The sequence below is a fragment of the Rhinopithecus roxellana genome, chromosome 12, assembly GCF_007565055.1.
Source record: "Rhinopithecus roxellana isolate Shanxi Qingling chromosome 12, ASM756505v1, whole genome shotgun sequence".
NCBI classification, from domain to species: Eukaryota; Metazoa; Chordata; class Mammalia; order Primates; family Cercopithecidae; genus Rhinopithecus; species Rhinopithecus roxellana.
The window spans coordinates 73642434-73714522 of NC_044560.1; the positions used below are offsets into that span (position 1 = coordinate 73642434).

General features: G+C 42.0%; 1 protein-coding gene across 4 annotated transcripts; it reads left to right on the forward strand.

Moving 5' to 3' along the window:
* Nucleotides 1–11707: 11707 nt before the first annotated feature.
* Nucleotides 11708–44200, forward strand: ZNF682 (zinc finger protein 682). Of its 4 annotated transcripts, XM_030912878.1 has the most exons (5): nucleotides 19593–19713; nucleotides 19824–20007; nucleotides 25401–25527; nucleotides 26674–26769; nucleotides 41627–44200. In XM_030912878.1, the coding sequence occupies exons 3-5, from the start codon at nucleotides 25494–25496 to the stop codon at nucleotides 42895–42897; spliced, it is 1401 nt and encodes a 466-aa protein (XP_030768738.1). In that variant the 5' UTR covers nucleotides 19593–19713; nucleotides 19824–20007; nucleotides 25401–25493; the 3' UTR covers nucleotides 42898–44200. The 4 variants fall into 4 exon arrangements, with proteins under 4 accessions (XP_030768737.1, XP_030768738.1, XP_030768739.1 ...); XM_030912877.1 differs by lacking the exons at nucleotides 19593–19713; nucleotides 19824–20007 and adding an exon at nucleotides 11708–11868; XM_030912879.1 differs by lacking the exons at nucleotides 19593–19713; nucleotides 19824–20007 and adding an exon at nucleotides 23428–23462.
* The last annotated feature ends 27889 nt before the right edge of the window (nucleotides 44201–72089 follow it).

Consider the following 72089-nt stretch of genomic DNA (forward strand, 5'->3'; position numbering starts at 1 on the left):
CTGGAGCAATACTGCTAAAAGGCTCATGGAGATGTTCGTATATGCATCTCAAGGCACAGCATTTTCCTTTAAACTTATTCATGTTACAAGGATTTTTGTTCATATGTCTTACTGCTGATTTCCTCCCGACAATGATCCTATTGTCCAGCCACTCCCTTATCTTTTTGATGGTAAAGATAATTATCAATAAATACTAAGGGAACTCAGAGGCCGGTGCCGGTGTGGGTCCTCTGTAAGCACAGCACCGGTCCCCTAGGCCCCGCTTTTCTTTCTCTATACTTTGTCTCTGTGTTTTATTTCTTTTCTCAAGTCTCTCATTTCACCTAACGAGAAGCACCCACAAGCGTGGAGGGGCAGGCCACCCCTTCACTTATTAAGTATGCCAAGTACTTCACTTGCGGATCTACGAATTGAAGCTTTCCCTTTGAAACTCATAACCTTCCTCCTTGCAAATGGTTGAGGACATGGATGGAAAAATCAGTCACTTGTTCTACAGCATCACCAGTTATAAGAAGAACATTTACATATTGGAGCAAACATATGTGTTTGGGGGTAGAAATCTGTTCCAGAACCTGTTCTAAAATTTGGCCAAAGAGGTTAGGGGAATCTGTGAATCCTTGCGGCAAAACTCTCCATGGATACTGTTGCTTCCATCCAGAATGAGGATCTTCCCATTCGAAAGCAGGTATGTACCAGCTGTTTTCAGCCAAGGGGCATGCCCAGAAGGTATCTTCTAAGTCTATTACTGTAAACCATTGATGGTCATATGGGATTTTGCTGAGGATGGTGTAAGGATTAGGTACATCGGGATGAGTAGCCAGGACTATCCGGTTGATAGCTCTGAGGTCAGGTACTAGTTGATATGACTCATCTGATTTCTTTACAGGCAGTATTGGGGTGTTATAAGGGGACAAACAGGGTTCAACGAGCCCGTCCTGAATGAGACCTTCAATTATGGGCTTCAAGCCTATTCTGCCTGCTAGGGGAATGGGATAGTGCTTTCTTCTTACTATTTTCCCAGGGGTTTTGAACTTTATGTGTATCGAAGGGACTTGATACACATAAAGTCTTCCCCAATTTCTTTCTCTTGACCAGACATCAGGATGAATGTATTTTTCATCCACAGTGATAAGTAGGTTTAATGAGGTGAGGAATCCCTCTGTGCCAACATGTAAGCCTGTAACTAGTTTAGCATTAAGTCCCTTCCTAATTGGTTAATTCCTGACTCAGGTCAGGGATTAATAAAAACTTAATATGAGTTGATCGGTTTTTGTATCTGACTTCTGCTTCCTCTAGGATTTTGGCTTTAAATCCTTCTCCCTTTAACCCTGAAACAGAAAGTTTTTCCAAGGAGTAGGTGATATCAGATGGAGGGAAACAAACAGAGGAGCGATCTGCTTTTGAATCTACTAAAAGGGTTATGAGCTCATATTTTTGCCCCACCTGTAAATTTATCAAGAACTTTTGGTGGGATTCGAGAGAAAAAATACATAGCCCCTGATCCCCCATTCTTCCTCAAAAGTCATGAGTGGAATAACTTCTTTTCCTTCTCCCAGTCAGAACATTCCCTCTTGAAGTGACCTTCTCTACCACATTTAAAACACTTATCCTGTCCTTCCTCTTTTCCTACTCTAGGATTCTTTGGTTTTGCTTCCCTATGCCCTTTATAGGGCGTGACAGATGAAGGCTTGGATCCTTTACAGGTTTTGGCCCCCTGGAAGGTTTGTTTAGAAGTGTGTGGGTTTGGAGCCCCCTGCTGGAAGGTGGATAACGTCATTTTTGCCTTCTGGTTTTGCTTCTCTTCATCCCTCCTCACATACACTATCTGAGCTTCTCTGAGAAGCTGACTCATAGGATGGTCTTTCCAATTCTCTATATTTTGTAATTTTTTCGAGATATCTGGCCAACCATTGGTGACAAAATGAAGCTTTAGCATTTTGTGCCCTAGTGGGTCTTCTAAATCTAAGTCTGCATATGTTCTCATTACTCTTTCAGTCTATCTACGAATTCCATAGGCCCTTCATCCTTCCTTTGTTGAATGTTGAATGCTCAGGAAAGATTTTATTTTTTTGGGGGGTACTGATTCCCAAATTTATTATCATTTCCCTAAGGTCTTGCATATTTTCCTGGTGAGCTGCACTGTTATTATCCCATTGGGGGTCTTAGATGGGGCATTTTTGGTCCACAGCTGGAACGTTTTGACCAAGAGGATGCTCATGTTCCCAGACTACCATAGCAGCCCTACAGATCATGTTCCTTTCTTCCTGAAAAGAGGATGTCCAGGATGGACATTAACTCAGCCCAAGTGTACAACTGAGGTCCTAAAAATTGGTCAATTTTATCTGCCACTCCATAAGGGTCATCTAACAGTTGCTTGAATTCTTTTTTTAAATTTTGAACTTCTGAGCTAGTTGAGGGAGCATTCACAAAGCCAATGGCCCCCCTCCTTGGGAAACCTCCCTTAAGGGGAAGAGGGTTGGGGCTGACTCCTTAGATGCAAGAGGAAAAAATCCTTTTTACATTGTTCTACCTCACACTACAGTCCTTTTAGGGAACGGTACTTAGGCTGCTAAGGAGCAGGCTGATGGGATGATAATTTCCAAGAACAAGGCTTGTACAGAGGAGGGGATTTGGAGTGGGGTCTGGGGCAGCAGTGGCTGCCTGAGGAGGGGGATTGGGGGTACTAAGCAGAGGAAGATGGTCCAGGGGATCCCATGCATTGAAGTCTTTAGGCATTGGAACGACCTTATTTTTCAGAGGTGCTAGATTGGGGTTTCCCCCGGTTCTCTCTAAAGGAAAAAGGAGGACAGGTCCTTGTCTCCAACAAAGAGCATAGTCCAGCTCTTCTTGACTGGACTTTTATCATTCACATATTGAATTAAAAGCGGACACATCACATCCTCATTTGACCCAAACTTTGGCCAGAAGACTGAGGGTTTGAGGATGGGTTCTTGAGTCCAAATAAAACAGCAACATTTTATCATTTGTTGCTTTTCCTTATGCTTAGTCCTTTCATTATCTTTCCAATATTTTAACATGAAACCTAAGGGACTATCAGGGGGAATATCATTGCTGTTACCTTTATCCTTTTTACCATCTGTCTTACTTGGAGCATTTCCCATTTGGGTGCTAGTCAGCTCAATCCATCATACTAGAGATTTCTTGCCTTTCCTACCTTGGAAGTTTGGGGTGAGGCCGAACCCATTATATTAGAGATTTCTTGCCTTCCCTCTCTGGAGAGGCTTAACCCCACCTATTGGAAGTCTCCTGCACTCTTCTCCTTTTGCTTCATCCTCTCTGGCCACTTCCTCAGAGGGAATTTAGGTCCCTGTTAGCACTGGCGGGTTCACTATAAGCTCCTGACCTGGACTCCTTTACAGGAGGGCCGCAATAAGCCATATGAGGTGACCATGGAATGCAGACTGGACTCCCTCACTCCACATTCAATGTCCTTGGATCTCATTCATGCACTTTCAACCTCCAAGATATCCTGACCACCAAGGAAATACTTTCTTGCACCTGCCACATTTCTTACCTTGGTCTGTGCACAGAGTTACCTGGTCACGGAAGTGTGTGAGGATCCTTCCACCCTCACTGCTGACAGTCCGTGTTTATTCATCACTCCAGGGGAAGTCTCAATCCCCTTGCCTCTGAGGCCATGGCAACAAGGCAGTCGGATACATCTCCTCATGACAGACGATGGGGGACCTCTCCCCAGAGAGAAAGTGAATCCCAGACGAGCCCCCAAGATCGTTGGAAATAAATGCTTGGTGCCGCAAAGAAGAATAAGCACTCTGGCAGAAAGCTTTCTCAGCAAGGCAATTTACTTCTGCAGAAGAGTGCCACTTGTGCCTGGCATGGCTGCAAGAGCACAATGAGCAAGGCAGAGCAGGGGTTTTTATCCCTAACACAGCAGATCCTGTAGCTGTGTCCTTTCCCCATTGGCTGGAGTCATACTGCATGATCTAACTGACCTGATTGGCTACTATTTAAAATTGAATAGGGCTTATTATGCGGGAAGGGAGAGACCGTCCGTTACAGTACAAGGCATGTCGCCCAGGGTGGAGTGAAGTGGCATGATCTTGGCTCACTACAACCTCCATCCCCTGGGTTCAAGCAATTCTCCTGCCTCAGCCTCCCAAGGAGCTGGGATTACTACACACGCCACCACCCACAACTAATTTTTTAATTTTTAGTAGAGATGGGGTTTTACCATGTAGGCCAGGCTGGTCTCAAACTCCTGACCTCAGGTGATCCACCCACCTTGGCCTCCCAAAGTGCTGGGATTATAGGCGTTGAGTCACCACGACTGGCCAATGCCACATATTTTTGCTTTTTTTTTTTTCTTTCTTTTTTTTTTGAGATGGAGTTTTGCTCTGTCGCCCAGGCTGGAGTGCAGTGGCCGGATCTCAGCTCACTGCAACCTCCGCCTCCCGGGTTTACGCCATTCTCCTGCCTCAGCCTCCTGAGTAGCTGGGACTACAGGCGCCCGCCACCTCGCCCGGCTAGTTTTTTGTATTTTTTAGTAGAGACGGGGTTTCACCATGTTAGCCAGGATGGTCTCGATCTCCTGAGCTCGTGATCCGCCCGTCTCGGCCTCCCAAAGTGCTGGGATTACAGGCTTGAGCCACCGCACCTGGCCTGTTTTTTTTTCTTTACACAGGTGCTAATGAACTCAGGTATAATTAACCCTAAGGGGTAAATTATTCACTAACTACAGTAATAGAGTCCAACTTTTATGAACAGGTTTTCAGTTCTTTGATATTGTCCTACATTCAGAAATCACTAATGAAACATACTGGAATGTGTGACATGAACAATGTCATGGAGATTAACATCCAGGTTTTTACATATTACATAGAACAACATGAAAGCTGGTACCATATGGGAACCAAAGGAACTGTCCCTGAGAACACAGAATTTTAAGGACATCAATTATTAAGAGGTTACATGGAAGCAGAAGTACTCCTAGATGTTTACATTATCTAGATAGAAAAATTCAACAGATGAGCCCCAGTGAGATAAGGAACATCCTTGACTGCTGTGGGTGATGGTCTTTCCATCCAAAGCAGAGATGTGAAACCTGACGGCTTTCAAAGGACCCCCCCCCCCCCCCCAGTGCTCTACATCTCAAAAGTTGCTCCCACAAATCTGGAATGCTATCTGTTCCTGAGGGATCAGGTCCCACCTGTGTCTCTGAGACACTGACTTGAGATGAGGCCAATTAGTTCAAGCATAAATGGCCTAAATCATCATCAGCTTCAGGTTGTGTTTTGGAGCTTGTCCACTTAAGAGGGTGATTAAAAATGGCTCATAAGACACATGCCTGGGACATGGGATTTTCTCCTTTGCTCTTAGCAGATTCTGGGCAACCCAATAATTAACCTTCTTGATTTCTCAACTTTCACATTTGTGAAAAAGGTGCCAGTGTCCGTGACATTTCCCCGAAGACACAGCCCTTGTCACCCCCTACAAAGTTCTGAAGTTGTGCGCAGGTGGGCCAGGTGGCAGATTTCTCTCAAAAGCAGCTGAGCTCGCACTCTGGCTAGAGAAGACAGAGGGCTGAGGCACAACGGACATTGTCTCCCACATCAGGACAGTTTCCATAGCAATTTGGGAAAGAAGGCAGCTCCCTGGGCTGGAGACGATGCAATGCTCTGGAAAGACCCTTAGGTGTGGGTGAGAGAGAAAACCCAGCTGCACAGGGTCAATGAGGGGAGGCCGAACCGCCCGATTTGGACAAAGGTAAAGTATACTTCCTAGCCTAACACCCTCCTCAATGCCCAGCCCAGACCTACCCTTCACGTCCCTAGCTGTATTCACTCTCCCTGGCAAGGGACCGGCACGCAATTGGCTGCCAGCAATGCTTCGGACAACAGTAAATACACCACTCTGCTCCTACCCCCAGGGCTACGCACCTCCCCGATGCATACTGGGATTGTAGTTCTGAAGCTACCTACCCATTGACTAAGAATGGTGAAGAGACTACAGCTCCCAGCATACCAAGAGCGGCGCGCAACGCCCTGCCCCTTCCTCTGGGCTGCCAACCGCCCCCGAGCCTGGTACAGGTTGGGATTGTAGTCCTGTAGCCTTCTAGCCAAAGGGCTGGGAGTTGCCATGAGACTACATCTCCCAGAAAGTTCAGCGAGGCGCGCGCCGCTCTGCCCCTTCCTCCAGTGATGCGTACAGTCCCTGATCCCTGTGCACGCTGGGATTGTAGTCCTGCAGCCCTGCGATCACTGGCCGGCGTTGGTTAAGAAATTTCAGCTCCCGGCATGGTGGGCTAAAGCTCCACCTTGAGCCTCGCTCCTCCATGCCTTCAGAGCACTTCCGCCACGCGGAGGGGGAACCTGGCTGTTCTTTAACCTCTCTTACCTGATGGGAGTGAACGTAGCCAGGGCAGCGTGTCTCACCAAGTAATTGTGATACCGCATCCCCCAACGTGCTGGCTTCCTGACTTCCAAAGTGCCGGAAGTTTGATTTCTCACAGAACTGCAAGGGTCCGGGATCGTTTCCCAGCCTGCTCAAAGTTGCCATGGTACTCACCCTCTGGGAAGTTGGAACACTCAGTGACACCATGTGTTCCTTGAAACTAATCTGTGTCACCTTTTAGGCTTTTGAGACCACTTGAACTCTGACTTTGTGGCATTTTTTACCAAATCTACTGAACTGGGTCAACTGTCTGATTTTACCTCCTTTTCCACACATGCTGGTTAGGTAATTAGTTGATTAGACATGGTTTCCTCCAAAAGGGCATTATCTCTTCCTGATTACCTCCAAGAGAAGGATGAAACGGGGTCTCTAAGGATCTATTTCCCAAATTTGAGATTCCACACTGATCATTCCTGGGCAAAATGTGACATTCTTTTCCATAACCACAATCTTAGGCCAACCTGAGTGCCATCCAGCCCAATGGGGCTTATGGGACTCCAACTTAGTTCTGGTTAAGTTTTATGTAAATATGCTTGTCTGTGTTTCACCTGACTCTACTACATAAAATGTCTAGGAGAAAATAGGAGTTGAGAAGAATACAGGTGAAATTACAGGTATTGGAATGGGACACACTGATTCTGTGGAGGTAGAGGGAGAACAACAACCTAAAACCCAGGGAATGAAGAACTTAAACCTCAGAAGCTATGGGGAATGGAGGGGCATTAATAAGTTTTTGTCTTTCTGAATTACTCGTCGTGCGACCCAGTAAAGAGTATGGGAATCCTGTTGGGCCAGGACAGGAGTAGTATTTGTTAGACCAGAACGTAAGGCAAGGGCTGTGAATTCATCTCCTCCTTTTGGCTCCCCACATTACCCTTTAGAATCCTTTGAGACTGTTCTATCTCTCTATGATGTAGGTGTGGAATTCTAGGGGGCAGCACGCACTCTCAATGCCCAGCTGTCTGAGACCACGGTTCCTTCAGGTGATGGATGATATGGTTTGGCTGTGTCCCCACCCACATCTCATCTTGAATTGTAGCTCCCGTAACTCCCGTGTGTTGTGAGATAAGAAGAAATAAGATAAGTAAAGTAAGATCAATTGAAACCTATGAAATGGAAGAAAATTTAAAATTAGGCAGATATTATGAACCAGGTGAGGAATAAATACATGTGTCAATAAGTATTTAATGTATCTTGTTTTAGATTTTATATTAAACAATAAAAACTAAAAAAAGTAGCATGGTAGTTTCACCATGATTTTATCAACCTGCAAAAAATAGATACACTTCTCCATTAGAGAATGCTGATTAGTTTCTGTCCACTAATTTGTGGATATCAGTCCTCCCTGGACTCAGGCTGAGAGAGTAAAGAGCTTCAGCTTTTTCTGAATTGAAGGGGGAGAATATAAATACATATTCATTTTGATACACTGTACAATATACAAACATATATGCATGATTATATGTTAATTTTTTTCTGATTATAAAGAAATGCATAACTGTCATAAGATATCCAAAAGGCATCAAATGTCTTACATGAAATATAATACATGAAATGTCAGTAATCTTGACCCTCAAGAAAACCCAGAGTTCGCCATTCTGAGTACATTGTTCAAGTTTCTTTCCTAGGACCACCACAGGTTCTGTCATTTACTACCACAATGAGTGTAAAAGTGTCTGACAAGTAGCAGACCTTTTCCCGCAGGAGTCACATTTTCTGTTTCCAGAGTGTTTTAAAATGTTTGTTTTTCTGTGCTGTAAAGAAATAGCACTTGAACATAAATGTAATTTATTTAGTGAGGTCATTTTTACTTCCTGCAGAAAGGGTATACCTGCCAGCAGTTTTGCCACGAGAGTACACCGAAAAAAAGAGACAGGGTTATTTATAACCTGACACATCCACCCTACTGCTGGAATAGGACCTCACATTCTGTATTTTTCCCGATTGTTTAGCAACTTAGAACTTTTTAAAAGAGACAAAGGTAGAGGAGAACAAAGGAAGGAGGAAGTAACTTGTGGAATGCTGAGAAAGGTAAAAACACTTTTAAATAAGGAAGAGGAACAGGCTATGACCTAATGCTTGCTTGGACCACTATAAGCATGCCAGGGCAAATATTTAGGAGCACAGGTCTTTGAATAAATTTTGCTTCTAAGAGAAGTTACTATTTATTCATGATCAAATGGGGAGGAAAGTCTTTGAAGAGGAGCCTCTACTTCACTTTTTACACAGAGTCCAGGATCTATAAGGCCCTAGCTGCTAAAAAAGCTCCCAGTTTCCTTCCCAGGGAAGGCTATGTTAATCCATCCTCTGTTTCTTCTCACCTTGGAAGAGTCAAAGTCTTGCCTAACCTAGCAGTGCTGTTTCTGGCTTTGAGTTTAGTTTCCTTGGAATTATCCTCATTTGGATTGGGCTGTGGTAAAGAGGAGTTTAGGTAACTCTCCTCTCTCTAGGCACAGAGCCCCACAGTCTATCCCTAACCTGTATTTGTGGGTCGTTCTCTCAGCTGAGGCTCTTCAGCCAGTGTCAAGAATGAACAGGAAGAACATAGCTCTTGGGGATGATTGCCACATTTCTCAAAGGCCCCTAAGGGCTATAAGCCATTTCCCACCCTCAATCTCAAAATGAAACCCAAACAAAGATACAGATTAGTATCCCTGATTACATACCAGCCAAACACATTTATTTTGTAATTCATTTTCCCCTGATCACCATTATGGTTGAATGCCTCTTTATGCTAGAAAAGTCCATTTGTATTTCTTTTACCATGGAATGTTTTTATAGGTTCTGTGTCTTCTTTTTATTAAGTTCATGTTTTTCTCTTCATTATCAGGAGTTCCTACCGTATTTTATTTGCATACCATTTCTCCCACATTATTCTAGAAGGCTGGAGCCTGTCCACGCATCCAAAAATAGATCTGTCCTGGATCTTTTCTCACAAGTCAGCCAGCTGTCAAGACACCTGAGTTGTGATTCTTTCACCTGGCAGAGTCTCTCATCAACACATGAACTGAGCTTCCTCTTATCTTATGGACAGCCGATGTGTGGAGGTGGATTTATGAATCAGCCTCACACTGCACTCAAGCACTTTGGCCAGGACTCAATGCTCAATGCCAAGATGAAAATCAGCAAACTAGCAGTTTGCTTTTATGATGTTCTCCAGCCTGCAACCAAGACACTTATCCTGGCCACTTCTTCAACTCTGACTTAAGGTTGTGCTGATGTAAATGCAAACCCAGCTCTGTGTCTACCAAACATCTATGTGGCTAGGACTGCAAATACTAAGCACCAGGCAAGAGGTCTCCCCAGTTTCCAACCAGACTTTGTAGAATTTCCCCAAAATACTGACTTGTCCTCTTTCAGACCCTATCTCCCAAAGAGAATCAGAGAGGGGCTCTGGAAGCCGTTTAGACTGGCCTCTTCCCTAGTGAAAATAGACTTGGATACAAAAACGTAACCTACTGACCTCAAAGACACCAGCCCAGATACTGCACACTGACCTCCTGCCTCCCTAGGACAGACGTCATCTGAACCAGATCAAAGCCCGCACTGTTCCTCCATGTGCAGGTTTCAGACATGTGCCAGAACAGCCCTCCAGAATTGTCTGGAGATGGGACAAGAGGTGGTGGAGCTACAGGTTCAGAATGGCTGCCTCATCCCTCCCTCCTGAAAAGTCTATACCTGCTGATTAGAGCTCTCGCAACTTAAGGAGCTTAGCCCTCCCTGAGTAAGTGTTCCCTAAGAGGACCTTCTGATCTTTTTCTATGCTGAGCAGGGTATGCAGGAATGACACCCTCTATGCTGGTGACAGCCTCTATAACACCCTCTATGTTGGTGAAAAGCAGTGGTTTGGGGGCTTGGCTACATACTGTAATCACCCTGAGAGCTTTAAACCATATTGTTGCCCAGATCCAACTTCAAGGATTCTAATTTAATTGGTCTGTTGCAACCTGGGCTTAAGGGATTTTAAGTTTCCATCCTGCCCCACCCTGCCAGTCATTCTCCACCATCTCCTGAACCCCCTCCCCCCCACACTGCAATGGCGTGATCTCCACTTACTGCAACCTCCGCCTCCCAGGTTCAAGCCATTCTCCTGCCTCAGCCTCCCGAGTAGCTGGGATTACAGGTGTGTGCCATCATGTCCGGCTAATTTTTGTATTTTTAGTAGAGATGAGGGTTGCACCATGTTGGCCAGGCTGGTCTCGAACTCCTGACCTTAGGTGATCCGCCCGCCTCAGCCTCCCAAAATGCTGAGATTACAGGCGTGAACCACCGCTCCCTGCCCCACAGGTGATTTTTATTTGCCAGGGGTAAGAAGCGCTGGATCTGATGAGGAATGCATTAGCTGTGAGTGATTTTCATGTATGCTGGGGAGATTTGCCTCATGGCAACTCTGGAGATTGGGGTTTTAGAAAACATCCTTGCCCTGTTAAAAATTAGAAGATGACTTCAAGACATTTTTAGCTACTTGGCTAAATTGCAGAAAGAGAAAATGCCTTCTTCAGAGATCTTTTTTTTTTAAAACAGGGTTTCACTCTGTCACCCAGGCTGTAATGCAGTGGTGTGATCGTGGCTCACTGCAGTTTTGACCTCCCAGGCTCAAGTGATCCTCCCACCTCAGCCTTCTGAGTAGCCAGGACTACAGGCGTGCACCACCAGGCTTGGCGAAATTTTTAATTATTTTTTGCAGAGATGGGGTCTCGCTATGTTGCCAGAGCTGGTCTTAAACACCTAGCCTCAAGTGATGCTCCCGCCTCAGCCTCCCTACTAGCTCGAACTACAGGCACAGGCTACCATGCCTGGTTTGTTTTTTAAAATGTGGCTACTAGAAAATTTAAAATTCATATGTGCCTCACAGTTTCTTTCTTAGAGAATTGCCTCCCTTGTGACATCTCAGGCTGCCTGCTCAAAAGACTGGAGGCTAGGAAAGTGATGAAATCTGAAATTTTAAAATAATTGTCATTATATTGTTTCCATTTGTGAATAGCATATGTCTATTATTCACATATAAAGATAACCTTATATACAAAGTTAAATGCAAATGTTCCCCAGGCAGGGCCAGTTTCCAGTGAAGGAAGGAAGGGCGCCAGAAAAGAGTTCAGGAAAAACCTGCAACTCCTGCCTTTTTCAACCCATTCTCAGATCACGTCTCCTGTCACTCATGACCTGAGGGGACGCGGCGTGGAACTGTATCCAATCATGGGCGTTGGAGTGGGAACTGTCCAATCAGATGCGCAGCCAAGGTAGAGGGGGCGGTGTCCTGGAGCTGGCGGGGCCTTTGTCTCGCTCCAGCCAGAGCTCAGGGTCCGTCTTCATTGCTTAGTATCCTCTGCGCTAGGAGGTCTCGGTGACTCTGTCGCAGCCTCTGTCGCCCTCTGACCTGCAGATGCTGTGAGATCCAGAGCTAAGACTCCGGGACATCCCGGAAGCCGAAAAATGGTGAGTGTGCCAGGCCGCGCGTCCCGAGGTGGGGGCAGGGCTGATTGAAAGCGGCCGGAACCGGCTGTGACGGGACCGGGGCCTCCCCGCTGTCAGCTGCGGGGTCTGCGGACTGGAGTCCCCGCAGGCACAGCTCGGCCCTCGGTCCCCTCCGGGCACAGGGTGCGAGGTGGGCCAGCAACCGGGAATCCGGGCAGGCATCCCGTTCCCTTCTCCCGCATCCCGCCCGGAGCCCACCCTGGGAAGCGCCGCGCGCGTTCTCGCGTCTGCCCGGATTGCGGGGACAATGGAAGGGTCCTCAGGGCCGAGTCCAGACCCCGAGTGTGGTTTGTGCGTGGGAAGTGCTGTGATCCCGGGGGTCCTCAGTCTTTTCCTTCTCCTGTTAAAAAACAATGGGAGTCACCTTTAAAATGTTAAAAACTTACTGAAGTTAACAGTGATTCATGATCGGAGAGCACCCAGCCACGGTTTGTGGTTTGGGGTCCAACCGAAGGGCTTGAAGGAAAGTTTTTTCATAGGTGAAGGAAGAAGCAAACCGAATTCAGTAACTGACTAGTTCCAGTTATGTGATCATCTTATTTAGACTATTCAGGTTGTCATTGCCTGGTTATGTAATCAGAAGTTAATTGAAGGTTTGTGGTTGCCTAAATCTGAATTTTGTTTCCCCCTAAGGTAGCAATTTACAAGAAATGTATTTGCGTGTGTGTATGTGTTTTAATGTAGGAACTCAGGGCACTAGAGCCACCTCAACTGCCTGCTATTTAATTAACACTCCACAGGAGAAGTGATTTTCTCGTGTATTCTCCAAATGTGTGACAAGCAGAGTCTCAAATCTACCACTCTGTTGCCCCAGCCTAACTCTGGCTTGCAGTCGAATTTTAAATTTTCAGTTCTTTCTTGACATTCTTCAGCACCAACTTCCCCTCTCTAATTTACATTATCAACTCTTAGTCCTTTTTTGTACATTTCAGATACAGTATTTTGATTAATCATTATTTCAAAGAGCAGCGAATGCACTTTTTAGAAAAATAAATGTTTTTCATTTGCAAACATTTTGCAGGAGATGAAAGCAGAGAATAATCCCAGCACTCCACTGTGGAAAAAAAAAGGTTGAAGTTCCACTTTGGAAGCTTCACAGGGCAATTCATCCTCAGCCACCCTGTGTTATTTTCCTGGTTTTGAGTTTCAGAACTGTCCGGGGATGACACGAGATGCATACAGTGGCTGTGTCTCCTGAGGTGTCTAGTGAATATCAGCCCCTGGGTCATCTCTCAGGGGCAGCCTGAGGTATGGGAATGGTGCCTCTCTGTAGAGTGATTGGTGCATTGTGCCTGGGAGAAATCAGGTATACCTTTCCTCTAAAAGCAAATCCGTTAGGACATTAAGATTTTCTTCCCCAGCTCCCAGTTTCCATTTCTTAGAGGTACAGTGCTGGCCAGGCAATTGGATGCTGGTATTGAGGAAAAAATTTTCTCAGATTGGTGAAGAGAGAAAAAAATATCCCCAAGAACGAAGAACACCCAACCCAGTGAGGCAGTGCACAAACCTGCAAAGCAAAATGCATCTAAGGGACACAGTGGGGCACAGCACAGTGGCTCTTGGTAGTACGGTTATTGTCCACTTCAGTGAGCAGGACGGGGGTGGGAAAATGTCCCAAGTGATAGAATGGCTTGACTTGACATCTGAGTCAGATATGTCTGTGTTCCAATCAGCATTGTCGCTTCCTGAGTTTGTCACTTTGGAAAGATTTCTTTACTTATTTTAACTTCAGTTTTTAATTAAGTGTAAATTACATTTTATCAGTAGAGCTTGAAAGGCAATCTGTACTGGCAACCTGGTTTTTTCACCAACCCAGGCTTCTGTGCCACCTGATCATAGTCTCATCTACCTACATGGACACAGGAAGAAGTCAGAGCATAACCTCTCCTGGGACACGATCTATCGCATGAACCAGTCCTTCCCTAAGCCTGCACTGTCCCACCCATGGTTTCTTGATAGCAACTTTACCTCGTTTGCCTTTTAGTTCCACCCACAAACCCTTTTTTTATGTGCACATAGTGTGCCCAATGCCACCCCTCAGTTGTCTGAATCCAGCACCTACTGGAATTCAGATGTCCAGTAGTTCAAGACCATGGGCCTAGACCTACCTTTTGCAGAAGCAAATGCAAATTAGAAATAAGAGGCTTCATTCCCCCACTTGAAAATGAGGGAAGACATTTTGTTCTTTTGCCTTTTCTTAAAGGTTATAATTTAGAAAATGTTATTATTGATTGATTAATTTATTTTTTTGAGACAGAATCTCACTCTTCCACTTAGGCCAGAGTACGACGGCGTGATCATAGCTCACTGTAACCTTGAACTATTGGGCTTAAGCAGTCTTACTGCCTCAGCCTGCCAATTACCAAGGACTACAGGCATGCACCAACTTGCCTGCCTAATTTTTTTTTTTTTTGTAGAGACAGCATCTCACCATGTTCCCCGAACTGGTGTCAAACACCTGACCTCAAGAGATCCTCCTGCCTTGGCCTCCCAAAATGCTGGGATTACAGGCATGAGCCACCGTGCCTGGCCTAGACAACTTTTATATGTACCATTTTTCTCTGCTTCTTCAAAATATATGTAAATTGGAGTTTCACTCTTGTTGCCCAGGCTGGAGTGCAATGGCATAATCTCAGCTCACTGTAGCCTCTGCCTCCTGGGTTCAAGCGATTCTCCTGCCTCAGCCTCCCGAGTAGCTGGCATTACAGGTGCCCGTCACCACACCTGGCTAATTTTTTGTATATTTAGTAGAGACAGGGTTTCATCATGTTGGCCATTCTGGTCCTGAACTCCTGACCTCAGGTCATCTGCCCACTTCACTCCAGCTTGAACAACAGGAGTGAAACTTTGTCTTAAAAAAACAAAAAGTGAACACAAAGGATAAGATTTAATTCAGCAATCCAGAAAGCTAAAGGGTCACAGATACTGAAGGGTATCTCTTTAGTATCTGGACAGAGAAAAACAATAGGTGTTTTCGGTAGAAAACTGATGATCCAAGGTAATTACTAATATGTGGAGGCCGAAGTGCTTATGCTGCAATAGCAAGACCAGCTTAGAGTATGCCCTGTACCTTGGTTTCTATTTGTTTTTTAAGAACAGTTGGCATAGTTATATGTACGCTTGTGTAGGCAAACTGCATCCATTTAAATTAAACAGTATTTTTTCGGCCGGGTGCAGTGGCTCACGCCTGTAATCCCAGCACTTTGGGAATCTGAGGTGGGAGTATCACCTGAGGTCAGGAGTTCAAGACCAGCCTGGCCAACATAGTGAGACTCCGTCTCTACTAAAAATACAAAAATTAGTTGGGTGTGGTGGCAAGCGCCTGTAATCCCAGCTACTTGGGAGGCTGAGGCAGGAGAATTGCCTGAACCTGGGAGGCAGAGGTTGCAGTGAGCCGGGATCATACTCCAGCTTGTGCAACAGAGCGAGACTCCGTCTCAAAAAAATAAAAATAAGATAAACAGTATTTTGTACAATAGTGTGAATATAACAGCACAATATTTATTTTGGACAAACCCCTTTAAAATAATGATTTTAATATTATGCATTCTTTTGAAATATAAATTATTTTAACTGAATTGATATTACAGATAATTTTCTAATACTCATACATTATGACTAACATATTAAAATTATTTATCCTAAGATATTTATTTCTTAAAAGAAAATAGGCCGGACATGGTGGCTCATGCCTGTAATCACAGCAATTTAGGAAGCTGAGGCGGGTGGATCACGAGGTCAGGAGTTCGAGACCAGCCTGGCCAACATGGTGAAACACTGTCTCTACTAAAAATACAAAAATTTGCTGGGCGTGGTGGTGGGCACCTGTAATCTCAGCTACTCGGGAGCCTGAGGCAGGAGAATTGCTTGAAACAGGTAGGCAGAGGTTGCAGTGAGCCAAGATCATGCTACTGCACTCCAGCCTTGGCAACAAGAGCAAAACTCCGTCTCAAAAAAAAAAAAAAAAGAAAAGAAAAAATATAGTAACAAATTGTTACAATAGATATTAACCCCACCTCTGTCACATCAATTAATATGTTTATTAATTAATCCAACAGGTATGATTAGAGGTCAGCATGATTTTAGTGTCTATATATACATATATGTATTTGAGAAAGAATTTCAGTCTGTTGATTAGGGTAGAGTGCAGTGGCACGATCTCGGCCATTGCAACCTCTACCTCCCAGGTTCAAGCAATTCTCATGCCTCACCCTCCCAAGTATCTGGGATTACATGTATGCACCAACATGCCTGGCTAGTTTTTGGATTTTTTAGTCGAGGCAGGGTTTCGCCATGCTGGCCAGGCTGGTCTCAAACTTTTGACCTGAGGCGTTCTGCCCACCTCAGCCTCCCAAAGTGCTTGGATTACAGGCATGAGCCACTGGGACTGACCTTATTTTTTCTTTTCTTTTTTTTTTTTGGAGACGGAGTTTTGCTCTTGTTGCACAGACTGCAGTGCAATGGTATGATCTTGGCTCACCGCAACCTCTGCCTCCCAGGTTCAAGTGATTCTCCTGCCTCAGCTTCCTGAATAGCTAGGATTACAGGCATGCGCCACCACGCCTGGCTAGTTTTGTATTTTTAGTAGAGATGGGGTTTCCCCATGTTGGTCAGGCTGGTCTTGAACTCCCAACCTCAGGTGATCCATCCGCCTCGGCCTCCTAAAGTGTTGGGATTACAGGCGTGAGTCACCACACCTGGCCCTATTTTTTCATTTTATTAACTTAGGCATGCAGCATTTACAGAACTAATAAATGCAATGGATGCAGTCACCCACCCATGGATGATAACAGCTCTTCAGTTAGCTGTGCCACAAGCTCAGATATAATTCCAATATGTGAACAACGTTGGTTTCCTGTTCCTTATCAGAAGATGCCGGTGAATGTTGTTAGATGGCTTCCAATATAAATCCCCAGTCCAGTGGCCAGCAGATGAGACAGCAGCAAAGATGGAAGAAAAACCTCTAGAAATTCTACGTAGAATTTGTATCTGTTTTTCAGAATGCGTGTGTTTTTCATGCTGAGAGAAGCTGTGCACTTTGGTTCTTAAAGAGAAACACATTGGGGGGAATTTTTTCTTGCTCACTTAAAAAGTCCTATATCGAATCTGAGTATTCCTTCAATATACTTTCAACTTCTTTCTCTCAATATGATCTTCCACAGACTAATAACTGTTTTTCTCTCCAATGCCTTGGGTGTTTCAGAATCTCTGTTGGTGCCTTGTGTCTGTGAGTGAGATGGGCTGTCACGATGACAACTCGTGGAGCAACTCCGTCCAGACTTCATGCTGGGCATCCAATAGTACTTTTTCCATGTCATCGTTATCAGTAGAAACTGAAGCTGGAGGCCAGGCGTGGTGGCTCATGCCTGTAATCCCAGCACTTTGGGAGGCCAAGGCAGGAGGATCACTTGAGGTCAGGAGTTTGAGACTAGTCTGACCAACATGACAAAACCCTGTCTCTACTAAAAATACAAATAATTAGCCAGGCGTGGTGGTGGGCGCCTGTAGTCCCAGCTACTGGAGAGGCTGAGGGAGGAGAATCGCTTGAACCCGGCAGGTGGAGGTTGCAGTGAGCCGAGATCGCGTCACTGCACTTTAGCCTGGCTGACAGAGCAAGACTCTGTCTCAAAAAGAAAACCCCCAGAAACTTAGGCTGGAACACCCTTTTCATTTCCATTATTGTGAAAATATAATTCTAACCACAAATGCTCCAGGTACTCCTCCTGCAGCCCAGGGCTCTGCTCTGTGGCATGGTGCTGGAGCACAGATGCAGCAATGAGGGTCTGTGTGGGCTGCAGGCTGTAGGCTAAGCTTCACGGGCAGGAACACCATGGCCCAGCACTCTGAGTCAGGAACCATTGATTTAATATATAAATAGCCAAGAACATAGATCCCTCTTCCACAGTTTCTTTTTTCTTTTTTTGAGACGGAGTCTCCCTCTGTCACCCAGGCTGGAGTGCAAATAGCGTGATCTTGGCTTACCGCAATCTCCACCTCCCAGGTTCAAGCGATTCTCCTGCCTCAGCCTCTCGAGTAGGTGGGATTACAGGCGCCTACCACAACGTCTGGTTAATTTTTTGTATTTTTAGTAGAGACGGGGTTTCACCACGTTGGCCAGGCTTGTCTTGAACTCCTGATCTCGGTTGATCTGCCCACCTCGGCCTCCCAAAGTACTGGAATTACAGTATTGAACCACCGCACCTGGCACCACAGTTTCTAGAGAGGAGTAAAACCCTACCTTCACCAGGTACCTGAATTTCGCTCCAAGTTGCAAAACCACCTCCTGTCATGAAGATGTGGGAAGTTTATCTTTTATAGAATATAGTCAACTGACCTCCCCAATTCCCAGGTGGATTTAGGATAAACTACAACAAGTGAGTGCTGTCACATCTTCTTCTGGAGGTCTAATTATGACAAGCTTCTTTCTATCTTTGCAATCTCTTAGCAAATTGCCTGCAATTAATGTCACATTCTGACTTAATTGTGTAATCATACAGTTTTTGCTTTCTCTTCTGCCACTGTGGAGAGTTTTTCTGGGGTTGGAGATGATTGTGCTTTTAATTACATTTTCAAAACACTGTCCGAAAAGACCAGGTATGATGTAAACATATAAGGTACCCATCAGACTTCACCCTAGAGGGTCTTTCCCTGTTGGGCTTCCAGTCACAGCCTGCAATTGTGCAAACCCCAAATGTGCAGGCAAAATGGTCTCTGCTTATTTGTGTTCTATAGTCCCTTGTAGAGCAGTCAGATCAGATTTCTACAAAAATAACTTTACAGGGCAGCAATCAACCGTTCCATCTCTTTCAATGTCCCTGGCATCTTCAGATCTGAAATGAATTCAGAGACAATTAGGGCCTAGAAACCCTGTAATCCCAGCCACTCAGGAGACTGAGGTGGGAGACTTGCTTGAACCAAGGATTCAGTTTGCAGCGAGCCACGATCTTGCCACTGCACTCCAGCATGGGTGACAAAGTGAGACTGTCTCCAAAAAAAAAAAAAAATTCCGCTGCTCACTACTGCTATTCAAAGTGTATATTCAAGCCAACTTGAATCTATGCTTCTGGGTTGCTGTTCTTGCTGTTCTCAAACGTGTCACATATGAACTCTCTACTTTTACCTCATTTTTTTTTTGGTTGACATATCATTTCTAATGCGTTAAAGGAATCTCCATGACAGGATCTCTCCTCTGGTTTTGCACAGCATGCTATAACACCCGATAATGTACAGCCAGGTTGATGTCACTAGAAACTATATATAAGCACTGGCTTCTGGGACTCATGAGACAGGGCCTGACTTTGGATTGAGAATGTACAGAAAGCCCATAGGAAACATTTTCTGCATCATGGCAGGTCAGCATCAACATCTTAGAGCCCCACCCTTCAAAGTGTGGTCCTTGAAAATTTTCAGATCTTGTCCTCTGACCTGCTGCAGTTGTGTGAGAGGCTCTTGGTGTAAATAGAATCTGATGGCAGAATCACCCCAGCAGTGGGGGGTCCAGGCCACAAAATATCTACTGCCATGACCATAACAACCATACCTACCTGTAAGCTGTGATACTGGAGTAAAATGTTCCTGTCATTCCTCTTACCCAAGCTAACTGATTACGGACAGGTGATATCACATATGGGTTTAGGATCTGAAGCTCTACCAGGGAAGTTCCATTGTCTATTCTATTCCCACAGAATCAGTCTCAGTGTTTCCTGTTTGGATTGCCATGGGGACGTCAACCCAGGGTGACTGGAGACCCTCTTCCCAGCACCTGAGAGTCTTTGAGACATCTGAGGATGTCGTGTGCAGACTGGGGTGAGGCTGACAAGAGGGTCTAATTCTGCTACCATCTAAGAGGGAGGGGAATAAGTCATTCAGTGTTTCTTCTCTTTCTCATAAAAATCATCTCTTTGGTTGGTTCCTAGATGGGAGTTGTTCCAGTTTTCACTTGAGTGAAAAACAAGGAGGAGAGCTGGAGACTGAAACTGATCAGCCAATTGCTTTCATTTCCTATGGCAATTAGAAAAACAGATGAGGCACTCATAATCTCTGCCATCTAGGAACTGTGTCTGTGGCAAATGAATAAATGACTGAATTTCACATCATGGGGTCAGTACAAAAAAGGGATGTGTGCAGGGGATTTAGGGCCACTTTCCTTATGTTGGGAACTCTGATGTCACCATCTGAAGGGCCACTCATGAACAGAAGAGTTGCTATTATTATAGTTATTTTTTCTTTTCTATTTTTTGAGGTGGAGTCTCGCTCTGTTGCCCAGGCTGGAATGCAGTGGTGCGATCTTGGCTCACTGCAACCTCTGCCTACCGGGTTCCAGTGATTTTCTCCTGTCTCAGCCTCCTGAGTACCTGGGATTACAGGCGTGCACCACCACTCCCGGCTAATTTCTGTATTTTTAGTAGATATGGGATTTCACCATGTTGGCCAGGCTGGTCTCAAACTCCTGAACTTAGGTGATCCACCCACCTCAGTCTCCCAAAGTACTGGGATTACAGGCGTGAGCCACCGCACCCGGCCCTATAGTTATTATTTCTATTGCTTTTACCTTGCTAAGACTAAATATTTAGCTTCTAAATATTTTTGTTTTGTTTGAGACAGGGTCTCACTCTATCGCCCAGGCTGGAGTGCAGTGGTGTGATCTCCGCTCCCTGTAAACTCTGCCTCCCAAGTTCAAGCAGTTCTCCCACCTCAGCCTCCCAAGTAGCTGGGGCTACAAGTGTGCGCCACCATAGCCGGCTAATTTTTGTATTTTTAGTAGAGATGGGGTTTCACGATGTTGGCCAGGATGGTCTCAAACTCCTGACCTCAGGTGATCCACCTGCCTTGGACTCCCAAAGTGCTGGAATTACGAGCATGAGCCACCATGCCTGGCCTATTCCATGCATTAAAAAAAAAAAAAAGACTTGGCGCAGTGGCTCATGTCTATAATCCCAGCACTTTGGGAGGCCGAGGCAGGAGGATCTACTGAGGTCAGGAGTTTGAGACCAGCCTGGCCAATATGGCGAAACCCCATCTCTATCAAAAATAGAAAATTAGCTGGGCATGGTGGCAGGCACCTATAATCCCGGCAACTCAAGAGCTGAGGCAGAATAATTGCTTGAACTGGGGAGGTGGAAATTGCAGTGAGCCGAGATCGTGCCACTGCGCTGTAGCCTGGGCAACAGAGCAAGACTCTGTCTCAGAAAAAAAAAAAAATCAGTGCTAGAACAAGAAGAAATATAAATGCTGGGCTTTTCATATAAATCCAGGGAATTATGGGACAGTTAGTACTCACCTCCCAGGGTGTTATGAGGACAAATTCACATTATATCATCTTCCCAGCACAGTGCTCTGTAGCGTGCTTCTGAGCACACAGCGCATGCTCCATAAACATCACATTAATGCATGTGCACATGTTGTTTTCCAAATGCAGACTTACTCAGACATAAGCTGCCTTCTCCAGCCTCTGTAAACTTTAAAGGACCAGCAGAGAATGCCATGTTTTAGGATAGTGATTGGTGGTTTTTATTTCGGACCAAAAGCATTTGTGTTGTAAGAAGAGTATGGGTTTAAGGGACTGTGTGCTGTGGCGCTTTGTCTAGTTGAGTGCTCTTGTAAGTGACATAGGGCAAGCAGGGTCAGCATTAGCTGTGAATGAAGCCAATCCATGGACTCCTTTCAAACCTGCAGAATTGGCTGGGCACAGTGAATCACACCTGTAATCCTAGCACTTTGGGAGGCTAAGAAGGGCAGATCACCTGAGGTCAGGAGTTCAAAATCAGCCTGGCCAATATCGTGAAAGGTCATCTCTACTAAAAATACAAAAATTAGTCATCCAGGCATAGTAGCATGTGACTGTAGTCTCAGCTACTCGAGAGGCTGAGGCAGGAGAATCACTAGAGCCTAGAAGGCAGAGGTTGCAGTCAGCCGAGATCATGCCACTGCACTCCAGCCTGGGCAACAGAGTAAGACTCTGTCTCAAAAAAACCAAACAAACAAAAACCCTGCAGAATCAAATTAGAGTGGGGCCTGAAATACCAGATGATTTCTCTGCATATTAAAGTTTAAGAGGCAATTCTTAGCTAAGTGGTTATCAGCTCATCACATTCCAGTTAGGATTAAGTGGCCAGTTTGAAGAAATACCCTCACTTGTGCCCTCCCAACAGATTATGTTGGCCTGGGTGGAAGCATCCATGTTGTTTTAATTAAGTGTCCCATGTAATTCTAAGGTAAAGCCAGGGGCAATCATGAGGGCTCCCAGACATAATGTGAGAAATGAGTTCAGCCTTTTCTTGTGTGTGAGACAGAGTCTCACTCTGTCACCCAGGCCCCAGGCTGGAGTGCAGTGGCGCGATCTCGGCTCACTGCAGCCTCCACCTCCCGGGCTCAAGTGATTCTCCTGCCTCAGCCTCCCCAGGCTTTTTTTTTTTGTTTTTTTTTTCAGATAGAGTTTCGCTCTCATTGCCCAGGCTGGAGTGCAATGGCACGATCTCGGCTCACGACAATCTCTTCCTCCTGGGTTCAGGTGATTCTCCTGCCTCAACCTCCCAAGTAGCTGGGATTACAGGCATGCGCCACCACATCTGGCTAATTTTGTATTTTTAGTAGAGACGAGGTTTCTCCATGTTGGTCAGGCTGGTCTCGAACTCCCGACCTCAGGTGATCTGCCTGCCTTGGCCTCCCAGAGTGCTGGGATTACAGGCATGAGCCACCGCACCCGGCCCCCAGGCTTTGTTTTAAAGAGAGGTCACAGGGCCTGCTCTGCTTGGTTTTCATGAGAGCAGGGGAGTGGGGCCCATACTGCCTTTGCTGCAGCAGAAATTGCTGCCATCTCTGCCATGGAAGAGCACCTAAAGGCAGGAAAGTAGAGACTCACATGTTAGTCTTTAGGTGGAAGCTCACTCTTCCTGAAATTCTTCTGTAACAATGACAAAGGACAAGCAAGTGTGGCCTTTTCTGCACCTTTAAGGTACATCTGCCTATGGGTGCGGTGGTAGCAGGTGAAGGGGTTTTGCTGATGCTTTAAAAGGCGTATTCTCAAGTTACAGCTGTGATTTTCCAGATAATACCACCTGAGAAGGAGTCCCAAAGGAGGAACAAGAGGAAGAAATGGCTGGTTCTCGGGTGAATGTGCCCCAGCTCAGGGGTGATGCTCTCTTTTCATTCTTGAATGTCTTGGCTTTAGAACTTACAAAAATTTTACTTCTCTACCTCTCATGTTCCTACCTAGCCAGTTTGTTTTAGATACTTTTCCCCCCCTTTTCTTCTTATAAATATTACTTCTTACTATAGTAGTTAAGAGGCACTGAAAAATACTTCTCTTTTATATAATAGAGCCTTCTTTATTTTTTCTCTCCAGGCTTCTTACATACCATGACCAGTTCTCACCATCGAGTGTATGACCTGCAAGAATAAAAATGTTCTTTGTGACTGGGCACAGTGGCTCATGCCTGTAATCCCAGGACTTTGGGACGCTTAGGTGGGAGGATTGCTTGAGGCCAGGAGTTTGAGACCAGCCGGGGCAAGATGGCGAAACCCTGTATCTACTAAAAATCCAGAAAATTAACCAGGTATGGTGGCACGTTCCTGTGGTCCCAGCTACTTGGAAGGCTGAGGCAGAATCACCTGAACCCAGGAGGCGAGGTTGCAGTGAGCCGGGATCATGCCACTCAACTGCACTCCAGCCTGGGCGATAGAATGAGACTCTGTCCCAAAAATAAATAAATAAATAAAGTTCTCTTTGTGTCACATCAATGTGGAAAGGTGTAGATACCTAAGATCTCTCTTAGGGATGGTGTAGGATCCTCAGATATTAGTGAAGGGGGAATGTGTATTGTTTAGGTTCCATCTGGATGTTCCGTCAACTCTATGCAGAAACAGGATTTTTAAAATGCACATTTAAAGAGGATGGCACTAATTGCCCAGAATAAGAAGGTTCTGGAAAAGAGAATAGTTAGATAAGACTAGCTCTCTAAAATGCTGAGGAAAGACTATTCAAATACATTATTAGAAGTTATAAAACCTGGGAGATATCTGTAGCTTGAACTTTGCATAAAGGTGTTTCTTTATGCTTAGATTCAGGTTATAATTTACTTTTTGTTGCCAATAATATCATAGCTCTGATGATGTGTCCACCCATGTGTGTTGATACTGCACATCAGTTTGTTGTGTTGTAGTTCATGTTAATTTCTTCTTTTTTTTTTTTTCAAGACAGAGTCTCGCTCTGTCGCCCAGGTTTGAGTGCAGTGGCGCAATCTCAGCTCACTGCAACCTCTGCCTCCCGCATTCAAGCAATTCTCCTGCCTCTGCCTCCCGAGTAGCTGGGATTACAGGCGCATGCCACCATGCCCAGCTAATTTTTTGTATTTTTAGTAGAGATGGGGTTTCACTGTGTTAGCCGGGATGGCCTCGATCTCTTGACCTCGTGATCTGCCTGCCTTAGCCTCCCAAAGTGTTGGGATTACAGGTGTGAGCCACCACGCCCAGCCCGGTTTATGTGAATTTCAATCACTAGGTTAAGGCTGTCTGTGACAGATTTTTCTAAATTATAAAGTTAATTATTTTTATCTTTATTATGCATAAGTACCTTGGGAGATTTACTGACTGATATACATAAACCATCACATTTAATCTGCAAACTCCCCTTTCTTTCTAGATTCTATTTGCTTAAAGCTTGCGTTGGAAAATGAAGGCTCATTTTCGTTTACTAGTCAGATAAACTGGGGCTCAACCACTTGCTCTGTTTGACAAAATATTCTTGATTTGGACGCATTGGTATCACTGGCTAGCTTGTTAGATATTCAGAAACTCAGGCTTCACCTGAGATCACCTGAATCAGATTGCGTTTTAACAGGATCTGTAGTTCATTGTTATGTACATTAAAATTTGACAGATACCTTCTAAACCATCATGACTTCTCTGTATCAGTAATATTTACAACTTACTCTGTAATCTGCAGACATAAAACTCAAAACTGTATATGCCTGTGTTGATGCCCTTATTTTTAGACTGATTATTTAGAAAAGTATCTACATTGGTTTTGTGGATTCTGTTTTCCTTTTAGTTTGTAGCCCAGGCAGGAGTGCAGTGTCATGATCTCGGCTCACTGTAACCTTTGCCTCCCAAGTTCAAGCGATTCTCCTCCCTCAGCCTCCTGAGTAACTGGGATTACAGGCATGCACCACCACACCCAGCTAATTTTTGTATTTCTAGTAGAAACAGCGTTTCACCATGTTGGCCAGGCTGGTCTCGAATTCCTGACCTCAGGTGATCTGCCTGCCTCGGCCTGCCAAAGTGATGGGATTACAGGCGTGAGCCACCGAACCTGGCCACGTGGATTCTATTTTCTTTCCTCAGTGTTAGAGAATACATCAGAGAATATTTTTGTTAAAAATACCCATTGAATAATTCCAGTAACTGATATAAGTCACAGCAATTCTCTTTTCATATGGAGTCAAGAACTGCCCATTCACAGTTGGTCTTATGTTTTGTTCTGTTTTGTTTTTCAGGAGCTGTTGACATTTAGGGATGTGACCATAGAATTCTCTTTGGAGGAGTGGGAGTTTCTGAAACCTGCTCAGCAGAATTTGTACAGGAAAGTGATGCTAGAGAACTACAGAAACCTGGTCTCTCTGGGTGAGAAGAACTTCAATACACAATTCCTATTTCACACTAAAGATTTTACTTTCTTCCTCTGTAGAACGTTTGGTGGGGATTTCTGCTTTATGTAAACGAATTTTAGATCTCTGCTTTCAAGGAAAACTTGGGGATTTGTTGGGATAGAGAAGAAAATTTCCAAGAAGTTTTATGTTTACATTAACTTTCTTCTGCCTTGAGGTGATGGGCATTTTTCACTCTAGTTTAGTGGTAATTCTTTTTGTTTGTTTTTATTTTTTTTTTTGAGACAGAGTCTAGCTCTGTTGCCCAAGCTTCAGTGCAGTGGTACAGTCCAGCTCACTGCAGCCTCCACGTCCTGGGTTCAAGTGATTCTCCTGTTTTAGCCTCCTGAGTATCTGGGACTACAGGTACCCACCACCACACCCAGCTAATTTTTGTATTTTTAGTAAAGAGGAGGTTTTACTATGTTGGCCAGGCTGGTCTCAAACTCCTGACCTCAAGTGATCCACCCTCCTTGACCTCCCAAAGTGTTGGGATTACTAGTGTGAACTACCATACCCAGCCTTTAGTGGTAATTCTTGGAATTCCATTATAAAAATTCCTTTATAAAATATTATTGACCAGACCTTAAAATCCAACTTCTACCACCAATTTTTGATTAAGTAGTATTGGGTAGGGAAGCTGAAGACCCAAAAATATAAAATATTCTAAACTTTCTGTTTAGAAATATTATTTTGTTATTAATTTTCTTTTCTTTTTTTTTTTTTTTGAGATGGAGTCTCACTCTGTTGCCAGGCTGGAGTGCAGTGGCGTGATCTCGGCTCACTGCAATCTCTGCCTCCTGGGTTCAAGCGATTCTCCTCCCTCAACCTCCCAAGTAGCTGGGATTACAGGCACGTGCCACCACACTTTGCTAGTTTTTGTATTTTTATAGAGATGGGGTTTTACCATGTTGGCCAGGATGGTCTCGATCTCCTGACCTCATGATCTGCCCGCTTTGGCCTCCCAAAATGTTGGGATTACAGGTGTGAGCCAACGCACCTGGCCTTATTATTAATTTTCTAGAATCATCTATAATATTCTGTCTTCTCTACAGAGCACAACACTAGCTTGGTAATTGGAGAATCCCAGCAAGCATCACATTACTTTTTTCTAATAAAACAGGTCTGACTGTTTCTAAGCCAGAACTGATTAGCTGTCTGGAGCAAAGACAGGAGCCCTGGAATGTGAAGAGGCATGAGACCATAGCTAAACCCTCAGGTAGGTTGAATGAATGAAACACATGCCACAGGTGAAAGCTCTAAAGGCCAAGGGGGAAGACGGGCTTCAAACGTTATTTGAGAAGTTCTGCTTCAATGGTGGTGATTTTGAGGAGCATGGTTGTTTTTTCTTGCTCTCACATAGAGGCATCTTCTGTCTAATGCTCCTAAATTCTCTAAAAAGTAACCTTCCTTTGAGGTTACAGTGAGAGCCAAAGTCCTCTTCATGGCTTATAACAGACTTTATTATCTGACTGCCCTTTCATTGTCTCAGGAGCCACAGGAATATATGTGTATTTTTGAGGAACTCTATGTTAAACTATTTTTTTCTTTTCTTTTGAGAGAGAGATTTTCGCTCTTGTTTCCCAGGCTGGAGTGCAATGGCACAATCTTGGCTCACCATGACCTCCGCCTCCTGGGTTCAAGTGATTCTCCTGCCTCAGCCTCCCAAGTAGCTGGGATTACGTGTGCCACCATGCCCAGCTAATTTTGTATTTTTAGTAGAGATGGGGTTTCTCCAAGTTGTTGAGGCTGGTCTTGAACTCCCGACCTCAGGTGATCCACCCACCTCGGCCTCCCAAAGTGGTGGAATTACGGGCATGAGCCACAACGCCTGGCCTTTAAACTATTTTTTTAAGATTTTTGTTTTGTTTTGGTTTGGTTTGGTTTGGGTTTTGGTTGTTGTTGTTTGCATTATGTCTGAAATGTGTGAGAGTATTAGTGTTAACCATATTTGGTTCCAAAATCCCAGTAACACCACAAAGAGATGTGGTCTGTTTTCTGCTTTATGATTTCTTATGGAAGTTTCTTTCTTTTTTTTTTAAATAAATTTTTTTGTTTGTTTGTTTTGCGACAGAGGTTCACTCTGTCACCCAGGCTGGAGTGCATGGCACCATCTTGGCTCACTGCAACCTCTGCCTTCTGGGTTCAAGCGACTCTCCCACCTAAGCCACCCAAGTAGCTGGGATTACAGGTGTGCACCACCATGCCCAGCTACCTTTGTATTTTAGTAGAGACAAGGTTTCACCATGTTGGCCAGGTTGGTCTAGAACTCCTGACCTCAGGTGATCCACCCGCCTCGGTCTCCCAAAGTGCTGGAATTACAGGCGTGAGCCACCGTGCCCAGCCCCTTACAGAATTTTCAAATGTGATTCTACAGAAATTCCTATTCAGTAATGTTTTTATAATGCTAAGCATCTCCCTAAATATAAGAAAATCTAATATTATTTTATTTCTACATTTTATATTTTTAGTGTGAACTAAAATTGGTAATTTAAACTTTATTTTCCCAGCGTCTTCAATTGTACTAGTTGAGATGTGTACACATATACACACAAATATACCCACACATATACGTGTGTGGACTGTGTGGTTACTTTCCACAAATTAAAAGTATATAACTATTTATTATGTAAAATGTAATGATATTGTATGTATAAACATTGTGAAATGATTAATACAGTTAATGAATGCATCCGTTACCTCACAGAGTTATTTGTTTTTTTTTTTTTCTTTTTTGAGACGCGTCTCACTCTGTCACACAGACTGGAGTGCAGTGGCGGGATCTCAGCTCACTGCAACCTCCACCTCCCAGGTTCAAGTGATTCTTGTGCCTCAGCCTCCCAAGTAGCTGGAATTATAGGCTGGTCTCAAACTCCTGGCCTCATGTGATCCACCCTCCTTGGCCTCCCAAAGTGCTGGAATTAGAGGCATGAGCCACCATGCAGCGTTTTCTTTTGTAGTGAGAACACTGAAGGTTTGCTGTCTTACTAAAATGTAAGCATATGGAGCACGTTCGTCCAACTCGTGTCCTGCTGGCTGCATGCAGCCCAGGATGGCTTTGAACGTGGCCAAACACAAATTTTTCTTAAAACATGAGAATTTTGAAAGCTAATCAGCTATGATTAGTGTTAGTGTATTTTATGCATGGCCCAGGACAATTCTTCTTCCAGTGTGGCCCAGGGAAGCCAAAAGACTGGTACCCCTGATATAGAGCATTATGATTAACTATAGCCATGATGCTATGCATTAGATCCCCAAAACTTACTCATTTCATGACTGGCAGTATGCACTCATTTGCCGGGGTCCAGCCCTAGCGTGTCCAAGGTAACCCAAAGGGGAGAGGCAAGGTGGCGAGAGACAATAAAGACACCAGACACAACATGCAAGAGGACACAGACAAGACTGCAGCCCAGCAAAGGGCTGACAGCCCCGAATGATTTTTTCTACAAGCTTATATAGTATCTTATAGAAAAATTGTCAATTAGTAGAGCATCAGGCGATTACATAATTATAGAACAATTGTCAATCAGCAGAGCATCAGGTGATTACATAATTATATATAGATTATTAGGATAGTCTCAGAAGTACATCAAGAACAGTTCTCTTCATAGATGGTCAGTTTGTTCTTCTTTCCTTGGTTACCCTTTTGGGGAATAAGCAAGCTTAATAGTTAACATAACAAAGTCTTATATTAGACTTAGTGGCTCTTGCGGTTACAGGTGCTCGAAGGGACTATTGTGTGGTCTTTGAGGAAATGGTCATAGGGACAATTATAGCAGCACAATTGGTTATAGGCTTAGAACTGGCACAGCAGTCTCTATTAAGTGCAAGGTTATACTTTAACATTGATTATATAACTATGTACAACAATTTTTCTTTTTTCTAAGTTTAGTATTTTACTTTTATTTTTGTTTAGGGCACCAAATTTAATATCCTTGTCGTCTTACTGTGTCCCACAAACTTAAATCTTTTTATAGAATTAACCTCCCATCTATCCACACCATTTTTTCACCATTTATATAATCCCCAGAATATGAAATAAGTTAGGAACTTAACCATGACAAATTTTGCATAGAATTTTTGCCTTTAGGGAAATACCATATTTCCTTTTTTCCCTTATGTGTTTCCATCACATACCCCCACTGGCCATTAACCCATATTGTAGGGACAGGCCCAGGGCCAAATTTTCCGAGGGTAATGTGGTAAGATTTTTCTTCTATCTTTCCAGCTCATGGGTATTGCCCCATTTTCCAAGATCTGGAGTGGGGGTGGGCAGTACTATTACCGAATGAGTAACACTCCCCAGACCTCACCGTGAATCCCCTCCAATAGTTATCTGCATATATATGATCAACCAAATGCAAAGCAAAATAGCATAGATTATTCCAGCGATACAGAAGAGCCCACCAGCGCCACCTGCTGCACAGGCCTTGGAAGTGGCCTTGCCAACATCCAGAGGGCTCTGAGCCTTGCTGGAGAGCAGCCTTATGCGATCAGGGTCTGGGCTGTCCCTCTCCTGCATGGCCTGCGCCACTCATTGAACATCTTCCCATTTTCCCTGCTTCCAGACTGGGTCAGCCAGCTTTGTACTCTCTGTTTCTATGAGTTCATCCTTTGTATATTACACATAGAGGTGGGATCGTGCATTATTTTTCTTTCTGTGTCTGGCTTATTTCACTTAGTATAATGTCTTCCAGGTCCATCCATGTCATTGAAATATTGGCAGCATTTCATGATTTTTTATGGCTGGATAATATTGTATTGTGTATATATGCCATATTTTCTTTTTTTTTTTTTTTTTTTTTTTGAGATGGAGTCTCGCTCTGTCACCCAGGCTGGAGTGCAGTGGCCAGATCTCAGCTCACTGCAAGCTCCGCCTCCCGGGTTCACGCCATTCTCCTGCCTCAGCCTCCGGAGTAGCTGGGACTACAGGCGCCCGCCACCTCGCCCGGCTAGTTTTTTGTATTTTTTTAGTAGAGATGGGGTTTCACCGTATTAGCCAGGATGGTCTCGATCTCCTGACCTCGTGATCCACCGGCCTCGGCCTCCCAAAGTGCTGGTATTACAGGTGTGAGCCACCGTGCTTGGCCTATTTTTATTTTTTAAAGAACATCCATACTGGTTTTCATAATGACTCTCCCAATTTACAACACACCAACAATGTACAAGATTGTTTTCATCACACACTTGTCAACGCTTGTTATCTCGTTTTAAAAATGTTTTTATGCTTAAAATTTCTTTCTTTTTTTTTTTTTTTTTTAACAGAGAAGGGGGTCTCACTGTGTTGCCAGGGCTGGCCTTGAACTCCTTTGCTCAAGCAGTCCTCTTACCTCAGATTCTCAAAATGCTGGGATTACAGGCATGAGCCACCATACCCAGCCCTATTCTTTTTGCATAATTTGTGGGATATGAGTGCAACCTTGTTACACAGATAGATTTCATGGTGGTAAAGTCAGTACTTTTAGGGTATCCATCACCCAGAAAATATACGTGTGGCTTGATAATAGCCATCCTAACAAATGTGAAGTGATATTTTATCATCATTTTGGTTCGCACCTGCCTGATGACTGGTGATGTTGAGGTCCTTTTCTCATACCTGTTCGCTCTTTGTCTTCACTGGAAAAATATCTATCCATTTAGTCTGTTTTTCAATTTAGTTCTTATTATCATTCTTATTATTGTTTTTGCCTTTGATTTGTATGAATTCCTTATATATTCTGGATATTAACTTCTTATCAGATGCATGGCTTGCAAATTTTTTTTTCATCCTGTAAGTTTCCTTGTTTTATTTTCTTTGCTGTGCAGAAAAATTTCAGTTTGATGCAGTCCCACTTATTTATGTTTGCTTTTGTTTCTGTGCTTTGGGTGTCATACCCCCAAAAATAACTGCGAAGAACAGTATCAAATAGGATTTTCCATGTTTGCTGGATTATATAGTAATTCCATTTTTAATTTTTTGAGAAACCTTCATAGTCTGTTTTTTACAGTAGCTGCATCATTTTTGCCTACCAGTGGCTCAAAAGGCCTCTCAATTCTCCATATCCGTAACAATTATTTTTGGGGGGTTGTTACATTTCTTAATGGCTCTCCTAATGGGTTTGAGGTAATATTTTACTGTGATTTTTACTTTGCATTGGTCTAAAATTTATTAATCTTGAGCATCCTTTCAAATGCTTATAAGCCATTTATGTATCTTCTTTGGAGAGATGCCAGTTCAATTGTTTGTCCATTTCTTAATCAAGCTACTCACTTTTTATTGTTGAGTTTTAGACATTGTTTATATATTGTGAAAATTAACTCCCATCAAATATGTGATTTTCAAATATTTCACCCATTTCTTAGGCAGCATTTTCACCCCACTAAATTTTTCCTTTGATGTGCAGAAATTTTGAAGTTTGATGTAGTCCCATTTCTCTATTATTTTTTCCTTATGCATTTGATTTCATATCTAAGAAAATGACATCAAATTCTTTGTCTTTTGTAACAAGAAATTAGTGCCAAGTCCAATGTCATATTTTCCCCCATATATTTATCTAGGAAGTTTATTATATTTTTATGTTCAAGTATTTAATCCATTTTAAATACTGTTTTTATATGGTGCATGTAACAGAAGGGCTCAACTTTATTTTTTTCATGTAAATACTCAGTTTTTCAGCATCATTTGTTAAAAAAACTATTTTCTTCCCCATTGTGTGGCCATAGCAATCTTATATAAGGCCATTGATTACGTACACACGTGCTTAATTTTGAGCTCTCTATTTTGTTTTATCATCCATTTATTTTTCTTTGTGTTAATACCACATTATTTGTATCTTTATAGCTTTGGTTAATGTGTTATAAAACCAGGAAGTGTAATACCTCTTTGTTGTTCTTTTAAAGGGTGTTTTGCTAGTTATACCTCCTAAAAGAATTTGAGAATCTTAAATATATTTCTGCAAAAAAAAACTACCATGAAGATCTTGATATTACATTGAATTTGTATGTGGCTGTGCATGTTGACATCTTAACAAAATGAAATTATCTGATCCTTGAGCAAGAATATATTTGAGTGGGTTTAATTTCCACATTTTTTGGATTTACAGTTTTACTTCTGCTTCTGATTTCTAGTTTCATTCCATTTTGGTCAGAAAACATACACTGTATGATTTCAGTCTCCTTAAATTTATTAAGACTTGTTATGCGTCCAAACAGAATGCTGTGTGTGTGATTGAGAATATTATGTCTTCTGCTGCTTTTAACTGGAATGTTCTGTATATGTCTCTTAGGTCTAATTGGTGTGTAACGTTTAAGTTTTTTATTTTCTTATTAATCTATCTGATTTTTTTATATTCATGATTGAGAATGAGGCCTTGAAGTCTATAATTATTGTGCTGCTGTGTATTTGTTTCTTAACTTCTGTCAATATTTGTTTTATATGTTTGAGAGTGCTAATGTTATACTTATATAACAGTTGTATGTGTTATAGATTCCTGGTAAATGGTCTTGAACTCCTGAGCTCAAGCGATCCACCCGCCTCAACTTCCCAAAGTGCTAGGGTTACAGGCGTGAGCCACCATGCCCGGCCTAGTTTGTATGATTAAGTTGCCGGCATGTAAAAAGCTTTCTTTGCATTTTCATCTATATTCTTCCTCCTTTATCTGAATGATAGCATAATTTATTCCTAATTCATAATCAGTATTTTATACCACATTTTGCAATATTTATATTGTTCCTCCAGTAAAAAATGTAAGTCTTTTCTCTGCTTTTGCAGGCTAGATTACAGCCTTACCATTTTGTGTATAAAGAAGAGCAACATATTAATAAATTTCTCTAGTATTATGTGCTTATTTCTTAAAAATTATTTTCTCAAAGCTTTTTATCAATAATTATAATGGGGTTTCTGTGAAACAGTGCTCTAACTGTATGCTCTTGATTCAAAAATGTGTACTTTTTATGGATAGCCAGTCATGGTTGAAAATTGTAGCTATCTAGAATGATTCTTCATCAGTAGTCCACTATGTTTATTCAGAATTTTATGGGTTATAGTTTAATTTTGCTTTGCAATTTTGTATTTATTTGTTACAATTTTTATAATAGGCCATTTCACATTCATAGTATTTTTTAGTTTTTATTCATATAATTTTGTATGACAGTATTCAGCTCTGTACATTTTAAGACAATGTGAGGCAAAAGTCAAATATGAATCAGCCATATGTTTATTGCCAATTTAATTATCTCTGTGTTTGACTGAATAAGTATCACCCCATTTTGTTTATGACTCTTATATTTATATTTTTGTTGGTCATCAATGGTGGTTTTATTCTGTTTAGGTGAGGAGTCATGAAAATCGTTGTAATTTCAACATCTATTCATTGGTGAATGTATGTTTTCTTTTTGTGAGAGAAACACTTGTGATTTGAAGGTAATTTTTGAAAAGCTTTATAACTCTGTATTTCTTTTAGGTGTAATTGTTTATTTTTAATTGTCCAAAATAGATAACATAAAATTTAGAATCTTAAATATTTTTAAGTTATACAGTTCTGTTATGTTGGGTATATTGACACTGTCATGCAGTATATCTCCACATGTTTTTGTCTTGGGAAACTTGAACTCAACATACATGAAACTACTCATTTTCCTCATTGACCCTTTACAAACACCTCTGTATTTTGTTGCTGAGTGTAACTACTTTAGATGTCTCATATAAATGGATTTATACAATATCTGTCTTTTTATGGCTGGCTTATTTTACTTAGCATCATGCCATCAGATCTATCTTTATTGTCGATGTTAGAAGATTTCCTCCTTTTTTTTTTGGACGGAGTCTCGCTCTATTGCCAGGCTGGAGTGCAGTGGTGCAATCTCGGCTCACTGCAACCTCTGCCTCCCGGGTTCAAGCGATTCCCCTGTCTCAGCCTCCCGAGTAGCTGAGACTACAGGCACGTGCCACCATGCCCAGCTAATTTTTTTTTTTTTTTTTTTGTATTTTAGTGGAGACGAGGTTTTACCATGTTGGCCAGGATTATATCGATCTCCTAACTTCGTGATCCACCCACCTGGGCCTCCCAAAATGCTGGGATTACAGGCGTGAGCTTACACGCCTGACCCGATTTTCTTCTTTTTAAAAGCTGAGTATTATTCCATTATTTGTATATTATAAATTTTATTTTTCCATTCATGTGGTGAGAGAAGTTTGGGTTTCTTTCACCTATTGGTTTTTGTGAATAATGCTACAATTAATATGGGTGTGCCAGTAACTATTTGACCATACATGAAAGATAATATCTGTGCTACATTCTTTTTCATTGGTCTAATTGTCTGCCTTTGTGCTAGTACTAAACTACATTTATTACTGTAGTTTTGTCGTGTGTTTTGAAATCAGGAAGTGTGATGCTTCCAACACCTTTCCTTATTTTAAAGATTATTTAGCTCTTCATGGTCTCTTGAGATTTTATTTGATTTAGGCATTGGTTTTTTATTCCTGCAAAAAATGAAATTGGGAATTTGAAGGGGATCACATTGAATCTGAACATTACTTTGGGTGCTGTAAAGATGTTGTACAGTGTTAATTCTTCCAGTCCTTGAACATGAGCATGCTTAAGACTGTGTTTAATTTCCATATATTTGTGGATTTTTTTCTATTACTAATTTTTAGTTTCATTCCATTTGGTCATAATAATAGTCTATAAGATTTCCATTTTTAACAGTTTGCTAGGCCAGGCGTGGTGGCTCACACGTGTAATCCCAGCACTTTGGGAGGCTGATGCAGGCAGATCACCTGAGGTCGGGAGTTCGAGACCAGCCTGACCAACATGGAGAAACCCCATCTCTACCAAAAGTACAAAATTAGCCAGATGTAGTGGCACATGCCTGTAATCCCAGCTACTCCGGAGGCTGAGGCAGGAGAATTGCTTGAACCTAATAGACGGAGGTTATGGTGAGCCAAGACCGTGCCATTGCACTCCAGCCTGGGCAACAAGAGTGAAACTCAGTCTCAAAATTAAAAAAAAAAAAGTTTGCTAAGAATTGCTTTGTCCCCTAACAAGTGATATATCCAAGAGAATGTGATGTGAGCTATGGAGAAGATTGTGTATTCTGCCGTTGTGTGGAGTGTTTGCTATATGTCCGTTAGGTGTAATTTTTAGAGTGCTTTGAAGTCCTCTTTTCTTATATTTAATATTCTACTTTGCTTTATAACTTATTACTGAAAGTGGGATGTTGAAATATCTTTTTTTTTTTTTTTTTTTTTTTTTTGAGACGAAGTCTCGCTCTGTCGCCCAGGCTGGAGTGCAGTGGCCGGATCTCAGCTCACTGCAAGCTCCGCCTCCCGGGTTTATGCCATTCTCTCGCCTCAGCATCCCGAGTAGCTGGGACTACAGGCGCCTGCCACCACGCCCGGCTAGTTTTTTGTATTTTTTTAGTAGAGACGGGGTTTCACCGTGTTAGCCAGGATGGTCTCGATCTCCTGACCTCGTGATCCGCCCGTCTCGGCCTCCCAAAGTGCTGGGATTACAGGCTTGAGCCACCGCGCCCGGCCTGAAATATCTTACTATTATTATATTGCTGTATATTTCTTCAATTTTGTTAATGTTTACTTTATATATTTGGGAACCTGATGATTATATATATGTTATAGTTTTCTAGTAAATTAATCCTTTTACTATTATTTAATGTCCTTCTTTGTCTCTTGTGAGAATTTTGACTAAAGTATATTTTATAACAGTGTTTGACCTAAAATGTATTTTGCCTTATATAATTTTGACCTAGTTTCTTCTGATTTGGTTAACATTCTAAGAGAATGACTTGTACCATCCTTCTTTTGGTCTATTGTCTTCTTCAGATTGAAAGTGAGTATCTTGTACAAAGAATGTAGTTGAATCTTGTTTTTATACCAGTTTATGTCTTTTGATTGGGAAGTTTATTCCATGAATATTTAATTTTCTGATAGAGAAGGGTTACCATTGCCATGTTATTGATTGTTTTGATTTTTGTTGCTGTTTTGTCCTTCTTTTTTTCCCTTTTTGTCTCATTTTTTCACGTTTCTTGGCTGCTTTTATGTCTTTCGAGAAATGACCATGTCCTTTGACCACTTTTTAATGAGATTATTTCTGTTTTTCTTGTAGATTTAAATTTCTTATAGATTGTGAACATTAGCCCCTTGTCAGATGCGTAGTCTACAAATACTTTCTCCCAGTAGGTTGTCTGTTAGTCTATTCATAGCTTGTCATTTTTGATTGTGCTTATTTGGATCTTTTTTTTTTTCTTTGTTAACTTAGCTAGTGATCTAGTGATCTTGTTTATCTTTTAGAAAAACTTATTTTATTGATTATTTGAATGATTTTCTTGGTTTCAATTTTTTTTGTTCTGCTCTGATTTGAATTATTTCTTTTCTTCTTCTAGCTTTGGATTTACTTTGTTGTTTTTCTGATTTCTTTATGCAAGGTATCAGGTTGTTAACTTGAGATCTTTCTATCTTCTTGATATAAAAGTTTAGCACTATAAACCCTCCTAACACTGCTTTTGCCACATTCCAAGGTTTTGTTACATTTTGTCACTTTTTTTTTTTTGAGACGGAGTCTCACTCTATCACCCAGGCTGGAGTGCAGTGGCGCTATTTCCCACTCACTGCAACCTCTGCCTCCTGGGTTCAAGTGATTCTCCTGCCTCACTCTCCCAGGTAGCTGGGATTACAGGCACCTGCTACCACGCCCAGCTAATTTCTTGTATTTTTAGTAGAGATGGGGTTTCACTATGTTGGCCAGGCTGGTCTTGAACCCCTGATCTCGTGATCCACCCGCCTCGGCCTCCCAAAGTGCTGGGATTACAGGTGTGAGCCACCGCACCCCGCCTCGTCACCATTTTTATTTGTTTCAAATAAGTTTCTGATTTCTGCCTTAATTTCATTGTTTCCCCAAAAGTCATTCCGGAATAAGTTGTTTTGTTTTCTGTATTTGTGTAGTTTTGAGGGTTCCTCTTGCTATTGAGTTTTGAGTTTATTTCACTCTGTTTCAAGGAGATAATTTCAATTTTTCTGGATTTTTGAAATTTGTTTTATGACTGAGCATGTGGTCAATCTTGAAGTATGTTCTGTGTGCAGATGAGAATGTATGTATGTGTTCATTAGATGAATTATTCTGTAGATGTCTATGAGGTCCAGTTGGTCAAGTGCTGAGTTTAAGTCCAGAATTTCTTTGTTAGTTTTCTGCCTTGATGATCTGTAATGCTATCTGTAAGGTGTTGTCTTCCACGATGGCTGGCTAAGTCTTTTTTTTAGGTCCAGTAATAATTGCTTTATAAACCTGGGTGTGCCAATGTTGGGTACATACCTATTTAGGATAGTTAAATATTATTGATTTATCTATTTATTTATTAATCCTTTGTTAGTATGTAATGTGTTTGTCTTTTTTACTATTGTTGGTTTAAAATCTGTTTTGTTAATACAAGAATAGTGACCACTGCATTTTTTTCTTTGTTGGTTTTTTTTCCCATTTGTGTGATAGATGTTACTTTTTCCCATTACTTTGAGTTTATGGGTGTTGTTATACGTGAGATGAGTTTTTTAAAGCCAGCAGAAGGTTAAGTCTTGTTTTTTTTAAGTCTGACTTGCCACTTTGTGTCATTTTTTTTTTAATTTTTAGAATTTTTAAGTTTTTCTTTTGAGACAGAGTCTCACTCTGTCACCCAGGGTGGAGTGCAGGCATGATCTCAGCTTCCTGAAACCTCTGCCTCCCGGTTTCAAGTGATTCTCCTGCCTCAGCCTCCCGAGTAGCTGGGACTACAGGCACGTGCCACCACTACGGGCTCATTTTTGTATTTTTAGTAGAGACGGGGTTTCGCCATGTTGGCCAGGCTGGTCTCAAACTCCTGACCTCAGGTGATTCACCTGTCTCAGCCTCCCAAAGTGCTGGGATTACAGGCACGAGCCACCATGCCTGGCCACCACTTCGTGTCTTTTAAGTGGAGCATTTAGACTGCTGTGTTCAAGGTTAATATTGATATCTTAGTTTTTGTTCGCTTCATGTGCTCTGTAGTCTTGATTGTGCAGTTGCTTTGTAGGGTCTGTGGGCTGTGTACTTGTGTGTGTTTTTGTGGTAGTAGGTATCATTCTTCCATTTCCATGTTTAGAACACCCTTAAGCACCTTGTGATGCCAGTTGAGTGGTAGTTAATTCACTTAGTGATTGCTTGTGAATTCTTTGCTTATGAAACTTAATTTGCTGGAACATAAAATTCTTGACTGGAATTTCTTTCTTTTTTAAAATCTTTTTGTTGTTGTTGTTGTTGTTGAAATGGAGTCTCACTCTGTGGCCCAGCCTGGAGTGCAGTGGTGCAATCTCAGCTCACTACAACCTCCACCTCTGGGGCTCAAGCAATTCTCATGCCTCAGCCTCCACAGTAGCTGGGACCTACAGGTGAGCGCTACCATACCTGGCTGATTTTTTATATTTAATAGAGGCAGGCAGCTCACTTTTTGTGTTTAATAGAGGCAGGCTTTCACCATGTTCCCCAGAGTGGTTTCAAACTCCTGAGCTCAGGTTATCCACCCACCTTGGCCTCCCAAATTGCTGGGATTACAAGCATGAGCCACTGCACCCGGCCTCTTTCTTTAAAAATATTAAAAACAGACCCCCCAATATCTTCCAGATTGTAAAGTTTCTGTGAGGAAGTCCACTGTTTGATAGAATTCATTTTTTAGGTAATATGACCCTTTTCTCTAGTTGCCTTTTATTTTTTTATTTCATGTTGACCTTGGAAAGTCTGAATACTATGTGTATAGTATTCAGATACTATACTTTACTTAGGGATGGTTGTCTTGTATAGTATCTCAAAGGAGTTCCTTGAATTTCATGTATCTTTATGTCAACCTGTCTAGCAAGATGGGAAAATATTTCATAGATTATATCCTTAAGTATGTTTTCCAAGTTGGTTGGTTTTTTTTCCTTCTCTCTCAGGAATACTAATGAGTCATAAGTTTGACCCCTTTACATAATTCTGTATTTCTCAGAAGCTTTGCTTGTTTGTAGTGAATTCTTTTTTCTTCACTGTCTTCTGACTGGGTTGATATAAAGAAGCAGTCTCTGAGCTCTGAAATACTTTCATCTGCTTAATCTATTCTGTTTTTGAGGCTTTCCATTGTATTTTGAAAGTCCTGTAGTAAAATTTACAATTTTTAAAGTTGTGTTTGGTTCTTTCAAAGGAACTAATGAGATCCTGTTGAGGTTATGAAACACTCTGGCTTTCTGTATTGCCAGCGTTCTTTTGCTGTCTCATCTGAGGGAGCTGGTGCTTCTTTTGCTTTTGAATTTTCTGTGATTTGGATGGGGCTTGAAAATTTTTTTTAATTCTTTTTTTTCCTTGAGGGTTTGGCTGTGGTGTATGTTGTGTGTAATCAGTTGGTGTCATTTAAGGTTGTTTTCAGAGGCAGAGTCTCTGTCTAGGTCCTGGGTTGTAGATAAGTTCCTGCGGTGGATTTCATAGAGTGCTTCGTGTTGAAGCAATAGATTCTTGTTTGTGGTGGAATTCAGGCTTCAGTCCAAGTACATGGCACTTAAGAGTGTTCTGGGGAGGGAAGATCGTGTGCGAGAAATTGTTTTCTCTCCAAATTTATTTTGGAGCCTTGGTGATATTCCCTTCAACTGCTGGCACTGCACCCATTTCCTTTGCTTCAAGGAGGGTTTTGGTGGTCTGTGCTCCCCCCTCCCTTAGGGACAGTTCACACTTTTAGGTCACCAGGAGACCCGTATTTATATCAGGGGTCCTGCTGTTCTCCTTTGCTTGCAAAAGTAAGGGTGGGTTTTGGAATGTTCCTGTGAGTCGTTTGGTGATGCAGCGGCTTGAGGATGGAAAATCACCAGGCAGGGCAATTGCACCATGGGTTTGCAACCAGTATTGCACCTACAGCCCAGGATTTTTGGTCCAGCAGATGGCTGTGGGGCCCACCCAGTTTGTGGTCCCTCAACTCAGCAGGTCTGTCTCCAGTGTCTTCCCTGGGAGCAGGCTGAATTGGTAAGGTTTGTCCCAAGCCATCTGCATTGAAATGGCTGAGCTCTTCCAGATGTTCTAGGCTGCTAGGCTTCCTGGGATAGAAGCCATGGCTGGTCATCTGGACACACCCTTCCCAGTTTATTCATGTGAATGAAGGGGAACCCAGCTCCCATGCTGGCTCATGTTCCCATGTCACACTCTTCTCTGTGTGCTGACAGTGTGGGCTTCTACCCCACTTCAGCTCAGACCACATACATCAGCTGAATATTATTAGTCGGTGTGTGGAAGACCTGGGCAGCTGGCACTGGGCCCATGGATTTGTCCTCTGGCCCTTTGGGGTCAAGCACCATCTGTGATGTAAGTGGATGCTGTGCTGTGGGCACCCTTCTGCAGGAGCAGCCAGGTAAGTCATCTTGGAAGATGCCAGCAGGCAAGGTGGTGCATGGATCAGATTCACCTCAGTCCCATGATAGCTACAACCCTGCTCCCTCTCATCCTGGCAGACAGCAGAGATGGATCCCCTCAGTGCAAGATGCAGAGCCTCGGAGGATGGGCACCTATGGTCAGCTACAGCTGCACAGCACAGTGAAAACTTCAGATTTCCACCAGAGTTTAAGCTGTGCCTCTGCCTATTCTCCAGGTGGCTCCCCCTGCCAGTTCACAGACGTATAGGGATCATATCAGATTCTATAATCAGGAGCTCAGGCTAGATTTAGCTGGGAAATGCCTTTCAAGGAGAAGGAACCAAAGTGAGAATCTCAGAGGTCCGTGGCTAGACTGTGTTGCCATGGGGTTTCTTCACATATCCCTTCCTTAAGTCTGGTCTGGATCTAGGAGCCAGTCCTGGTGCCCAGTGACTTTGAGCAAGCTTTCCATCTTCCTCTTCAGCCACAGTGTCTGCATTTCTTCTGAATTAAGCTTTCTCTCAAAAGATCTGTTTAAAGTGTGATGTTTTACTCAACATTTTGTTTTCTCTCCTTGGAGTGAGTGTTTCCCAGCTGCATCTAGTAAGTCATCCTGTCCTTTTCTTAATTTTCTATGTTAGCTTTGTAAAGTATGTGTATCTGACTCTGAAAATAACAAGTGGGATATTTTGTTAATTTTATATTTCAGCTGTGTCTTCTCATTACACTGAAGACTTTTTGCCAGAACAGGGCATGAAAGATTCATTCCAAAAGGTGATACTGAGAGGATATGGAAGCTGTGGACTTGAGGATTTACACTTACGGAAAGATGGGGAAAATGTGGGTGAGTGTAAGGATCCAAAAGAAATTTATAATGGACTTAACCAGTGTTTGTCAACTCTACCTAGCAAAATTTTCCCATATAATAAATGTGTGAAAGTCTTTAGTAAATCATCAAGTCTAAATAGACAAAGCATAAGACATACTACAGAGAAACTTTTCAAATGTATACACTGTGGTAAAGTCTTTAAATCTCACTCAGGCCTTTCTTATCATAAGATAATTCATACTGAAGAGAAACTCTACATATGTGAGGAATGTGGCAAAACCTTTAAGTGGTTCTCATACCTTACTAAACATAAGAGGATTCACACTGGAGAGAAATCATACAAATGTGAAGAATGTGGCAAAGCTTTTAACTGGTGCTCGACCCTTACTAAACATAAGAGAATCCACACTGGTGAGAAACCCTACAAATGTGAAGAATGTGGAAAAGCCTTTCACTGGTGTTCACCCTTTGTTAGGCATAAGAAAATTCATACTGGAGAAAAACCCTATACATGTGAAGAATGTGGCAGAGGGTTTAACCGGCACTCACATCTCACCAAACATAAGACAATTCACACTGGAAAGAAACCCTACAAATGTAAAGAATGTGAGAAAGCCTTCAACCACTGCTCCCTACTTACTATACATGAGAGAACCCATACGGGAGAGAAACCCTATAAATGTGAAGAATGTGGCAAAGCTTTTAACTCATCAGCAATTCTTACTGAACATAAGGTAATTCATAGTGGAGAGAAACCCTACAAATGTGAAAAATGCGACAAGGTCTTTAAGAGGTTATCATACCTTACTAAACACAAGAGAATTCACACTGGAGAGAAACCCTACAAATGTGAAGAATGTGGCAAAGCTTTTAACTGGTCCTCAATCCTTACTGAACATAAGAGAATTCATACTGGAGAGAAACCCTACAACTGTGAAGAATGTGGCAAAGCCTTTAATCGGTGCTCACACCTTACTAGACACAAGAAAATTCATACTGCCATCAAGCGCTATAAATGTGAAGAATGTGGCAAAGCTTTTAAACGATGCTCACATCTTAATGAACATAAGAGAGTTCAAAGAAGAGAGAAATCCTGCAAGTATAAAAAATGTGGGGAAGCTTTTACTCACTGCTCAAACCTTACTACGTAAGAATTTTTACTATCGAGAAATCCTACAAATGTAAGGAATGTGGCAAAGTCCTTAAATCTTGCTCAAGCCATTGAAATCACAAGATAATTCATACTGGAGAGAAACACTACAAATGTGAAGAATATGGGAAAGTCTTCAACCATTGCTCACACTTTATTGCACATAAGAAAATTCACACTGAGAAAAATTCTGATTTTAAAGAATGTGGCAAAGTGTTTAATAACTGCTATGAGCTTACTCATGAGAGGTTTTATGCTAGATAAAAGCAATAAAAGTGTAATGATACACATTACATTTATCTGTGGAAAGATGTCACCAAATAAAAGCCTTAGAGTGCACAAGGTGTAATGATAGTGATACATTACATCTGTACGTGGAAAGACTTCAAAAATATAAGCCTTAGAGTAACACAGGAGTTTTTACCCTGAAGAAAAACATTACAGATATAAAGATTGGTGCAATACTTTTACTTATGTTACAGATTTTGTTGTACATGGGAGAATTTATGCTGAAGGGTAACCCTCTAACAGTTGCTCAAATTGTATTCAATTTTAGAGAATTTATATTGGAAAGAAACCCTACAACTGTAATGAATATGAAAAAAATTGTTTTAAAAGTACACCTTAGAAAATGCTAGAGAGTTTATATGAAAGCATTTAACAGATGCAATAAATATAAAAAATTAATCAAAAATCAAGTCTGAATGAACATCAGAAGATTTGCAGTAGAAACCACTAAGACACTAACACTTTCAATGTTATTCCAAATCAGGGTATTGATTACAAAGCATAATTCAAAGTTAACATATTTTAATTAGGCTAAACAGGAATAAGAGAGTAATATTTTGGAACTTACAATTATATTCAAAGTACACTGTTTTTTGCATGGAGAGAGTTTTAGATTTTTACAAAGGCAAATTTCGATGTAATTCAACTCTCAAATTACTTGATGCTGTGTCTTTATTCCCAATGTCTATGGGAAAGCATGTGGTCAGTTTCTGCTGCTCGGAGCTTTGAGAGGTTCTATGTTAGGATATCATTTATATAGTTTTCAACAGAAGATTGAGGACACTGAAATGTGAGGTGTGTGAAGAAAGTCTACACAGAGAAGCTTTTGTGGTTGACTTATAAAACTTGCAAGTGCTGCATGAGATAGATGTTCAGAGTAATAGTCTTGTGCAGTATTCAAATTTTAGTAAATTGTTTTACCGATTGTATATTAATATAGTGGATTTTGTAATGCTTTTCTTAGACTGTGTGAACTTCATTTGTTTTAATAAAACAAAATTGTTTTAATGTGTTAAGACACTTGTGCATTGAATTAGGTGTTATCCTGCCACCAACATTAGCCTATTTTACCTTACTCAAGTTTTCAGGTAACAGACAGTAACAACATACTGTTCAGTAATATGGTGGAATGGCGTCTCTAGTGATTCTTATCCTTAGTGACTTTAAACTTCAAATACGTTGGAGAATACTGTTTCCATAGGTTACATTTTTATTATTTTTCTTCTAACTCTAGAGTCATTAAGATGGTTATTATGAAAATTACACAGGCATATAATCAAAAGCCATATATTTCTGAATCTTAAATGAGTATGTAGAAGATGTTATCTTACCTTTTTCTTTGAGCATGCAACCTCTATGGCCTTCCCAACACACATAGACTCTAAGTTTTCACTTACATGAAAATTTAATATACAAATGTGTTACTCTAAAGATAAAATGTAAGAGGATTATGAAGCAATTGTATTTGAATGTGGATGTGTACCTATTTTGAGAAGAAAGAAAATGTGTTAGAACAAATTGGTAATTTTTGAAGTGTTGATAAGTTACTACCAGACTAAAAACCTCAAAGAATTTCAAAGCAAATGTGTTTCCCATTTGTATTGAATTCATTTTTCCAAAATCTTATGGTTCCTAGTTCAGAATCTCCTTATGTAAGTCCAGGTTTTACTTGCCTGATATTGATACTAGACTTAATGCATCAAAATTTAGGAAGTATTCTTTATATAATCTGCTCCAGAATTATTGGAATAATTTTTACAACATTTAATGGTGCTTACAAAACAATTTAAACTGTAATTCCATAGTAAGTGTATTGTAACATTTTATTTAGTACATTTTTTTTTTCAGTGGGAGAACTCTAAGCCAATTTTTCCTTTGTTCTTTTAACTTTTATAATTAACATTGTTGAGTTTATTGATCTTATTGTGTTAATTTCTTTAGGTGAACACTAGGGAGATGTCATCAGTCATGGTAGTGTTTATTTCTTTTTTTACCAACTCCTATGTCTCTACATCAGACGTGGTGTTGCTTAGACATAAATGAAGTGAACAAGCACAGAAAAGCACTACATGTGTGAAAGCATTACCATGTGTTATACACACTGCATGATTAGTGTTCCAGGTGGAGTGAGTTGGTGGCTCCAGGAGATTAAAATTATTCAGATGAAAATATGGCATTGATTCTTCATGTCTGGAGAGGGCATCTGTACCCAGGCTACACAACTGACTCTAAATTTAGAGGAATTGTGCTGCTTTCATTTTCTAATATCTTCAGGTTTCATTTATGTCCATCCCCAGTTATGTATGCATCAGAGTCCTTCACCGTTTTTTGTTTGTTTTGTTTTGTGAGATGAGTCTCGCTCTGTCACCCAGGCTGGAGTGCAGTGACGCGATCTCAGCTCACTGCAAGCTCTGCCTCCCAGGTTCACGCCATTCTTCTGCCTCAGCCTGCCAAGGAGCTGGGACTACAGGTGCCCACCACCACCACTCCTGGCTAATTTTTTGTATTTTTATAGACGCGGGGTTTCACTGTGTTAGCCAGTATGGTCTCGATCTCCTGACCTCATGATCCACCCTGCATTGGCCTCCCAAAGTGCTGGGATTACAGGCGTGAGCCACTGTGCCCGCCCTCCCTTCACCTTTTTACCTGAGTCACAGTTGCAGCTTTCTCACTGTTCTCACCACCCCGTGTTATTTTACACACTACTTTGTAAGCTCTCATGAGAAGTTTGGAGTGCTTATTGTGGTAAAAAACAAAAACAAAAAATAACACAACTTTTTAACTTAATATTTGTAGTCATTTACAAGTTGTAAATGCAGTCTTTGGTTTTGAATTTTTTGATTTTTTTTGAGACAGAGTTTTGCTTTTGTTGCCCAGGCTGGAGTGCAATGGCACGACCTCGGCTCACTGCAACCTCCATCTCCCAGGTTCAAATGATTATACTGCCTCAGCTTCCCAAGTAGCTGGGATTACAGGTGCCCAACACCACACCTGACTGATTTTTTTTGTAGTTTTAGTAGAGACGGAGTTTCACCATGTTGGCAAGGCTGGTCTCCAACTCTTGACCTCAGGTGAGCCGCCACACTGGGCCTAAATGCAGTCTTTGGATTACTTAACTGAAGTAAGTTGGATTCACTCTCTACAGGCCAGAGGATTTAATCAGTTAGCATTGTTCACCTTTGTAAAAGAAAAATGTTACTCTATCACAGAGTGTGCACAATATACAATTAGGTAGAACAGGTAAATCATTCATAGCATTGTGCCATATATTGTAAGCACCATATAAAGAAGCACATAAGAATTGGAAATCTCTTAAGAGAAAATATATCTTAGAAATAAATTCTTAAGAAGTGTCAATAGTAGTTGATGAATGTTTAACTTTTTATGAAATCCTTACAGTACAACTTATATTTCCATGCAAAATCTTCTGTTTATGAGTGTGTGTGCTAAGTGCTGAACAATAATAGAATGACTACTCTGGATTTTTTAGAAAGCCTAAGAACCAGGAGAGCAGGCCATGAGGACATCACCAGTTAATGTTGAGTGGGCATCCTGATGACATTTACTGTGTTTAACTCTTCAGATAGAACTGAGGCCCTGTGATTATCTGCTTTCTTCATTGAATTATGCCAAGCAGCCACAAAAGGGACTGCACAAGTGCTTAATATGCGTGTAATTAGTGAATGGAGCCTAACCACAGCCTTCCAAAATGTCTAAGTGGGCCTGAGGCCCATCTGTCAGCACCTGGGGACCTCTGTTATGTCTGTGTGAAGGACAAAGACCAGCTAAAAGAATTGCCTTGGGAGGCTGAGCCCGAGGCAGGCAGATCATGAGGTCCGGAGATCAAGACCATCCTGGTCAACATGGTAAAACCCCATCTCTACTAAAATACAAAAAAAAAATTAGCCGGGATATTGGCACATGCCTGTAGTCCCACCTACTCGGGAGGCTGAGGCAGGGGAGTCGCTTGAACCTGGGAGTCAGAAGTTGCAGTGAGCCAGGATCACACCACTGCACTGCAGCCTGGCAACAGAGACTCCACCTCAAAAAATAAAAAAGAAATACTAACTATAATAATAACAACTCTTCTGTTCATGAGCGGTGCTTCAGATGGTGACATTAGAGTTCCCAACATAAGGAAAGTGGCCCTAAATCCCCTGCACAACTCCCTTTTTTGTGCTGACCCTATGATGTAAAATTCTGCCATTTATTCATTTGCCACAGACAAACTTCCTCTACAACAGCAAAAAGCATTGCTTCAGATTGTGACTGTTTTTGGACATAGGGTCATTAAAGAGGTAATTAAGATTGTGTGTTCACTGGCATAGGACCTAATTAAATACAGCGGGTTCTTATAAGAAGGGGTAGTAAAGACAGAAGCACAAGAGAAGATTCTGTTAACACAGAGTTAGAAGACAGCCATCTACAAGCCAATGAGAGAGCCTTGGAGAAGTTATTCCACCAACATCTGTTAGATTTCTAATTTCCAGAACTGCAAGAAACTAAATTGCTGTTTTTAAGGCCCTTCATTCTGTGATGCTGTGTTATGGCAGTCCTAGCAAACTATTACAGCCTATTAGCACACACACACAATATTCCCTGCAGTATGACTGACATGGAAAGAGGATGTTATACCATGCTGCATCAGCATTGAAAGACTAAACCACTGTGGGGAAGCGCCTCCCTTGTGGCATGTTATGAAGACGTGTGTGCACACCTCCTTCCCTGATGGGATATGGGGATGGGTTCTTGAGATGACACATTACAGGAACATGCATAAGGTAGTCTTACCTCCTTTTTTTGTACAACACATTCCCCCACTTTTGCAGTAAAAACTTCCCTAGTAATAGTGTTGGCTTTTAAGTTTTGGAGAAGCTGCATGCCACAGGAGATGCCTAGAGGGGGACGTTAAAACAATACAAACTATAGCAACATGTAAAAAATGCTCATGGCCTAATGTAAAGTGAAAATAAGATGAAAGCCTTTTCTCTAATATTTCTACAAGTATGTGAACAGAGACTTTCCACCTAATCAAGTTGCCACTGGGACGAATGGAGGCCAGACTGTATTGAAACAGGACTATGGGTCACTCCTGGGAAGGCCCTAGGACAGAGGTCAGAGAGTTTCCATATTTCAATCTGGGACTTGGGCCTGTCCTGGTCCTTCTCAGCTTCCTATCTCTAGAGACCCCTAGGTGCCTGCTCTCGCCACAGCCCAGTGCTGACTAAGGTTGGTGGTGTAGGGCACCTGCGCTTTTTCCAAAGAGATGGAGGAGTTAGACTCATCAAACAGCTCCTCATTAATCTGAATGTGACTCTGTAAAGAGTGCCCAGCAGCCAAGCTGAAAAAGATGAATTGTCCTGCCTTGTTTTTACCATAGATGACACCTCTATTGAAATTTTGCTCTTTAGATCAGGCACATAGGAACCTCTGCATAGATCTTCAGCCAGGAAGGAAACCAGAGGACAGCTTAAAGTCTTGGGATTCACATCTGAGTAGACAAACTTGGTCCCCATTTTGCCAGCCATGACCTGGGTATGAACATGACAGATGACAAGAGTTTCAACTTTTGACAACCTGGTTCTGTCTAGGAAGAATGCCCTCATCTCTTCATCCCCCTGCAAGACATGGCAATGGGGGGTGATGTGGGGCTGTCTGGATGAAACGACAAGAGAGGACTGGCCTGGATGTGTTCTGGGTTGCTCTGTTATCTTCGGGTGTGCCTCATTAGAAATGAGGGCTGAGTGGACATCTGCATTATCAAAGAAGGCTATTACTTTGAGCCTTTATAAGGCTAAAACTCAGAAATGTAAGGATACCATGGAAGAGCATGTTACTCTCTTGAGCATCTCTCACCGAAGGAGCTGGATACAGAGTTATCTCTAGGAGGTGGGGTCCTGGTTTCCTAAGTTCTGTTGTGTTCCATCACCAAGGAAGTATGTTAGTCTCTTCAAGGTTCCATCCACTGGCCCCTTCTTTCTATAAGACCTACCCGAAGGCCCCACTGATTACTCAGCCTCCTCTCCCATGTCAGGCCTCTATTTGTATATAATTATGAAATCACACCTTCCCCTTAATTTCCTGGGAAGACCTAAATGCAGCCTGGGTTTTAGAATAGAAGAGACAGCTGCATCAGAACGTTGTTTATCTTACCATTTCTGTGACCCAGTAAAAGCCATTGTCTATTTTGGGGCTTCCCCAGCCTCCTACCATACACAGTGGGGATTATGCTAGCATCTACCTCCTAGGGAATTTTTCAAGTGTATATGAGACAAAACTTATAAAAATCATGGTGTAGGCTGGGTGCAGTGGCTCAAGCCTATAATCCCGGCAATTGGGAGGCCTAGGTGGGTAGGTCACTTGAAGCCAGGAGTTTGAGACCAGCCTGTCCAACATGGATGAAACCCCATCTGTACTATAAATACAATAACCAGGTGTGGTGTTGTGTACCTGTAATTTCAACTACTCAGGAAGCTGAGGAAGGAGAATCACTGGAGCCCAGGAGACAGAGGTTGCAGTGAGCCAAGATCATGTCATTGCACTCCAGCCGGGGCAACAGAGTGAGACTCTGTCTCAAAAATTAAAAAAAAAAAAAAAAAGAAAAACATGCAATGACAATTTGGGCCCTGACATCACCAAGCTTATTCTTCACAGGCTTCAGTTGACCATATTGGTTCCAATCAACTTCAGCCCATTTTTAAAAATCTCTTAAGCAAAGGAAATTTCAGCAGTTTCAACAAGTTGTTTCTTATTTGTCATTCAGATAACCCAACTTATTTTAGTCATAGGTTTTGTTTTGTTTTGTTTCAACACTTTAGGGACAAAAATTCCGCTTCTGTCCAATGGAGTACAGAATGATAGGGTATCATTTTTTGTTGCAGTTCAGTCTGCCATATCAAAGAACCATGGGGTAGGAAGCTTATAAGGAACAGAACTTAATTTCTCACACTTGTAGGGGTTGGAAATGTGGGATCAGGGTGTCAGCATGGTTGAACTCTGGTGATGACTCTCCTGAACTGCAGAATGTGTACTTAGGGTCTTATCATTTGGCAGAAGGAGGGAGAGAGCCCTCTGGGGTATCTTTTTTAAAGCCAGTAATCCCAACCACGAGGACCCCACCTTCAGGACTTAATCATGCCCTGCCTCATAGTACCATTACTCAGAGGGTTAGAATTTTCACACAAATATAGGGGGAGAAATCATAACTCTGAAGATTATACATATATTTCTAAAAGCTGTCATTTTCTTCCTACTTGCTCTATCCTGTTTGCTCCCTCAGTCTCTCTTCTTTTGTGTTTGTGTTTAATTCTCTGTTTCTGTATTGTATTCCTCAAACTGACAGCAAATTCCAGTGTACAAGATGCTCTATGACAGACCCACATAAAAAGAACTGAGGGAGTGCTCATGCCAACAGATGGAAGAAACTTGGGCTTTCAGGCCACACAAAATCTTGCCAGTTTCCACATGAGTGAGTTTAAAGCTGATCCTTCTCTACTCCAGCTTCTGTTGAGAAGTCCAGTTTCTTATGAGGCCTAAGCCTCCTAACGACCTTGAGGAAGAGGTACCTAACTAAACTGTGTCCAGTTCCTGGTCCCACAAATTGTGAGATAGTATTTGTTGTTGAAAGGTGCTAAGTTTCAGGGCAGTGTTGTAAGAAAGAAGCAGATAACTAGCCTCATCTCCCAGGCCCCAAGATTCTCCATCCTTCTCTCTCTCAGGCTCTCTGCAGCCACAGTGGTCCCTTTCTAACTTCTGCCCAACTCACACCTGCAAGTCTCTTTACTAAGGGTGGCTTCTCTTGAGACATTCTTGTTGGGAGCAGGCCCCCTAAAATCTGGCCATAAACCTGCCCCAAAACTGACCATAAATAAAATCTCTGCAGCACTGTAACATGTTCATAATGGCCCTAACATCCAAGCTGGAAGGTTGTAGGTTTACAAGAATGAGGGCAAGGAACACCTGGCCCACCCAGGGTGGAAAACCGCTTAAAGACATTCTTAAGCCACAAGCAATAGCATGAGTGATCTGTCTTAAGGGCCTGTTCCTGCTGCAGTTACTAGCCCAACCTATCCCTTTAATTCGGCCCATCCCTTCATTTCCCATAAGGGAAACTTTTGGTTAATTTAATATCTATAAAAACAATGCTGATGACTAGTTTGCTGTTAATAAATATGTAGGTAAATCTCTGTTCGGGGCTGTCAGCTCTGAAGGCTGTGAGACCCCTGATTTCCCACTTCACACCACTATATTTCTATGTGTATGTCTTTAATTCCTCTAGCACCACTAAGTTAAAGTCTCCCTGACTGAGCTGGTCTCGGCAAGTGGCGCCAAATGTGGGGCTTGAATCCAGGTCAAAGGGTCGCTGGAGTGACGGTTTGAATGGAAAACTAGCTGGACACCCGAGTACTCTTAAAGTAATCCCTGTGGTGAGTAAGAAGAGGAGCTCGGAAGCATCAAGGTAACAATGGGAAAAGTATAGAATCTGGTTCGTTTCACCTTGGAACTTTTTCACACTGATAATAAGGAGGAACAAGAGTATAGCGAAGTAACAGAAGAGGTTACAGAGCATGTTTATTTGCCAGCTAAAGCCAAAGTGGCAAAGGAAGGAGAGGTTCATCCCTACCCTTCTGCACCCCCTCATTATTATTTTGAAGAAAATGACCCCCCAGATCTTTCTTTTACGGAGGACACTAGGCAAAAAGTAGTTACCCCAGTGACTGTTCGAGCAGCGCCTCAAGCAATGGCTCTTAGTTCTATTCAGGCAGGACTTCAGCAAGCTAGATGAGAAGGTGATTTAGAGGCTTGGCAGTTCCTTGTTAGAATACACCCCCCAGATCAACAGGGAAATATAGCTACATTTGAGCCTTTTCCTTTCAAATTGCTCAAAGAATTTAAACAAGCTATTCTTACTAAAAAGTAATGTAAAAAAAAAGTCAGTGAGTCAGGCCACCAGATAGAGGAAAAAAGAAAACTAGTTGAGCCTGAAATATGTCCAAAATGTAAAAAAGTAAAACACCAGACTAGTCAGTGTCACTCTTAAGTTTGATAAAGAACCTGATTTCAGAAAATGCCATGAGGGGCCCATCCCAGGCTCCGTTCTAAACTGAGGCATTTCCAGCTCAGGCCATTCCCTCACCCCTGTACAATGTCTGTCTCCTGCCACAGCCAGTAGTGCTGCAGTAGATTTATGCTGCACAAAAGCTGTGAGCCTTCTGCCTGGGGCATCCCCACAAAAGGTCCCAACAGGAGTCTGTGGACCCTTGCCAGCGGGTACAATAGGATTACTTTTAGGAAGGTCTAGTGTAAGTTTAAAAGGCGTACAAATACATACAGGAGTCATTGATTCAGATTATAATGAGGAAATTCAAATTGTTATGTCTACTTCTGTTCCCTGGAAAGCAGAGCCAGGAGAGCACATAGCACAGCTCCTGATTGTGCCATATGTAGGAATAGGAAAAAGTAAAATTAAATGAACAGGAGGATTTGGAAGCACAAATAAACAAGGCAAAGCAACTTATTGGGTAAATCAAATTACTGATATACATCCTGCCTGTGAAATAACTATTCAAGGAAAGAAAGTTAAAGGTTTGGTAGATAGAAGAGCAGACATTTCAGTCATTTGTCTACAGCACTGACCATCCATGTGGCCAATTCAACCCACTTAACATAGTTAGAGTTGGTAAAGCCACTGAAGTATATCAAAGTAGTTATATTTTGCATTGTGAGAGACCCGATGGACAACCTGGGACTATTCAACCAATTATAACTTCTGTACGTATAAATTTATGGGGAAGAGATTTAGTACAACAATGGGGAGCATAAGTTCTAATTCCAGAAGAATTATGTAGCCCTCAGAGTCAACATACAATGTACGAAATAGAGTATGTACCTGGTATGGGACTAGAAAAAAATTTGCAAGGTTTGAAAGAACCGCTTCAAGCGGAAAAACAAAGTTCCTGCCAAAGATTAGGAAATAATTTTTGATGGCGGCTGTTGTTAAGCCTCCAGAACCTATACCTTTAAAATGGTTAACAGATAAGCCAATTTGGATAGAACAACGGCTGCTAAGTAAAGAGAAACTGGAGGCTTTAGAGTAATTAGTTGCTGAACAATTAGAAAATGGGCACAAAGCTCCAACATTTTCTCCTTGGAATTCTCCAGCTTTTGTAATTAAGAAAAAATCAGGTAAATGGAGAATATTAACTGACTCAAGAGCCATCAATTCAGTTATACAACCTATGGGAGCATCACAGCCAGGATTGCCTTCTCCTGCTATAATTCCAAAAAATTGGCCTCTAATAGTCATAGATTTAAAAGACTGTTTACTATCCCTATAGCTGAGCGAGACTGTGAATGGTTTGCATTTACAATTACTGCAGTAAACAACCTGCAGCCTGCTAAGCGTTTTCACTGGAAAGTGTTGCCACAAGGCATGTCAAACAGCCCAACAATTTGCCAGATATATGTGGGGCAAGCAATGGAACCTACTAGTACAAAATTTTCACAGTGTTACATTATTCACTATATGGCTGATACACTTTGTGCTGCCCCCACTCGAGAAATATTACTCCAATGTTATGATCACTTGCAAAATTCTGTTTCTCGCACTGGTTTAATTATAGCTCCTGACAAAATTCAGACTACTACTCCTTACTCCTACTTGAGTACCTTAGTAAATAACACTACCTTTGTGCCACAGAAAGTAGCCTTATGTAAGGATCAAGTAAAAACATTAAATGACTTTCAAAAATTACTAGGGGATATTAATTGGATACAATCTGCTCTAGGCATTCCTACCTATGCCATGAGTAATCTGTTTTCTATCCTTAGAGGAAATCCTAGTCTCACTAGCCCTCAGCAATTAATGAAAGAGGCTGAGGCAGAGTTACAACTGATTGAGAAGCAGGTCCATAAAGCTCAGATAAATAGAATAGATCCAGAGAAGACAAGATTTGTTAATTTTTTCAACTCAGCATTCACCTACTGGTGTTATTGTCCAAGGACAGGACTTAGTAGAGTGACTTTTTCTTCCACATACTAATTCATGGACTCTAACTCCTTATTTAGATCAAATCGCTACTATGATAAGGATTAGGAGAACTAGGACTGTTAAATTACGTAGATATGATCCTGGAAAAATTATTGTCCCTCTCACGAAGGCACAAATACAGCAAGCTTTTATAAATAGTCTTACTTGGCAAGCCCATTTAGCTGACTTTGTAAGTATTCTCGATAATCATTTTTCTAAAATGAAGCTGTTTCAGTTTTTGAAATTAACTAATTGGATTCTCCCTAAAATAACTAAATTGAAACCAATTGAAGGTGCTGAGAATGTTTTTACAGATAGGTCTAATAATAGTAAAGCTTCTTATTCTGGCTCAAAAAGTAAAGTTTTTCAGATGCCTTATACTTCAGCTCAAAAAGCAGAGCTTGTAGCTGTAATTGAGGTATTGACTGCTTTTGATATGCCTATTAATGTGATTTCTGATTCTTCATACGTGGGACACTGCACACAGTTCATTGAAAATGCTCAGTTATGATTTCATACAGATGAACAATTGATGACTTTATTTACCCAATTGCAAACAGAAGTTAGGAGTAAAATGCATCCTTTTTACATCACTCACATTAGAGGTCATACACCTCTTCTAGGACTTTTAACTAAAAGGAATCAAATGGCTGATCATCTGGTTGCTACTGCAATATCTAATGCTAGACACTTTCACAATTTAACCCATGTTAATGCCTCTGGTCTCAAACGCAGATACAGCATTACCTGGAAAGAAGCTAAAGCTATTATCCAGCAATGCCCAACTTGCCAAATGGTGTATTCCTCATCTTTTACAGGAGGAGTTAATCCTCGAGGACTGGAGCCTAACTCTATTTGGCAAATGGATGTCACACATGTTCCCTTGTTTAGGAGACTAGCTTATGTACATGTATGTGTGGACACCTTTTCTCACTTTCTCTAGGCTACATGCCAAACAGAAGAGTCTTCTGCCTGTGTTAAACGTCGTCTTTTGCAGTGTTTTGTGGTGATAGGCATTCCAGCTTCTATTAAAACAGATAATGCCCTAGGCTATACTAGCCAAACTCTAGCTACATTTTTCTCTGTGAAATATTAAACACATTACTGGTATCCCATACAATTCTCAAGGACAAGCCATAGTAGAAAGAAAGAATCTCTCCCTAAAACAGCAGTTGCAAAAGCAGAAAAGAAGAGACAGAGAATATGGAACCCCACAAATGCAACTGAACCTAGCATTATTAACTTTAAACTTTTTGAGCCTGCCCAAAGGCCAGATGTTATCAGCAGCTGAACAGCATCTGCAGAAACCAGCTGCAAAGACAGAAGCAAAACAACTGATTTAGTGGAGAGATCCAATAACAAAAAGTTAGGATATAAATAAAATAATAACTTAGGGTAGAGGTTATGCTTGTATTTCTCCAGGCCAAAATTAACAGCCAATTTAGATACCATCAAGACATCTGAAACCTTATCATGAGCCAGATGCCAAGGAAGAGACTCCAGGAGGATCCACAGCCACCCACCTGGGGTCAGATCAAGAAGCTGTCACAGATGGTGGAAGAAAACCTGAGGAAAGTGGGACAACCAGTCACACTGAATGATTTAATGGTAGCTATGATAGCAGTTATCACCACCGCTGTGAGTATTCCTTCAATAAAGGCTGGTAATAATGCCTAGATGCAATAACTCTGACAGTTGCACATGCTTTCTGATCTCAGTATTTATCATAATAAATCTGCTCCTATAATTGAGGCATACCATCCTCAAAAACCTATTTGTAAACAGGACTGGACCCAGTTAGAAAAAATGAACGTACTTGTTTAGGAAGATTGTTTTGCAGAACAGGCAAAGGTGCTGCACAACCTTTCCTATAGAATCATTATTAATTGGTCCCCTAAAGGGATGTTTAGCTTGAATTGCACCTCTCAGTCTGTGTGCCATGGCCACACTATGTTCAGATGGTCTGGACAAAATGGTCAGATAGTAGAAATGATAAGAAGTACAGGAAAAGTTCCTATTATCTGGAACCATGGTGGTATAGTTGCACCTCAAGCTCAAATGATATGGCCCACTCTAGGAGCTAAACATAAAGATTTGTGGAATCTATTAAATGCTCTTAATAAGATCAAAATTTGGAAAGAATAAAAATGCATCTAGAAGGACACTCTACAAACTTGCTTTTAGATATAGCAAAATTAAAAGGACAAATATTTAAAGGATCCTAGGCACACCTGACCTTAATGCCAGGAACTGGAGTGCTTAAAGGAGCTGCAGACAAATTAGCAGCCAGTAACCCATTAAAATGGATAAAAACACTTAGAAGCTCTGTGATTTCAATGATGATGCTGCTTTTAATCTATGTTGTTTGTCTTTGTATAGTCTGCAGATGCAGATCCCAACTCCTGCGAGAAGTAGCTCACTGTGACAAAGCTGCCCTTGCTTTTATCTCTTTGCAAATCAAAGAAAGGAGACATGTTGGGAGAAAGGCCCCCAAAATCTGGCCACAAACTGGTCCCAAAACTGGCCATAAATAAAATCTCTGCAGCACTGTAACGTGTTGATAATGTCCCTAAAGCCCAAGCTGGAAGGTTGTAGGTTTACAGGAATGAGGGCAAGTAACACCTGGCCCGCCCAGGGCAGAAAACCGCTTAAAGACATTCTTAAGCCACAAATAATAGCATGAGCGATCTGTGTCTTAAAGGCCTGTTCCTGCTGCAGTTAACTAGCCCAACCTATCCCTTTAATTCAGTCCATCCCTTCATTTCCCATAAGGGATACTTTTAGTTAATTTAATATCTGTAGAAAAAATGCTAATGACTGTTAATAAATATGTAGGTAAATCTCCGTTTGAGGCTCTCAGCTTTGAAGGCTGTGAGACCCCTGATTTCCCACATCACACCTCTATATTTCTGTGTGTGTGTCTTTAATTCCTCTAGCACCACTAGGTTAAGGTCTCCCCAATCAAGCTGGTCTCGGCACATTCTTGTGCAGGGATGGCTCCCTATTGTTATTATCATCATGGCATAAATATCATCTCAGAGAGGCATTTGAGTCACTCCATGTAATGATTTCCCAGCTCTTCTGTCAACATTCTACTTGATATTATAGCAGTAGCTCTTTTCTTTCACTATACTTGTTTTAGTGTTTTTGGTCACGTGTCCTCAGACTGGTCTTCAGGGTAGGGTGCAGGCAGGATTCAATCATTTTCTGTACCACATGTTGGGTCCATCAGGGTAACTGGCAAAGGGTTAGTGCAAGGAAAAGACTGGCTAAGTGAATGTGTGGGGGAATCTCAAATTCTCCTTCCTGCTTTTGACCACTTGATAATGTCGGGATCATTAATAATAACACAAGGTGCATGACCTCAGTGTGACCCTTTCTTGCTCCAGCTTCTCCAGCAAAGCTCACTGGGCACCAGAAACCCAGACGGCTATCACCACCTAGAGGCCATCACTGGCACTGCAGCCCCATGCAGGAGCATCACAGAACAAAGCTACTTTTATGTTTGAGTCCTCAAGACACTTGCTCTCCAGGGTCCCAGGGGACAAAGGAGCAGCATCTGAAGACTCCAAGTGCAATAAAAGTAACTTTGGAAGCCTCCATTGTCCTCTCTTTGTCTCCACCTTTTGGGTTGTGCTCTTTACTCACGAGGGACAACCCCTCATCCAGGGAAATTATTTTCTACTACTTCCAAATGATCATCTCAAGAACACAACAGAAACTAGTATTTTCCCTGGACTTCAGACTCAGAGTCCAGTTATATGGCACATTTTGCTCTATCCCACTTTTATGTACCCAAGATGCCTCTGGAGTGACCATGCCTCACTCTGAGGGACTGGAAGCATTTTTGCAGTCTCAGAGCAAAGAGTCTTGGTTCACCAATGAAGAACCAAGGCCAGCAGACACCTACAGGTATGTGAAAGCACTGAGGTCACCCACTTCAAGTACTCTTATTTATGAGGTATGAAAAGGCTTTGCTGTATCCATTGTCTATGCTAGGCTGAGATGGGGACATAGTTCATTTCCATTTCAGGTACTTACAGAGGTGGCTAGTAGGACCCCAGTCCTGTCCTCTTGAAACTGACCTGGAGAGAACTCCCAGCTGATGGAGAACGCTGGGACCCAGAGAATCCTCCTGCTCATTCTCTGTGTCCCTGGATATGTAGCTAGAGGAGGGCATGTCCCTGGCTTATAGCAGAGCTGCCCCTATTCTGATTTTTTTGTTTTTGTTTGTGTGTGTGTGTGTGTGTGTGTGTGTGTGTGTGTGTGTGTGTTTGTCTTATGCCTGGTTTCTGTCTGCCTCTTCTCTGTCCTCACCTCCGTGGTCTTTCCCTGAGAAGTGTTTGTGTGTGTGTCTGTGTTTACTTACCTGAGAATATGGAGACAAAAATAGCCCATGTAGAGAAGGAGAGCACAGGGCTTTCTAGTATTTAGGGGCTCTAATTTCCAGAGCAAACCTGATGGGTGCAGTAGAGCCAAGGCCGAGGAAGCTGGAGCTCTCCCTAATACTGCAGACCCTGCCTTCCTCCTGGGGTCTGCCTCTTTTGGGGCCTCAGTTTCCCAACTTTAAAATGAGAAATTGGGATGGTTTTTGTTTTTTAAAATTTCAATAGGTTTTAGGGGAACAGGTGTTGTTTTGTTACATGGCTAAATTCTTTAGTGGTGATTTCTGAGATTTTGGCACACCCATCATCTGAGCAGTAAACACTGTACCCAAAGTGTAGCCTTTTATCCCTTACCCACTCCCATTTTTCCTCCCTGAGTCCCCAAAATTCACGTATCATTCTTATGCCTTTGCATCCTCATAGCTTAATTCCCACTTATAAATGAGAACATATGATGTTTGGTTTATCATTTCTGAAATACTTCACTTAGACTAAAGTCTCCAGCTCCGTCCAGGCTGCTGAGAATGCCATTATTTTGTTCCATTTTATGACTGAGTAGTATTCCATGGTATACATGTACCACATATTCTTTATCCACTCAATATTGATGGGCATTTTGTCTAGTTCCGTATTTTTGCAATTGCAAATAGTGCTGCTATAAACATGCATGTGCAAGTGTCTTTTTCATTTAGTGACTTCTTTTCCTCTGGGTAGATAGCCAGTACTGAGATGGCTGGATCAAATGGTAGATAACCTTTAGTTCTTTAAGGAACCTACATACCATTTTCCATAGTGGTTGTAACTGCAGAAGCATATGCTCATCGAGAACATGGCTTCAGACTCCTCAACAGTTGATGAAATATTGGGGTGAGATGGGTTTGTGTGCGTATGGGTGCTCAAGCCTCCTTACATGGCTAATGAAGATGGACATAGAGCTTGAGGCAGCCAGGTCTCTTTTCCTGAGCTGGCTGATTTCAATACAATGAACCAAGGTCTCTGATCTTGAAGCTGGTCCCGCCAGACACCCCACCTTCAGCCACCATCTGCTCTGTGCTTCCCATATCCTGTGGGGCCCATGACAACTCGCATGACAGCGAGGGGGCACAAGGCACTGGACCTGTGGGCCTGGAGAAGACAAAAACACTTTTCTGTTTCTCCCAAACTTTCAAGTGTGTTGTCAGATATTTAATTTTGATTATGACTGAGATGATATGTTCATGTATTTACAGCTATTTAAATATAATATTTTTTGCAAACTGCGGGATAATGTCTTTCACTTTTTTTTTCTTTTTTCCTCCTCATCTGTGCACAGATGGGTGGCCAACTCTGGAGCCCAGCCTGTTGCTTCCCAGTCTGGTGGTGAATCCTCCATAGTCTGGTGTGAAGGAAAAGTTAAATATTAAATTTGAACCTAATTGAACCTGCACACAAACAATGGTCACCAAGTCCTGGAACAGCTTGTATGAGCCCCTTGAGGCATTCATCCAGAGCTGTTTCAGAGAAGTCTCTATTTCAATCTATTCCTATACATTCGTTATTGTAAAACAATAGACAAGCACAAAAACAAGTTGACCTTTTTGTGTTCCTTGAGCCCAGTAGTGAAAGGCCCTTGTGACTAAGCCCCACTGCCTAAAAACTCATTACAAAAGAGATAGGGTCCCAGATTGCACCAAAGCTTCATGAGACCTCTCCTCATCTGCGTGGACGAGTGGCCGACTCTGGATCCCAGGTTGTTTCTTCCCAGTCTGATGGTGTAAATATATACAGTCTGGTGAGTGTAAACCTTTTCCATTCTCCCCATCCCATTGCAATTTGCTTATTATATCTGCAATCTGCTTATATTGATTTGCTTATTATAGCACTTGCTTATTATGTTATTTGTTTGTAATGTCTGCATTGCCATTTATGTGGTATAAAGCTTGTTACCCTTAAAAGTATTGTGTGTGTGTGTCTTTTCTTCTCCCCTCGCGCATTTCCCGCACAGAACATTTTTGGCATCACAAACAGGATTTGAAAACAAAAGTGTGCCACTTTTTGGCCAGAAGGTCTGGGCTGGAGGCTCAGGGACTTCCGATCTCTTGGGATGGGGACTCCCCCAGTTCTCCCCCTTGGCAATTGAATGGTCAAAATTCAAAGACCTGCACAAACTGTAAAATTCCTTGGCATTCTATGGAATGCAGAGATATAGTCCATTTTACCAAAGGTAAGGCTAAAATACTGGAATTTGCAACCCTTATGACTAAAAAGGAGGCCCAGACATTTATTGGCATCTTTGGATTCTGGAGACATCATATTCCCCACTTGAGTAACATTTTACAACCTCTGCATGCAGCCACTAGAAAACGCTATGACTCTCACTGGGGAGAGAAAGAGCATGGCTTTTGAACAATTTAAACAAGCAGCGCAACTGGCCCTGGATCTATGGTCCATACAGGATGGGCCAGGAGAACTGCAAGTAACTGTCCTAGATCAACATGCTAATTGGAGCCTTAGGCAGAAACAAGATGGGAAGAGGGTACTTTTCATGTTTTGGACCCAGAAACTGCCAGAGGCCAGAAAAGCTTATACCCCTTTCGAGAAGCAATTGTTAGCTTGCTCTTGGGCTTTGCTGGAAATGGAATACCTCTGCTTCAACCATGATGTCTTTATGAGGCCTGAAATTCCTATTATGACTTGGGACATGAGTTCCCCCAAAACCCACCAGATAGGACATACCCAAGAAAGTAGCATCATAAAATGGACATGGTACATACAAGACCAGGCTAAGCCAAAACCAAAGTGGGTATCACTTTTACATGAGGATGTACAAAACCTGCCAGCTCAGAAAACCACCAATCAGGTCCTGCAGATAGGGAAGGAAACCTCCCCAATGGGGCAAATCCTTTAAAGAACTAAGCCCAGAGGATCAGAAACATGTTGGTTTACTGATGCATCCACCAAATATATTGGTGGGAACCGATGCTGGAAGACCCTGGCTTATAATCCTATTAAAAACATCAGCATTTCTGATGAAGGAAGGGGTGGGAGCAGCCAGTTAGCTGAACTAGTAGCCGTTCCTCTGAGCTATCCAGGAGGAGACCAGAGGGATTTGTCACTTCTATACCAACTCTTGGTCAGTACCCAATGGTCTTACTACCTGGATGCCCCAATGGCAAGAAAACAAATGGTTAATTGGGAATAAAGAGGTTTGGGGAAACCAATACTGAGGAGATATCTCAATCCTGGCCCACACTATCATTATCACTGTTTTCTTTTCTTTCTTTTTTTTTTTTTTTTCTGTGAGAGGGAGTCTAGCTCTGTCACCATACTGGAGTGCAGTAGCACAGTCTTGCTCACTGCAACCTCCACCTCCAGGGTTCAAGCGGTTCTCCTGCCTCAGTCACCTGAGTAGCTGGGATTGCAGGCATGCACCACCACGCCCACCTAATTTTTATATTTTTAGTAGAGACAGGGTTTCACCATGTTGGTCAGGATGGTCTCGATCTCCTGACCTCGTGATCTGCCCATCTGGGCCTCCCAAAGTGCTGGGATTACAGGCGTGAGCTACTGCACCCGGGCCTGTTTTCCATATTGATGCAAATGAGTCTCTGCTTTCTCTTGACAGACTATTTAATGAGCAGGAAGAAAAATAGGCCAAAATTTCCACCATAAAGGTAAACTTGAATGCAGATGAATGGATTACAACATGTTCAAGCTTTGCAATGAGAGGCATTATAGTGTGTGGTGGTATAATTGATAGTGATTACCAGGGAGAGTTAAAGGTCATTTTATACAATACCACTCCAGATTCTTTTACTATAAAACCACAGATGTTAGGAGTACAACTGTTAGTAGTACCCTGTCAAAATTAACCCCTGAGGAAATCTCTGCCCCAACAGAGTCTACATACAGAACTGGGGGATTCAGATCCTCTGGTACAGGTAGGTTAAATCCTGGAGCCAAACTATGGGTACAGAGCCCATCAGATCCCAACCCTAAGGCTGGTGACCTTGTAGCTATGAAAGCAGAAAATGAAGGCATAGTACCATTTCCTAAAGATGAAAAATAATGTCATATTCCCCTCTGTTTTTGTTTTGACAAGCAGTAACCTATCTACTAATGGTCAGCACCTGTGTCTTTGTGTCTGAGGCCAAGAATAAATTCATCACCTTGGCAGCCACCGCTGCAACTGAAGTCAACCGCAATCAATGATGGCTATATGTTGAGTTGCTGGAGGCCGCCTGGAATGTGTTACCTTGCAGAATTGTCCCTGACAACATTTCTGAATGGCTATGTAGTTACCGATAGGGCCACAACAACAACACTCGCAATCCAATCTGGACTTCCCTTGACCACAATAAGCAATCTATCTTTGCCAAGTCAGACAAAAGATGAACTCCACCCTCACCTTGCGTCAAAAGCCTTGGTATCCTGCCCAATATTCCTGGAATGGTACCTACTGAAAACCTGCTATGCTGGTGGCTGCATTCCATACAGCCCCTGCTTTGTCTGGAGGCCTTAAATGGCTCCTCTAATGTTTCTCTGGGGTTTCTCCAGACATTTGTCAACACATACTCCAAATCAACAACATTGCCCCCAGTGAACCACAATCTCTTTCCTATTTTAATAACACGTTAGTACGTTATGATTACAGTAGTTCCATTGCTGTCCCCTGGGGGGCCCTCTGAGTATGCAGATCCTGTGGATGGTGATACCTGTCCCTGCATTGGATGGGGAGATACACTTGGGGGTGGCCATTAATTACATTTACCACCCAGGTTAATATTCCCCTCCCCAGTAATCTTGATGCTTACAAACACTGCTGGTTACAAATACACTGGCCTCCCTGGTGGTGGCACCCTATCACAGTATTCTCCCCTGCCGCTGGTACAATCTTGCTTCACCAACAAATTAAAATATTTACCTTACATGTAGAAAAAGCTCTTAATGATAGTAGCACTGGACTTACTTTGTTATCAGATGAATTTTCTCCGCTAAGTACTATTGTGTTGCAAAATCAAATGGCATTAAATATACTTACAGCAGCCCAAGGAGGCATTTGCACCTTACTGCATACTGAATGTTGTGTGTATATCCCTGGCAGTTCTCACAATATGACTCTCCTTGCAAAGCCATGCTGGGTGTGGTTTTTATTAATTGTGCTTTTAATTCTCAATGCTTACCCTTGATCTGTAATCTATATCAATTATGCATTCCCCGTGAATCTGTGAGGGTATTTTCCTACATTTGAGTATCCAATTGAGGTCAAATGTGGAGGAAATGTTAAATATCAAATTTGAACTAAATTAAATGTGGACACAAACAATGGTCACCAAGTCCCGGCACAGGTTGTGTGAGCCCCTTGAGGCATTCATCCAGTGATGTTTCAGAAAAAATCTCTAGTCCAATCTATGCCTATACGTTAGTTATTGAAAAACAATAGTCACCAAAACAAGTTGACTTTTTTGTGTTCCTTGAGCCCAGTCGCAAAGGGCCCTCATGACAGGGCCTCATGCCAAACAACTTGTTACGAAAAGAGATAGGGTCCAAGACCACACCAAGGCTTCAAGAAACCTCTCCTTATTTGTGTACAGACTTGGCTGACTCTGGAGCCCAGGTTGTTGCTTCCTGGTGTGGTGACCAATCCTCCCTAGTCTGATGAGTGTAAATATATCTGACCCTTTTGAACAAGGTTCTTTGCTATTGCTTTATGACCCCACCTCCTACCTCCAGCGAAAATGTCCTTGGCACTGTCTCTTCCCATCAGAGAGACACCACTGATGGTGGTGTGATGGGACACATGTTCCTGGTGGTGGCACCAGCATATATTAGATGTGCTTGGGCTGAACACCAAAGAGCTACAACAGGCTGTTAAACAGAATATTATGAGGACTACATATTTTTAAATAGAGTGAACTATGGACCACATAGTTTGGTTTTGTACATTTATTTATATATTTTCCCTTGTCCCTTTCCCATTGCAATTTGCTTATGATGTCAATTTGCTTATTATATCTGCATTGCCATTTATGTGGGATAAAGCTTGTTTACACTTAACCGTATTGTGTGTGTCTTTCCTTCTCCCCTCATGCATTTCCTGCACAGAGCACCGTATTTCTCAGAGGCCTTGTTTATTCTTTTTTATTCTTTCTTCTTTAATCTTGTCTGCATGCCTCATTTTGGCAAGGTGGTCTTCCAACTCTGATATCCTTTCTTCTGCGTGGTCAATTAGGCTATTTATACTTTTGTATGCTCCATGAAGTTCTTATGCTGTGTTTTTCAGCTCCATCAGGTCATTTATGTTCCTCTCTAAACTGGTTATTCTAGTTAACAGCTCCTCTAACCTTGTATCAAGTTCCTCAGCTTCTTTGCCTTGGGTTAGAGCATGTTCCTTTAGATCAGTGGAGTGTGTTATTACACATCTTCTGAAGCCCACTTCTGTCACTTCATCCATCGCATCCTCTGTCCAGTTCTGTGAATTTGGTGAAGACACATTGTGATCATCTCTAGGAGATGAGGCCTTTCAGGGGATTTTGGTGATTCTTTCTCATCTTCATGAGTTTGTCTAATTTCAATCTTTGAGGCTGCTGACCCTTGGATGAGGTTTTTTTGTTTTGTTTTGAGATAGAGTCTCACTCTGTCACCCAGTATGGAGTGCAGTGGTAAAATCTCGGGTCAATGCAACCTCCGCCTTCCAGATTCAAGTGATTCTCATGTCTCAGACTCCTGTGTAGCTGGGACTACAGGCAGGCACTACAATGCCTGTCTAAGTTTTGTATTTTTTAGGAGAGACTGGGTTTCACTATGTTGGCCAGGCTGGTCTCGAGCTCCTGGCCTCAAGCAATCTGCCCACCTCGGCCTCCCAAAGTGTTGGGATTACAGATGTGAGCCACCATGCCTGGCCTTGGATGGGGATTTTGTGGGTACTTTTTGTTGTTGATGCTTTTGTTGTTGCTTTCTGTTTGCTCGTTGTTCTTTAAATTGTCAGGTTCCTATTCTATAGGGCTGCTGCAGTTTGCTGGGGAGTCACTTCAGGCCCTATTCATCTGGTTCACTCCTGTGTCAGGAGATGTCACTCAAGGAGGTTGGAGAACAGCAAAAAAAAGGTGCCTGCTCCTTCCTCTGAGATCACTGATGTCAAGAGGCACCAACCTGAATCCAGTATGATTGCTCCTGTATAAGGTGTCTGACAACCCCTGTTGAACGGTCTCACCCAACTTGTTGGCACAGAGAGCTGACCATTTAATGAAGTACTTTGGCTGTTCCTTGGTGGAGGGAAGTGTTTTCCTAGGGGGGAAACACACTCATCTGGGCTGCCCAAATTCCACAGAACTAGCAGAAAGAAAGGCTAAGTCTGCTGGTCCACAGAAACTGCAGCCTCTTGTCCCCCTAGGGGCTCAGGCCCAGGGAGATTACAGTTCTGTCCCTGAGCCCCTAACAGGAGTTGTTGGAGTTCCTGGAGGGATGCCCTGCCCAGTGAGGAGGGATGGGTCAGGGTCAGGCCTGAAGAGACATTCTGGTTTTTGTCAGCCACAGCTGGTGTGTTGGGCCCTGGGGGACACCTCATGAGACCAAGCTGTCCAGCCTCACTGGCTCTAGCAGGGGAAAAGTGGGGCCAGAAGCTATAGAGATGGCTTCAGCCTTTCTCTACCCAAGGAGCTTAGCCTGTTAGGCAGTTGTGAATCCCAGTGCTGGCTGCTGTCCCTCCCCCAAGGAGCTCAAACACCTTAGACAGCAGCCAGCTGCGGTGCTGGTTGCCCCTCCCCTAGAAACTTGGCAGGCTTAAGCAGATTCTACCTGAGAGGCTGCTGAGAATCTGCTCAGCTCCAGGGTTGTGTCAGGCATAATAAGTTCTTCTTCAATGGGTAACCTCCTTGTTCTTTGTTCTGGAAATCAACTTGCTTGTACCTTCCTGCTCCCAACTACCCACTCTGTAAACAACTCTTCCTGCCAGTCCCAATCTGTAACCCACATCTCTTCTTTATTTGGAAGAAGTCCTCCTCACTCCTAGTTACCTGCTCTGTAAACAATCTTCCCACTAGTCCTGACTTTAAATAGCCAATCGAGTTAGCTTAGATTGTGTGGTCTTACTCCAGCCAATGGGGAGAGGACACAGAAGTAGGGACTGCATTCGGGATAAAAACCCCTTCCCTCTCTTGTATGGTGTGCTTTCACAACAGCCAGAAACATGAGCAGCACCTTTCTGCAGAAGTAAATTTGCCTTGCTGAGAAATTCTTTGTTTGAGTGCTTGTTTTCTTTGTGACTCCAAGCTCTTATTTCCAACAGTTGGCACCTTAGGCTCTGGTAGCATGAGTTCACAAATTGAATCTTCTGATCCATGGATTTCACAGTTCCATGGAAAAAGCACAGTTTCCAAGGCTGGGCAGCCTGCTTACTCATCGCCTCCCTTGGCTGAGGTTGGGGGCTCCCCAGCCCCATTTGGCTGTCAGGTGGGTTGCTGCACCACACTGCTTTTCCTTCCTCTCCATGGGTCACACCAGCCACCTAGTCAGTTCTGATGAGAGAACCTGGATACCTCAGGTGCTGGTGCAGGATTTACATGCTATTATAGTTCTTTTCTATGGGAAGCTTCTTCTAGTCAGCCATCTTGGCCCCACCCCCACCAGTTTGTCTTTGAATGTCTGATAGAACTCAGCTGTGAATCCATCCGGTTCTGAACTTTTATTTTTGGTTGGCAATTTGTTAAATTATTATTCAATCTGGCTTTTTATTAGTCTGTTCAGGGTTGTTGTTTTTTTCATCTAGGAAGACTGTACATTTCCAGGAATTTATTCATCTCCTTTAGATTTTCTCGTTTCTGCATGTAAATGTGTTCACAGTAGCCCTGAATGTGATCTTTTGTATTTCTGTGGCATCGCTTGCAATATCTTCTCTTTCATTTCTAATGGAGCTTATTTAGATCTTCTCTCTTCTTTGCTTGGTTAATTCTGCTAATAGATTAACAACTTTGTTTATCTTTTCTAAGAGCAAGCTTTTCATTTAATTTGTCCTTTGAATTTTTGTTTGTTTGTTTGCTTCAGTTTTATTTAGTTCTGGTCTCTTTTTTCTTCTGCTAGGTTTGGGTTTCGCTTGTTCTTGTTTCTCTAGTTCCTTGAGGTGTTGTCTTAGACTGTCTACTTATGCTCTTTCAGACTTTTTGATGTAGGCACTTGATGCTATGACTTTCCTTTTAGCACCACTTCTGCTGTATCCCAGATGTTTTGACATTATCATCTTTCAGTTCAAAGAATTTTTAATTTCTATCTTTATTTCATTCAACAATCATTCAAAAATGGGTTTATCTTAAGTTTAATGTTTTATTTAATTTCCATGTATTTAATTTCCAAAATGTATTTAATTCTCATGTATTTGCATGGTTTTGATGATTCATTTGGAAGTTGATTTTCAATTTTATTCCACTGTAGTCTGAGAGAGTAGTTGATATGATTTTGATTGTCTTAAATTTATTGAGACTTGTTTTGTGGCCTATCATATGTCTGTCTTGAAGAATGTTCCATGTGCTGATGAATTAAATGTATATTCTGCAGTTGTTTGTCAGTCCATTTGTTCTAGGGTATAGCTTAAGTCCATTTTCTTTGTTGTTATTGTTGACTTTCTGTCTTGATGATTTGTCTAGTGTTGTCAGTAGAGTATTGAAGTCCCCCATTATAATTGTATTGCCATCTATCTAATTTCTCAGGTCTAGTAGTAATTGTTTTATAAATTTAGGAGCTCCAGTGTTAGGTGCATATATATTTAGAATTGTGATATTTTCTTGTTGGACTACTTTTTAAAATCCTTATATAAAGTCCTTTGTCCTTTTTTAAAAAATGTTTTTGCTTTAAGGTCTATTTTGTCTGATGTAAGACTGGCTACTACTGCTTTCTTTTGGGGTACATTTGCATGGAATATCTTTTTCCAACCCTTTACCTTAAGTTTAAGTGAGTCGTTATGTGTTGGGTGAGTCTCTTGAAGACAGCAGATATTTGGTTGGTAAACTCATCCATTTTGCCATTCTGTATCTTTTCACTGGAGCATTTAGGCCATTTACATTCAACGTTAGTATTGAGAATTGAAGGACTATTCTATTCATTGTGCAAGTTGTTACCTGAATATCTTTTTTATTGTGTTATTGTTTTATAGACCTTGTGAGATTTATGCCGTATGGAGGTTCTATTTCATTGTATTTTCAGGTTTAGTTTCAAGATTTAGAACTCCTTTTAGCAGTTCTTATAGTAGTGGCTTGGTAGTGGTGAATTCTCTCAGCATTTGTTGGTCTGAAAAAGACTAACTTTCCTTCATTTATGAGGCTTAGTTTCACTGGATACAAAATTTTTGGCTGATACTTGCTCTGTTTAACGGGGCTAAACATAGGACCCCAATTCCTTCTAGTTTTTAGGGTTTCTGCTGAGAAATCTGCTGTTAATCTGATACGTTTTTCTTTATATGTTGTTACCTGATGCTTTTGTCTCACAGCTCTTAAAATTCTTTCCTTCATATTGACTTCAGATAACCTGATGACTGCGTGCCTAGATGATGATCTTCTTGTGATGAATCCTTGGTATTCTTTGAACTTCTTGTATTTGGATGTCTAGATCTCTAGCAAGGCCAGGAAATTTTTTCTCAATTATGCCCTCAAATAAGTTTTCCCAACTTTTAGATTTCTCTTCTTCTTTGGGAACACCAATTATTGTTAGATTTTATTGTTTAACATAATTCCAAGCTTCTTGGAGACTTAGCTAACTTTTAAATTCTTTTTTGTTTGTCTTTGTTAGATGGGAATATTAAAAAGCCTTGTCTTTGAGGTCTAAAGTTCTTTCTTTTACTTGTTTGGTTCTATTGTTGTAATTTTCCACTACATTTTGCATTTCTTTAAGTGTGCCTTTCATTTCCAGAAGTTGTGATTGTTTTTTATTTATGCTATCTATTTATCTGGAGATTTTTTTCATCCATATCCCATATTTTTGAACATTTTCATGAAGTTAGCATTCACCTTTCTGTGGTGTCTCTTTAAGTAGCTTAATAATGGAACTTAGGAATCCTTTCTCTGGCAATTCAGGGATTTCTTCTTGGTTTGGATCCAGTGTTAGTGAGCTAGTGTGGTCTCTGTGATGAGTCCTGTGATGTGATCTGTCTTCAGGTTTCTCAGCCATGGATACTACCACCTGCTCTGGTAGAGGTAGCAGGGGAGTATAGTCAACTCTGTGAGGGTCCTTGGTTGTAATTCAGTTTAGTGCACTGGTTTTTGTGAATGCTGGTTGTTCTAGCAGTGAAGTTGTCACATGGACAGACTGAGGACTTCTGGGTAAACAGAATGTTACAGTGTTACAGGTGATGAAATTAGCTGTTTTCTCCTTTATTAGAGTGAGGTTCTTCTTTTTTTTTTTTTGAAATGGAGTTTCACTCTTGTTGCCCAGGCTGGAGTGCAATGATGTGACCTTGGCTCACTGCAACCTTGGTCTCCTGGGTTCAAGCAATTCTCCTGCCTCAGCCTCCTGAGTAGCTGGGATTACAAGCATGTGCCACCACACCCGACTAATTTTGTGTTTTTAGTAGAAACGGGGTTTCTCCATTTTGGTCAGCCTGGTCTCAGACTTCCGAACTTAGGAGATCCGCCCACCTCAGCCTCCATGGTGCTGGGATTACAGGAGTGAGCCAACATGCCTGGCACATTTCTCTATTAAATATTAAAGACTAGTTTGGCTCAGGAATTTGAAGATTAACAGAAATTTGCTTTTTAGCAGAGGAACAGTTTAAGGAAGCACAGAATCCAGAAAGACACACTGACTTCACTCTCTGTTCTTCATATATCAGACTCTTTTCTGAGTCCTCCATGTGAGCCTTTTTCTTTCTTCAGAAATCATAGAAGAGAGGAGCCTGTTCCAAATTCCTTCATTTCTCTAGAGTCACTAGAGGGCTGTCATTGTTTTTCTTGCTTGTTTTTGTTTTTGTTTTGAGATAGAGTCCCACTCTGTTGCCCAGGCTGGAGTGCAGTAGCAGGATCTCAGCTCACTGCAATTTCTACTTCCCAGGTTCAAGAGATTCTCCTGACTCCACCTCCCAAGTAGCTGGGTTTACAGGTGTGCACCACCACATCCAGATAATTTTTGCGTTTTTAGTAGAGACAGTGTTTCTCCATGTTGGTCAGGCTGGGTTTAAACTCTTGATCTCAGGTGATCCACCTGCTTCAGAAGGGAGCCACCATGCCCGGCAAAGAGCTGTAATTGTTATTGGTAATTTGTAACTGGAGCAAATTTTTCAAAATGTCTCTACTTTTTTTCTAGTTCAACAGCTCATTTACTTATTCAGCTATGAAAAATAGAGATCTATACTGATTTAAAACACATAAGTTACATTTTTCTTCACATAAAAAGTCAGGAGTTAGGCATACCTGGGCCAGTATGGCAGCTTCAGGAAGCCTTTAGGGATGTCTCTGTTCCATCACCCCTGACATTTGTTTTCCATTCTTCATGGTCCAAGATGAGGATGAGGATCCAGAACATCTATTAACATCCATATTTTAGAAGAGCAAAAAAAGCTCTTTTTAAAATCATTATTGTTTTATCTACTCAATTTCTGAATCTTTTTTTATTTGTGGGTTTTTCTTCCAACTTCTATTTTAAGTTCAAGTGTGTATGTACAGGTTTGTGAAATGGGTAAATTGCATGTCACTGGGGTTTGGTGTACACATTATTTCATCAGGCAAGTAGTGAGCATGGTATTTGATAGGTAGACTTTTTTTCTTTTTTTTCTTTTGAGTCAGAGTTTCACTCTTGTTGCCCATGCTGGAGTGCCATGGCACAATCTCCTCTCACTGCAACATCTGCTTCTGGGTTCAAGCGATTCTCCAGCCACAAGCTCATGAGTAGCTGGGATTACAGGGCCACGCTCTTTTTAAAAACGAGATCGGCTTACCTGCTACTAGTAGAATTATCCTGGGCTCTGATGCAGTGATGGCAGATGGGGCCAGGGGCCCTGGGCCTCATCAGTCTTCAGCGGCTAGGCTGAGGAGCTGCGGGAGAGCAAGTGATTCTTCACCTTTTGCCTCACCAAAAGGGTGGTGGTTTTGGGGTACAGGCTTTTCTGCCTGCCTGTGAACAGGACAGTCAGACTTCCAGTGGCCTGTCTGCTTGCTATTGGGTCTCTTGTGCCCTTTGGTACTATGGCTAGGTTGGCAGATAGCCACTGCTAGAAGCTGGTATTTTGCGAGGTCTCTTTGGGCTTTATCTAATTTATTTTGCTCATCGCTGTTATTGCAGACTTTGAAAGCCAGATTAAGGAGGTCTTGTTGGGGGTTTCAGGGCCATCTTCAGCCTTTTTAAGTTTGTGCCAAATATTGGGGGCAGATTGGAAGATAAAATGGGTATTAAGAACAATAGTTCCTTCTCGGGAGGCAGGATCAACATGGGTGTATTTTTGGAGAGCCTCCATAAGGACAGGAAAAAAAATTGGGCAGATTTTTCTTGACCTTTTGGGAGATTTATTTGAGTTGTTTAAAGTTTACAGCCTTG

What these genes read in the sequence shown, in the direction of transcription:
- ZNF682 (XM_030912877.1), top strand. An exon ending in CAGAAACCTGGTCTCTCTGG is followed by an intron (nt 25,528 to 26,673) that starts GTGAGAAGAACT and finishes CTAATAAAACAG; the next exon opens with GTCTGACTGTTTCTAAGCCA. An exon ending in GACCATAGCTAAACCCTCAG is followed by an intron (nt 26,770 to 41,626) that starts GTAGGTTGAATG and finishes TTTATATTTCAG; the next exon opens with CTGTGTCTTCTCATTACACT.